Source organism: Vipera berus (assembly GCF_964194415.1).
Source record: "Vipera berus genome assembly, chromosome: 1".
NCBI classification, from domain to species: domain Eukaryota; kingdom Metazoa; phylum Chordata; class Lepidosauria; order Squamata; family Viperidae; genus Vipera; species Vipera berus.
In genome coordinates this window covers 206,372,145-206,444,233 of record NC_138202.1, presented here as the reverse complement: position 1 = coordinate 206,444,233, position 72,089 = coordinate 206,372,145, and positions in this window count along the sequence as shown.

Genomic DNA, 72,089 nt, shown 5'->3' with positions numbered 1-72,089 from the left:
ACTAAATGAAGGGTTGCAAGTCAAGGACTATCTGTAATCAAATGCCCATCTTACACTATGATAAGCACCTTACACAAATGCCCACTGTCACTGAAATGATCTCAGGTCAATGTCTATGGAGATTCTCTGTCATCCAGGTCACAGTTATGTCAAAGGTGCTTTTTGACAAGACAACGGGACTTGCTTGTTTTTCTTTGAAGACGTTTCGCTTCTCATCCAAGAAGCTTCTTCAGCTCTGACTGGATGGTGGGGAATGGAAGGATTTATACTCCTTGAAGACAGCTGGTCATTTGCATTCCTTTAGAGAGTCGTTGAGGCCACCTGGAGGCTTATATATGTCATCAGGGTCACCTGAGTAGTGCGTGGAGGTGTGGAGCCTTCTTGGAACTGCTGAAAGGACTGTGTTGTAGACTGAAGATGGATGATGTCGTATCCCTCCCCCTCTGTTGAGAGAGGGCTGTTCAATTTTGACATAGATGGCCTCTTTGATCCCTCTTTCAAACCAGCAGTCCTCTTTGTCCAAAAGGTGGACTTCACTGTCTTTGAAAGAGTGGCATTTGGCTTTTAAATGCAGACTGTCTCCAGTCTACAACACAGTCCTTTCAGCAGTTCCAAGAAGGCTCCACACCCATTTGCACTATTCAGGTGACCCTGAGGACACAGATAAACCTTCTGGTGGCCTCAATGACTCTTTAAAAAGAATGTGAATGCCCAGCCTGTCCTCAAGGAGTATAAATCCTTCCATTCCCCACCATCCAGTCAGAGCTGAAGAAGCAACTTGGATGAGAAGTTAAATGTCTTTAAAGAAAAACAAGGGAGTCCAGCGGCCTTGTGAAACAGCACCTTTGGGATCTCATGTCAGCCATTCTAACAGCCTGGTTGAATCATCTGCATCAGCCTCAGTATCACTAGCACCACCACCTAGTCATCACTGCCCTGATACACACAGATCAGATACAGAAGCTCTTAATCTTTTTACTGTGGCCTTGATCAAATACCTTCGAGTCAAACCTTTTTCCAAACTCTTGTGCACTATTCACTTCTCCAGTAAATCCATATCCACTGAGGCCATGAAGCCCAATCTCATAGGGCAACTCATTTCTGCCTTCTTAGTCTAGAGCAGGGGTGTCAAACTCAATTTCATTGAGGGCCGCATCAGCATTGCGATTGCCCTCAGGGGGCCGGGTGGGTATGGCCAGGGTGGGCATGGCCTACTGGGTGGGCGTGGCTAGAGTGCGTATGGCCTACTGGGTGGGAGTGGCCAGCTCTACATCATTTGCATCAAGGGTGCCTATGGGGGCCTGGGCAGGAGTGGGACAGATCTGAGGGTCTCTGGCAGAAGGAGGGTCTCTGGGCCAGGGCCAAGGCAGTGGGGGCCATTCCCTCACTGTTTCCAGGATGGCTTCGCGGGCCACATGAAACCACTTTGTGGGCCACATCCAGCCCCCGGGCCTTGTGTTTGACATGTCTGGTCTAGAGGCTGCCACTCAGGATCAAAAGCTGATTTAACAAGGAAAAACAAACCTGAAATTATTCTGACGCTCATTCGTGTCACTTCTCTGAGCTGTAAGAATACGCTACCCTGGTGCTAAGGTCAAATATTTTCAGAATTTAGAAATGTTTTTAGAAATGTTTAGAATTTCTAGTAAGGATCACCAGAAAAGGAAGGAACCCACAGACCAGTCTAGACATTTGAGACTCAGAGGGGCAAAAAAAGGGCACAGAATGGGCTAGAACAGGGGTAGGCAACCTCGGCTCTTTTATGACTCATGGACTTCAACTCCCAGAATTCTTGAGCTGGCTTGGCTGGCTCAGGAATTCTGGGAGTTGAAGTCCATGAGTCATAAAAGAGCCGAGGTTGCCTACCCCTGGGCTTGAATCATCCATATAACCCCAGAAGTACAGGTAGTCCTCTTCCTATGACCACAATTGAGCCCCAAATTTATGTTGTTAAGTGAGACATTTGTTAAGTGGGTTTTGCCCCATTTTACAACTTTTCTCGCCCCAATTGTTAAGTGAATCGCCACAGTTGATAAGTTAGTAACCCAGTTGCTAAGTAAATCTGGCTTCTCCATTGACTTTGCTTGTCAGAAAATCGCAAAAGGGGATCGCAAGACCTTGGAACACAGCAACGGTCATAAGTATGAACCAGTTGCCAAGCATCTGAATTTTGGCTGCATGATCATGGGGATGCTGCAATGGATGAATTTGGTCATAAGTCACATTTTTCAGTGCCGTTGTAACACTGAACAGTCACTAAACGAACTCTTGTAAGTCACGGACTGCTTGTACTGAGCTTTGTGACTTTGAAGCATAGCAAAGTCTTACTGGCTACTGTGAGATCGGCACAGCCAGGACACAATTCCTCACTGACTGAGATAATTCAAGGTGGAAAGACATGGAACCTCCTCATATCCTTAAGTCAGAAATTAAACTAAATTAAGAATCCGATAAGGAAAGAATTATGAATCTTTTCCTGATGATGGAAAACTGCAGCCTATGAAAGCTCACACCACAATAAAATTGGGAGTCATTACAATGCCCCAGATGGTCTCTGTTATTTTTGGTATTCATATAGTGAATCTAATAATTTATCACAGAAAATTCATTCCTTATATATATCTATTTGACCATGTTCCATTTATCACTGGTGCCAAACTGGAAATTTATTCCAGTTATCCTGTGCAATGATAAACTAAACCAAGTTAAATTCTATCTACTTATTTAATGATAGATATCATTTTAAATACCAGTAACTGAAACAGAAGCAGAGCAGTATAAAATACATGTTCTGCATCTTTAAAAAGCATAACATTCTCTATTTCTGACTTATTTGCCATGTCCTATATTTAAAAATATGAGATATCAATGACTGGGGAAGAAAGAAATGGAACACGTACTTGCATAATTAACACAAAGAACTTTCATGTGAAAAACGTTCACTTAAAACTTTTTTGCTTCTTAAACTCAGGCATCAGTTTTAAAAAGATTGGAATCTTTCAGCCATATCATATGATGAAGTTACATGCAACAGTACGTGTTATAGGGATTACCCCAATGGCTGAGTCCAGAAACGATCGTATCCAGGGGAAAGTTGGATAAAAGCAACATAAAAACATGTTCTGTGCGGAGGAAGAAGTTCTGTTTATTCAAGTATGCCTCTTATTGAAGGGAGGGAGAGCCTGCCTTTTTCTGCATGACTGAAACATGATCTGGAAATGTTAGTGGCACTCTAATGACAACTCTCTGCTCTAGTTGAGAAATGTAAATTTAAAGCAGTTCTTTAAACTTAATCATATAAGATGTGCTGAAAGCCTGTTAGAACAGTGGCCCCCAACCTTTTGGGCACCAGGGACCGGTTCCATGGAGAAAGGTATTTCCATGGACCGGGGGGGGCGTGGTTTTATGTGCTGCATTCATCCCGTGGATGGGGGCTTCACTTGTTTGTGCCACCCAATTTCTGGTATGCCACGGCCTGGTGCTGGTCCACGGACCACAGGTTGGAGACCCCTATGTTAGAAAACAAAATGGAAAAGGTATCAATACTTCTGATGATGGAGAGAGAGATTGGATCCTTTTTTAAGGAGGGAGAGAGAGGGAGGGAGGGAGGGAGGGAGGGAGGGAGGGAGAGAGAGAGAGAGAGAGAGAGAGAGAGAGAGAGAGAGAGAGAGAGAGAGAGAGAGAGAGAGAGAGAGAGAGAGAGAGAGTGTACAAATAATACTACAAATGGTGTTTGACCCAACTCTCCTCACATATGCCTCAGGCACTCTCATATCTTCCTTTCTATTTTTGGAACAATGATACCTAATGACTACCTCACTGCTACCCTTCAAATTCCATATATTATCCTTGAGAGGTTTCATCAAGATAAAACAACAACAGCAGGGTAATATAGCTAAAGCATCTGACTAGACCAGGCAGTCCCAGGTTTAAATCCTACTTTAATCATGGAAGATCATTGGTTGAGTTTTCATCAATCACTCCCTCTTAACATAACCCACCTCACTGGTTGGTCATAGGAGGTACATTTGTAGTAAAGAATCTTCTCTATACTGTCTTAGGTTCCTGGAGGAAAGGAGAATATAAATTGGAAACTTGTGTGCTGTAATGAAATGGTTGCCTCGGTTTTTCCAAAACTAGGAATGAAGGAAAAACATTGCAGTTTTTCATCCTATATGGTCTTACTTGGCAACCACAAGATTACCAACATCTTGAGGATTTTCTGAACAGACATGATTAGGGGATATGGTATAAACTACTCAGCCAGGAATAAGACATTTATAATAATTAATTCAAAGTTTAGGACAAATGCACAAACCAGGTTGTCAATTTCCAACAGGAAACTCTGCCACCAAATGTCAAGAATGTGGTCAGAAAAGACTGCAAATTCAGGAATTGGGGACTGTATACACTGCCATTGCCCAGCAAGCAGGATACCCATCCTTGCTCTGCATGGAGCTAGAAACTGAACAAGGAGGTAGTTTTTTAACAATTGTACTCTAGAAGTATCTACAAGTTCAAGACATTTGGGAAGGATGATTATTTTGCTGTGGATGGAAATGGTATCTTTCAATAATTACATTTTCAGTTCATTTTCCTTAGCCATTAATATAAATATTGTGAGATATTACTTGCAACACCAGCCCTACTTTGGATGTTTGGCTCAGTTATGTCCCAGTTAGGTCTAAGGTATCCATATATAATCAGGCTTTTAGTTTTAAAAGGATCAAGCGTACATGTACATCTTCAGCCAACATTTCCAAGCATGTTGTTATGTGTTCAACATTAACATTGTGGATTAACTGTGATATGATCCCAACTGCTTTGGGGAAATAATGCTGGACTCTCCAGAACAATGGGGAGAGTGGCTATTCAACAGTAATGCACTAGCGGTTACTCTTATGCTTCTGATCCAGGATCATAACAGATTGCAAGACGGGACAAAGCCAAAGGACAACGCCAATGGAACTAATTGCAGACATACTTGCGAAATGTTTCATTTTGCTACCGCGAAGAAAGCAAAGCAAAGAGAACTCTAGAGCTGCCAGACGACTCATAGCATGGCAGGGAGCACTAAAATTCACTGGAGCTCTCTTACCAACTCCAAAATATTGCCTCAGAGTTTCCAGCGCGTTGCGCCGGGACCCTGCAGGAGGGAAGATACATAAGGACCAGATGTACAAGTGTGATGAAGATGTGCGGTTCTATGGGCTTCTTTCTGACATAGACCTGGCACTTTGGAATGGACCACGGGCACAGGCCTCCACTGCAACCTCAGGCTTAGAAGAAAGTGCAGCCCACACGAGAAATAGAAACCAAGCTCTGCATTGGATGTCATCTAATCCAGGATACCTTTCAGTTGTGAGGATTGAGAAACTGAGAGGTGCGTGAAAGATGGGTTCAATTTTCAATTGCTCTTTTTTAAAAAAAAAAGAAAGAAAAAAGAAAAGAAAAGAAAGGTCTGGATAATAATCTTGGCTCCAGCCTGAAGACAGAGGGGATGAGTTCTCTTACTTGGCCCACTGCCTGTTCACCCTTATGAAGCTAAACACATATATTGGAAGGGAAACACAACAGGCCCCGATGCCAAGGAATAGGTCATATGTACTGCAGCCTATGGAGTGAAGATTTATTGCTGCATGTAGCAAAGGTGGAGAAAATAAAACTGGAGAAACAATATTTCCCATAAATGTACAATACTTGGGATGACACCAGAAACAGATTAGGAAAAATGTCTTGTATTGCCTAAAGTTCCCAGAACTAGTTTTCTGGAAAAAGCTTTGGAAAAGAGCAGGTACTGTATCAATATGAAAATAGTGATCCATACCCTTCAAAGACTACTAGAGGAAACAGCATTCTTTCTGCTAAAATTAATCCAGTTGGCTTATTCCTTTTGGGTTGGCTGAATACAGGAACTGGTTTCCCCTACTCTTGCCAGGATAGTCAAAATGGATGGGTTGGCCAACCATCTTCATAATGCTGGGTCATGGCTCATGACCAAGGATAGATGCTTTACAATGCAGATCATTATGAAGGCCACCTTGGAGGGCTAGGCAGAGCTCCAGGAACTCAATGACCATGGTCTAGCAAAGAAAATAACGCTTGGCTTTACCTTCACTAGTATAGGGGAGTTGGCCACTGACCATGACCAAAAGAATGAACATTAATGAACACCGAGAATTGTTATTGCCTGGAGCTGAAACCTAGAGAGATGGCAGGCATGCAGGTATTCATCTGCAAGAAATGTTTGCTTCAAAACTTTCAGTCTACTTGGAATCAAAGCCTTGCTTGTGCATTTCTGATGCTTCATAGTTGGCTCTGAGTTTGGGTTACAATAGACTCCTTTTCAGTAGATTTCTTTTTGGCTGAATAGATGGTTATGGACTATGGTCGTCTGTCCTCAGCCTGGCACTATTATTGTCAGAACCACCACCTCACACCTGCGCTTTGCTATCGCTTGATGCCAATCTACCATGAACTCTGGGGGGAGGGAACTGAATGGGGGGGAGAGTTCACTATTCACTGTGCATTCTGGAAATACAAATTCAAGGTCAGACGGCTGAGAATGGTATTCAGCTGCATACTGGCTAGGCCACAATTGAAGAGACTGTTCCAAAACACTGCATTTGAATATGATTAGACAATGGGAGGCCGGCAGTGGGAAGTGGCTCGGGGGGGGGGGGATTATACTTCGGGATTTTGGCATGCAAATTTCAGTTCTGGCTTTGCTTTACTGTAATCCACTTGACCTTTCATAAACTATACCTTTCTCACTAAATGGAGACAAGAGTTGTTCTTAACGGTTTGAGTTGAGGCAGGACTGAAAATTATCTAGTTTCTGTTCTTTAATGGCTGTCACCTGCCCTGTTTTCTGGTGACACCCACTGTTCACTGATTATACTATCACTGCAGCTGTTACCATGACAATTTTTTGTTGTTAAAAAACAATCCCAAAATAATGTTATTAAAAGCAGTTGTACATGACTGGGAGAACTAGTTTGGTGTACTGGTTAAGGTGCCAGGTTAAAAACTGGGAGACTGTAAATTATAGTCCCGCCTTAGGCATAGTGATAGCTGGGTGACATTGGGCTAGTCACTCCCTCTAGCCCTAGGAATAAAGCAAGGAGGAACCACTTTTGAAATCTTTCAAAGAAAATTGGCAATTGCTAGGAATTCATACTGACTGGAAGGCGCCCTGCGAAAGAAAGAAAGAAAGAAAGAAAGAAAGAAAGAAAGAAAGAAAGAAAGAAAGAAAGAAAGAAAGAAAGAAAGAAAGAAAGAAAGAAAGAAGAAAGAAGGAAGGAAGGAAGGAAGGAAGGAAGGAAGGAAGGAAGGAAGGAAAGAAGGAAGATTGGAGAATAATGATAATAACTCTATTTAATTTCAATTAAAGTATAAAGCAAAAGCACTTTTTCCCCAGTGCCTATCCAGTACTCCTTTCACCTGGGGAAAAAAATAGTGTATTCCTGCCTTACAATATTCTGTTGCAGTTGCTAGGTTATGGTGGGGCCTCTTTTCTTGGGGAACATAGTTTTTTGGCTTTATAGCCACCAGTATGATTGAGTCTGTGATGATTAATTACACGCACACACAGACACACTACCTAGTAGATGCCATCACCTAGCATTTCCCAGTTGGACCTTCTTTGGATTGAATATCTTCCTATGTTGTTATTATTTAGCTAGTGGTATCTATTTACTCACATTTTTATATGCTTTTGAACTGCTAAAGTGAGCAGGAGCTGGAGCGATTGGTAGGAGCTCACCCTGCCACACAGTATCCAGGTTTCCAGCTCAAGTTTGCCTATCGTGAAGCCTCTGTTCTAACCACAGAGCCACCACATCCCCCACTCTATGCTATTTTAAGGCAAGAGAGATGGTAATTAAAATTCAACACATCTGCAGGAAACAAACTGAGGAAAATGCTCTAGCTATCAAAAAAAATGCACTGAGAAATTAGTGGGTGCACTTGAACCATATAATCAGGATTGGACTTAGGTCCTGATTCACAGTACCTCAGAGCTACATGTGATGGCATTTTGTGGAATATAAATGGATGTTGCAAAGCTGTGAAGAAAGGGGATGCACTTACCAAATGTAAAATCTCCATATTTTACCTTAATCTGGATGGAGTCAACTGTAGGAAAAGAACAGTTTGAACAGTACTTCATTCTCTCATCTGGCTCTTCTGGCTGGAACAACTGAAGCTTCACTTCATAAAACATTAGTTCCCTTTCTCTTAAAACTTTTTAGCTTGTGGTTTTCTTTCTAATGCAATCCCTGGGGTTAAAATATTGAAAACCCAGACTGTGGGAAATATTGCTTAATTGTTCTCACACCAAAGCTAGCATTTCCTATAGTGTTTTCACTCCTTTAAGCAGATTCTTTTAAATAGATGCGCTTGCAAAAAAATAATAATCTTCATTATTACAAAATAAGAAAGACCCCACCACCACCTCCATTTTTTTTAAGCATTAGTTCCTTTCTTATCTAACTTTTTTGTTAACTTTTAATGTTCTAACTTTCTAATTGTTTTACATTGCTGTTTTTATATATGTTTATATATATATACACACATACACACACACACACACACACACACACACATTGTAAGCCTCCCAGAGTTGGTTAACAGTAAGATGTATGACATATACATTTAATAAGTTAAAAAAATTGTTTAGCAATTTGTTGATATCTCACATATACCTTCTTCAGCTATAGATCTGAAGGGTTTCTCCATTTTGATTGCTTATCTCTTGCTTTGGGTATATGATGTGAGTGGATGATAGACTAGAAAAGTGACCACGTTAACTACAGGCAAGTAGACGAAGGGGAAGGCTAGAGACAATGTGGCCAAACAGGATCAGTGGAATTGTGTGAAGGCCCTTGGAAAAGCTACATGTTATTATGGTAACAGCGTTCCGTGCGCCTTTGGCGTCTAGTCATGCCGGCCACATGACCACGGAGACGTCCTCGGACAAGCGCTGGCTCTTCGGCTTTGAAACGGAGATGAGCACCGGCCCCTAGAGTCGGAAACGACTAGCACGCAAGTGCGGGGGAACCTTTACCTTTACCTTTATTATGGGAGACAGGCCAAGAAAATGGGCATTTGCCTGTAGTTGCCAGGGGATAATATGAACCTGTTGAGACCTAACTAATTAACCTCCATTTCATTTTCCCATTGCTCATTCATCTGATTACATCAGACATGTCAAACTCGCGACGTCACGTGATGTCATGCAATGTATCGGAGCTTTTTCTCCATTGCCGGCAATGGGGTGGGCGCGGTTTTGGGATGACACGTCCGGCCCGCGGGCTGGCAGTTTGACAACCCTGGTTTCATGAAGGAAGTAGCATAACTCAGCAGTGGTATCCATACTTCTTAGGCAGGCATTTCAGGCTTAGCTTTTGATAGAGGGTTTCAAATAGAACAGCCAGATTTTCCCCAGCTACTTGAATCTGTAGAGATTTGCTGATACTTGGCAACAGAAAATTAGATAAACCCAGTCTGTTTCAGTTGACAGAGGTTTAAAGAAAAGGCCCAAGTGGTGTTTTTTTAAAGTGCACTATAGAACATTATTGTTGGTCATTGAAAGATGGAAGGATACCAAGTGAACAGCAAGCTTATAATCGTTGAATCTTGGACGTCACTTAGACCTTGTGGGAGGAATTTAAAGACAGTCACATGCATATGTACTTGTCATAAAAAAAATCTGAGCATTTTTAAACGAACATTTTAAATGAATATTTCAAATCATCAATACATCCGGTAAACTGAACCATAACTACATTTTAATGCAAAAAGAAAAAGACTAATAATGCACATCATCTTCTTCACTGTTTCCATAATGCTTGTCATGTCAGAAAAAGGTTAGTATTAGAATATGCCATTTGAAAAACACAAAGAATAATTAGTAGAATTTGGCCAGAATTCTTCTCCTTGTATGGTATTATCTTGCCCATCTGTTACCAGTCCAAGAACAAAAGAAAGTGATAGAAGTAAGTACAATTTGTGGGTGTCTCTAGAGGTTCTTTGACGTGGCACGGTTCGTCTCTTGTTATCAAAGTAGAATTCCAGCAAATTCAGTTGCTGACCAAAGTTATGGAGCCACAATGTACGGTAACCAATGTTCATCCAAATACTATGGCTGTCATTCCTATTCTTAATGCTGTAATGCTGAATTGAAAAAGTGGGCAACCGACAGCTAATGGGGTACCTGTATTCTCTTATTTCTGAAGGTTTCCTGCTTTTTTCTAACCCTGTCGAGCATTTTCTTCAAAACTAAAGTGTTTTTTTTAATCGTTGGTAAAATTAACACTTCTATTAAAATCAAAATAAGCCCTCTTGTGTCCTGACCTCCCCCTCCCATTTCTTTAAATAAAGACTTGTCTTAAAAATGGTTGCTCCCTCCTGCTGTACTTGATTGTACTTACTATGTGCATTCCAGATCATGAGAAAAATTAGTCATGCCAAAATCTTGTTGATATTAATTGCCTTTAAATGGTGACTTGGTTGTTTCCAATGAGGCAATAGGATTTAAGCATGACTGACTTTCTCTGAATCATTTTAATCAAACTTAGGTCCTAAGGTTTGAAAAAGTCTACACAAATCTTTTCAGAGAGAACTACAATGCCAAGTGCTTCTTTCAACACTCATATTGATATAATGTCCTAATATAAAAATTATCCAAAGCATTTCAAATGCTTTCAGTGGCTTGTAGTCTCAGACACTCTAGAACATGGAAGAAGATGATTAGCTAAAGCAGTTGTAGTAGATAGAAGAGACAAAAGTTATCAAACCATTGAGTTGCATCAGGAGGTGTAAACATGATAAGAGAAGATAACCTGCCTTTAGGAACCTTTCAACATGGATAATTGTAATATGAATGGGACCCAGGAAGGGAAGTATTAGTCTTATCCCTTCTGGTGCATCTCATCAGTTCTAATACATCCACATTGCCTGCTTTATCACCTTCTATGTATTCAGTCTGCACCATCAGCTTTATTGATTAGCTTTGCTGATTAGGCGAGACCTAAGCAACTAATTTACAAGGGACACGGTGGCTCAGTGGGTTAGGACACTGAGCTTATCAGTCAGAAGGTCGGTAGTTTGGCGGGTCGAATCCCGAGTGCCGTGTAGCAGAGTGAGCGCCTGTTACTCGTCCCAGCTTCTGCCAACCTAGCAGTTCGAAAGCATGTAAAAATGCAAGTAGAAAAATAGGGACCGCTACGGTGGGAAGGTAACAGCGTTCCGTGCGCCTTTGGCGTCTAGTCATGCCGGCCACATGACCACGGAGACGTCCTCGGACAAGCACTGGCTCTTCGGCTTTGAAGCGGAGATGAGCACTGGCCCCTAGAGTTGGAAACGACTAGCACGCATGTGCAGGGGAACCTTTACCTTTACTAAGCAACTAATTAACCCCCATTTCATTTTCCTATTGCTCATCTGATTACCTGAAGGAAATAGTGTAACGCAGCAGTGGTATCCATATTCCTTAGGTAGGTATTTCAAGCTTAGCTTTTGATAGAGGGTTTCTATGTTGGGATTTCTGAATGCTACAATACATCTAGAGAAGGTTCCTGAATTCATTAACACACTTTCTGAAATGTAGGAATTGTGGCACGACAGAGGGCTTAGTGGTAGAAATGGGGGGAAAAATGTTCTAGGCCTAAATGGCAGAAAAATGGCATAATTTCCTCAAAGTATACTGTTGCTGCATAGGTAGACAGCTATGACCAGATTTTCTGATCCTCTATTAATCTCCATTCAGAACTTCAAATTTTTATTAATAATGATGGGATTTTAATTTTTTACATTTATTTTTTAAAAAAGCATGTTCTGGTTCTAAACTTTTTTTAAAAAAATAAAATGTATTGCCCTTCTATCTTACCACAAGGTAACTCTGGCTGGCCTATAGTCATAAACGATAAATATGAATATACTAAAAATGTAAGTAAGTTAAAGCAAGACGAACACCATGATCCAATTAAAGATTGGGACGAAGGGGGGGGAGGTGGGATCTGTTGTTAATTGATCAACCACCTCCACCGTGATGCGCCCCCATTGGAGCCCCAAGCTAACTGGCAGAGCCAGGTTTTCAGGCTCTTGGTCAGGCTGGGGCCAACCTCACTCTAGTGGTCAAGAAGTTCGAGACTCGGGTAGGTACAATAGCAGAGAAGTCTCTTCTGCTGGATCCTGCCAGCTGGAATATTCTGGCCAGTGAAGCCCGCCGCATTCCTCCTCTACCAGCACAGGTTGGGCAGGCCAATCCCAGTGGGATGACATGGTCCCCCAAGTATCCTGGACCCCTGCCACGAAGGGCTTTAAAGGTGATTGCCAACATCTTGAAACAAACTGTTGATTATTATTAATGAGCAGTATTATTTATATAGCCCAATGGCCCATCTATAGGCAGAGAGAGACACCAGTATGCTTAGGGTATCCCTTAAATTTACAGACGTGGGCAGAGTTGCACCCACAAAGACACAAAACTCTATAGAAACAGCCCAGTAAAGAATTTATGTCTTCGGTGGCTATCCAGTGGTGATTACTTTAATTAAAGAGAAATATTGGATGAGAAGGTAATTGGAATATAGTATCCTGAAAGAAAACATGGCTGGCTACCTGGGATACAGAACAGGAAGGCTGCACGCCGGACCTTTTTATTGTGGTTTGATTTTTTTTTTACATTATTGCTCCTCAGGATGGTGAACGGTGAAACACCAACCGATTGCGGGCATTCTCATTTCTGAGTCAGAGGGAGGTGACGGAAGTTCTCCCTTTTCACAGAGTGCTTTTGGACAGAACCATTGGAAGAACTGAGGATATTTTCCCCAACTCCAAACATTTGTATGCTTATAACATGTCCAATTATTTTCCAGCCATCTCTTCCTTTTACTCCATCCATCTCCAAAGGCAACTCAGAGCTGGGTGATTTATCCTTCCATCCTGCAGCCACCGGGCAGAGGGCCAGCCTTGCAGTTCAGTCTTCTTCTCTCTGCAGCCCTGCATCTCCCCCTGGATCACTTTCATCCCTTCAGCTTCTATTGAGCAGCTTAGGTTGAATCTGGACTGAAATATCATTATAGTAAGAATGGGAGCAGAGCTTCCCCAACCCAAAGTGAACTCCAGGAATTACCTGTGTTTATAGCCGTGGCCATGGGAGAAGATATTTGAGTACCTTCATTTTGGCAGCAGATTACTTGGGCTTTATGTTCTCCTGCTTGTGTTTTTTTTAGACGTTCAGATTTTGTTCAAATTAACTTGATATACCTGATAAAAATGTATTAGAGCTGCAAGTAGGGCTCTGCTGGTAGAACGGGCCTTTCACTTTATTAATCCTTGGAAAACAACATTTTCCAAACAGTAAAGGGCAGCACAGCATTAACTTACATTTTGCTTGATATGTTCCCAATACCACGCGTGATTCCCAGGTTAGAGTTTAAATCAAATGGCAAAACTGGGGAGTGAACTGGCAAATGTCCCTTTCCTTGTCATAGTCTGCTGATGTTTTATTACTGGCTGCTGAGATCCACTGAAAAACCAGAAGTGCCGTGGAATTATTGGAGGAAGCAGCTGGTAAACTAGTTTTCCCACACTGAAAGTTGGCAAACATCTTCTTGTAACAAAGATTCAGCAGTAAATGCAGGAAAGAAAATGTCAAAGCACCATGGTACAAAACAGTCCTTAAGATGCTCTCTCTTACGGGGGCCCTACTATCCACTTTAAGTGCTAGAAGCAGTCTTCCTTAACCTGGTTCCCTCCAGATGTGCTGTAACTCATGGAAATGCCAGCAATGAATGATTATGCCCACGCTGGTCAGGAAGTTCAAGAGCTGTTGTCCAAGCATGCCTAGTAAGTGGAAAAGGTTGGAAAGACCAAGCTGACCACATGAATTCCACCTCTGTCTTTCTTTGGCATGTTTCCTTGAATCTCAAATAATTCCTGATCCATTTCTCTCTCAACACAAATAACAGTCAGAGTTTGGTCTTTGCTATTGTGATTGTTTTGTTTAAAATCTTGACATTGTTCTGATTTCCTTTTTTATTGTTACATTTTTGAGGGGAGGTATTGGTTGATATGTATGCTGCCCAGGGATTCCTTTGGGATTGGTGCAAGTTATAACAACTGTAAACAAAAACAAAAAACAAACAAACAATAAGGCTGATGGCAATAACCTTAGTTTGAAGAGGGGGGGGGAATGATTTGGCAAGCTTGAAATAATTCAATTCTAGTACACCAAAATAGCAATACCAATAGCACTTAGACTTATATACTGCTTCACAGTGCTTTACAGCCCTCTTTAAGCGGTTTACAGAGTCAGCCTATTGCTCCCAATAATCTGGGTCCAAATTTTAACGACCTCAGAAGGATGGAAAGCTAAGTCAACCTTGAGCCTGTGAGAATCGAACTGCAGGCAGACGGCAGTCAGTAGAAGTAGCCTGCAATACTGCATTCTAACCACTGTGCCACCAGGGCTCTTATGGTGTCTTCTCCTTCTGGATCATGCAAGAAGCATTCTGTTCTTCAGATACTTCTCAATGTGTGTCATCTCACACAGCAAAATGGCACCACCTGCCTAGTATGCCACTGAGAAGGGTGGCCTTAATGGGATCCCCCTTTACAAAGTCTTTATAGTATGTACAGAGGCCCAAATAAGGGATAGTGAGTGGAAGACATGGATGGAGTGCTATTATCTTGCCAGTTCGTGGCAACTGGTTGTTGGGTTTGGTGTCTCTCTGCTCTGTCCTTGGTGCAACATGGTAGGCAGGGTGCTTAAAGGAGAGAAATAATTCTGGCACAGTCCCAACAGTGCCAGCTGCAAAGTGCCAGTGACTAAGAATGGTCTGGGAACAGGTCCCATCAGCTAAACAGCTGCAGAAAGCAGTTTTTGAGGGTGCTGGTTCAAATGACCCCACCTCCAGGGTCTTGTCCCCCCCCCCTTTAGACAGTCAGTGACTAAAGAGTAGAAGGCAAAGACCATGTTTCTGGTCCAGCCCCATCAATAGGGCCTGCCAAATTCAGGAAAGGATCTCCTATTTCACCATGCTAACCTCCCCCTCAACTTATATGCTTTTGACCTAGGAGGTGTTCACCCATTGTGCAAATTTCATCACACAGAATCTAATACAAACAAATTAAAGCCTCTACGAAGAAAGCTGTAGAAATTGAAGCCTCCTGCAGCAAAATCTATAAAATATGACTTTCTGCCTTGTCATATCAAAGTAGCTCCTCTGCACAATAAATTATGCTGAATACCAACAATTATGGCCACTTGTCCTTGTAATACACTTCTCTGTAATAGGAAGACACATTGGCAGTCTTCTTATATTGACTAGATTACTCAGAATAATTGTTTTTCCTGAAAGAAGTGGCTGATGTAATCGCTATGTCATCCATACCCAAAATTTATTTAGGGCTTGTGGGAAAAAAATATTTTTATTCCTAAAGCAAAAATGGTGTAATCATTGTTGCTACTATATCATGAATCAACAATAGTTAAATGGGCACAGGCAAAAATAAATAAATAAAAATCAGGTCAGCTTGACACTATATGCCACAGGTCCCCAACCTTTTGGGCACCAGGGACCAGTTCTGTGGAGAAAGGTTTTGTGTGTTGGTTGTGCGTGGTTTTGTGTGTTGCCTCCATCCCACGGATGGGGAGTTGCTTGTTTGTGTGGACCTGTTGCTGGCATGCCATGGCCCGGTACTGGTCCACGGAACAGGGGTTGGGGACCCCTGCTATATACCATAACATGTTGAGATACTTTGGTGTGCCCATACTACAAGGATCAGCAACTGCATCTCATGGGCAGAGGTAGATTTTTCTGGGGCTGTAGTACTTCCACCTGCTGGAGCATCTCTTCCTTCACCACTTAAATCTGAAATCAAATCACTGGTGAACCATTTCTAAAAGGCCTCCAGTTATCAGAAGGCTACAAACAATCAAAATTACATGGAAGAAAGACTTGCAAATGAATTTTCCTGTTAAATTCAGGAATATTTTGGAAGTTATCTGTCAGCTTGCCAAATTGCAACTTTTTTCTTCTCTTCAAGTCTCCTGGGTTTGATAAAATGAGTGTCCAACACATTGGACTTTACACACGCACACACACACACACACTAGCACATGTATACACACACACATACACAGGGAGGGAGGGTGAGAAGGAAAGATGTAGACACATATGGTTCAGAACTGTGTAAAATAGCAAAAATATGTATGAGACTGTATTTCACAGTCCACCAAGATTTTCATGCTTCTCTTTTGAATTCTTAGAAGTATGTTCTTATAAAATTCACGTATTTGATTTATTAAATATTGTTTTATGTCCTGACTATCCACCTCTCTGCACACCTCTCACTTCTTAATCCTCTCTGAAGAGCAACATGTTAATTTATCAGATTGGTTTTGTCAGGATCTTGGAAAGGCCACAGCAGGGGTTTTGCTCAGATGAAAATGGCTTGCCGTACTTTTGTAAACCGAGTTTTTTCTGAATGTTTCTCTCGGGACTTCCTCTCTGCTGGATACTTTAGCCTGGTGATGGAATCCTTGCATGAAACTTCATCAAACTTTGCTATGCAGGATGTCAGATTACATTAACACAGTATTTCAAAGAAATGTTCCATAGCTGAAAAACACAAAAAAGAAGGAAAGTCCCAAAGGTGCTTAGAAGTAATTTTTAATAGAAAACCAGCAAATATTCCACATCTGATATCTTTTGAGCCACGCTAAAGTATCTTGAGGAGAGCTCAAGAGATCATTCATTCATTCTTTTTTTTTCTTGTGTGGTTACAGCCTTATGTAATCTAGGTCTCTTCGGATAGTTTGGTCCTTCAAGCTCCATTGTTCTCTGCAAGCTCAGCCAGTGCTTTGGGAGGGACCCATTTTAGAAAAGACTGCTATGTTGTATGGAGGCTCTCAATCATCCAGGTGTTCTGACCCAGCTCCCCAAACACAACAGATGTGGCAAATAGTCTCTAATGTTCCTTTTATTTCACGAACACCAGCAGTTTCACACAGCCTCCAAACAATGGAGCTCGCTCCCTTTTCCTGTGTAAAGGTCTCCCAATACCCAGAGTTACTCTCAGTCTCACCACGCTTGCAGCCAAAAGTCCTTCAAGCAAGCTGGCTATTGTTTAACATAAGAAAGACACACCCACGCTCAGAAGGCGCTCCGACTTCCTGCGCCACAGGATCTGCGGAAAAACTCTGGCAAAATTCCAAGAAGTGTCAGGAGTTCCAAATACAAGTGGCTGACCAGCAGGAAGATGAATCGTTGTCTGCCACATCTATTCATCTCCGCCCCTGCCTTTTATGCACAACTGAGGGTGGGGCTACGTTAACAGCAGTGACTTTTCTACCCCAAAGACTGCCCCATAGCCTCTCACTCTTCTCCTCAGCTTCCACCATGCCCGCACATCAATTACTGGCCCCATGTGATCCTCCTCTCCTGACTCACTTGCCTCAAGGCATGGAGGTCTCAACCTTTCCATCTGAAAAAAACGTTGAACTGTCTTCAACTGCGCATGACCATGATGGCTGTCTGCTGTTTCTGAGTTCCTAGGGAGGAACAGATTTCGGCTTTGTTGGGTGGCCATGGGACTTTTTTACCATTGTTTGGTCCTCAGCTGAACTATCGGTGGAGCGTTAGCACCCTCCCCCATCGGGACATGCCTGGAAATGGCAGAGGACGGAGGAGGAGAAGCCGGCCATCCAAACACACACACTGGTGAGAAGACGCCGGCGGCTGGACGGGGCCGACCGACTCGACTGTTCTTTTGCTGAGCTGAGTCGAATGGAGTTGAGTCGAATTGAACTGGAACCGGAGCCAAACGCTGCTTGTACATTTTGCTATGGGACCTGGGCTGTGGCAGGGGGGTTGGGGAAAGGGGCTTTTGATATCATGGCTCCCCCCCTTCGCCACTCAGTGAGCTTGGCTCTATGGACGCAGTGGACCTGGTGGCGCTATTACTGCGGCTATGGTGCCTGCTGTTGCTGTTGCCATGGTGCTTGCTGTTGCTGTTGCCATGGTGCCTGCTGTTGTGCTCGCCTCCTCCCCCCCTTTTTTGCCACCGCAGAGGCTGCAGCTGTTCTTGTTGTCGTGGCTGAACCCGTTGTTTTGGGTCCGCCGCAATGGGCCGCCGTTATTGTCATAGGGCTGCCCCTGGCCACCTTTATTATGGCTTCTGCTGTTGCCACTGTCGATCGTTACCACGATTTTGGCTTTGGGATCTGCCACAGGCTGACTGAACTTTTTGTTGATTTCATCTGCTGGCACCCTTCATTGTCTGATGTGACTGTTTCCCTTTTGTATGCCAGCTTACACTGCAGCAGAACTTTACTCGCTGCAAGATTCCCCCCTCTTGCAGGAGCATCCATCTGTTTTACAGAAGATCTTCCTCGATGATGGGTTGTGGGACCCTGAGAGATGGCATGCTGCAAAGAGGAACCTGAGGGGATTTTTACTAAGATTTTTAAACAACATTTTAAGGGGATCTGGGAGGGGGGAGGTCCAAGGGATCCGGAATGAACTTGGGTGAGTTCGACCCGGACAACAGTCCAGACCATTGGATGGTCATGGGGGGAGTAGGGGTTTGGGAATGGATGCAGCTCCAAGTGAGGAGGGTCTTTCTATCCCGACAATGATTGGGAGGGGCAGAGAGTGTGGGAGCAGAGGGCTTTATCATAATCGGGGAACTGGTCACTGTTGTCTTCAAGTGGTGGCCTGTTCCCACCCTCATTGCTCTTCTTGCTCCCCTAGGGGCATAGGATTACAGGAACCTGGGCTCAGGTTGGTCTATATCAATGCCAGGTCCGTGGTGAACAAGGCTTCCCTCATACAGGATCTTATTGAGGAGGAGAACGCAGACCTGGCTTGCATCACGGACACCTGGTTGGGCCAAGAGGGGGGTGTCCCTCTCTCGGAATTATGCCCACCAGGTTTCCGGGTGCTTCACCAGCCGCGGGCCCAGGGCAGGGGCGGTGGTGGCGGTGGTTATTATTAGGGAGAGTCTTTGTCCATGAGTGGCCACTGTCCCTCAGATAGGTGGGTGTGAGTCTTTCCTTTTGAAGTGGGGTCCTGGAGTTCAGTTGGGCCTATTCATTACGTACCTGTCTCCCAGCTGTGTGTCATCGGTCCTGCCCAAGCTTCTCGATGTCCTGTCCGGGTTGGCGATTGAGTTCCCCAGGCTTATAGTTCTGGGGGATTTCAATCTGCCTTCCGTGGGTGAGGCGTCTGAGTTGGCCTGGGAGTTCATGGCTTCCATGACGGCCATGGACCTGACTGAAATAATTCAGGACCCAACCCATAATGGAGGGCACACACTCAACCTGGTTTTTATCTCTGGGCAGTGGATTAATGATCTGGGTAGGGGGGATTTAATCATCCAACCCCTGTCATAGTCCAATCATTTCCTTGTCCAGCTAGATTTTCAGTATGCCACCCCCCACCGCTGGGAGGCAGAACCGACCAGGTGGTTCCGCCCCAGGTGCCTGATGGACCCTGAAAGGTTTCAGATGGAGCTTCGGATATTTCCTGCTTCCCTTGCCCACGACTGTGCCGAGGCCCTAGTAGAAGCCTGGGAGAGAGCAGCTGCTGGGGCCTTGGATTGAGTTGTGCCTTTGCGGCCTCTGACCTGGCGCAGACCCCGGGTGGCCCCCTGGTTTACCAAGGAGCTCCGGGAGATGAAGCGCCGGAAAAGACGCCTAGAGAGCTGTTGGAGGTCCAGCAGTTCCGAATCTGATCGAACACAGCTAAGAACTTATCTTAAGTCTTACCTAGTGGTGATGGAAGTGGCAAAGCATGTTTACTTTTCCGCTCTCATTGCGTCTGCAGATAACCGCCCAGCTGCCCTGTTTAGAGTGACCCGCTCCCTGTTTAATCAGGGACCGAGGGATGACCCCTTGCAGGGTAGGGCTGAGGAATTTGTACAGTATCTGCAGGACAAAATCGCTCAGATCCGGACTGGCTTGGACTCCGACTGGGCGGAATCCAGCCGAGTGGAGAGGGCAGGTCTTGATCATACCATTTGAGGTGAGTTTGACCCTATGTCTCTGGATGATGTGGACAGGATCATGCGTAGACTGAGCACTACAACTTGTTTACTGGACCCATGTCCCTCCTGGCTGGTTTTGGCCGCCTGGGAGGTGACAGGGGGCTGGCTCCAGGCAGTTGTTAATGCTTCTTTGATGGAGGGTGTCTTCCCCTCTGCTTTAAAAGAGGCGGTGGTAAGGCCCCTCCTCAAGAAGCCTGCTCTGGACCCAGCCTTGTTGAATAACTACTGTCCTGTCTCCAACCTTCGCTTTGTAGCAAAGGTTGTTGAGAATGTTGTGGTGCGTCAGCTCCCGCAATTCCTGGATGAAGCAGACTATCTGGACCCGTACCAGTCTGGTTTCAGACCCGGCTACAGCACAGAAATGGGATTGGTCGCACTGGTGGATGATCTCTGGCGGGCCCAGGACAGGGGTTGCTCCTCTGTCCTGGTCCTACTTGACCTCTCAGTGGCTTTTGATACCATCAACCATGGTATCCTGCTGGGACGGCGCGAGGGGTTGGGAGTGGGAGGCACTGTTTTACAGTGGTTCTCCTCCTACCTCTCGGGCCGCTCGCAGTTTGTATTGGCAGGGGGACAGAGATCTACCCCGAGGCCCCTCACTTGTGGGGTGCCTCAGGGGTCGGTTCTCTCCCCCCTCCTGTTTAACATCTATATGAAGCCGCTGGGTGAGATCATCCGTGGCTTTGGGGTGAGTTATCACCAATATGCGGATGATACCTAGTTGTTCATCTCCACCCCGAGCCAACCTAGTGATGCCCTTGACATGATGTCCTGGTGCCTGAAGGCGGTGTGGGTCTGGATGGGAAGGAACAGGCTCAGGCTTAACCCCTCCAAGACCGAGTGGCTGTGGATACTGGCTTCTCGTATTGTCCAACAAGTTCCATCTCTTTTGATGGGGGGAAGGTATTGCCGCCCTCAGAAAGAGCTCGCAACTTGGGTGTCCTCCTGGATTCATGGCTTAATTTGGAAGATCATCTAATGGCTGTGACCAGGGGGGCCTTCACACAGGTTCGCCTAGTGCGCCAGTTGTGCCCCTTTTGGGACCGAGATGCCCTATGCATGGTTACCCATGCCCTCGTCACTTCTCACCTGGATTACTGCAATGATCTTTACATGGGGCTGCCCTTGAAGAGCACCCGGAGGCTTCAACTGGTGCAAAATGCGGCCGTGCGGGTGCTTATGGGAGTATCTCGGTAGTCCCATGTTACACCACTCCTGCGTGAGCTGCATTGGCTTCCGGTTACCCTCCGAGTGCAATTCAAGGTGCTGGTAATAACCTTTAAAGCCCTGCATGGCTTAGGCCCGGGGTACTTGCGAGACCACCTGCTGCCATTGTCAACCTCCCATCGCCCGGTTCGCTCCCACAGAGTCGGCCCCCTCAGGGTTCTGTCAGCCAGGCAATGCCGGCTGGCGACCCCCAGGGGGAGAGCCTTCTCTGTGGGCGTGCCGACCCTCTGGAATGAACTGCCTCCGGAGCTGCAGATGGCCCCTGACCTTCGGTCCTTCCACCGTGACCTGAAGCCTGGACTGACTACGATTTTTAATTAGTCTTTTACTGGGTTAAATTGTTTTGTAATTTTGTATTTATTGTTTAATTCTCTTTTAAATTTTTTTACTCTATGTTTTTTTAATTTTTATTGTTGTGAGCTGCCCTGAGTCCTCAGGGAGAAGGGCGGCATATAAATTTAATGAAATGAAATGAAATGAAATGAAATGAAATGAAATGAAGGCTCTGTCCCTGGCTGTGACAGCTCCATTCCTTCGTCGGAGCTTTCAGATGGCCCTGACACTGAGCCTGGTGCCCATTCCTGTGCGTCCTCATCTGAATCGGTCACTGAATCCTCTAGTGGCCGACAGGCCACAACATCAGGTCAAAGGTGTTTTTCCAAAAGGCAACTGGACTTTCTTGGCTTTTTTCTTTGAAAACATTTTGCTTCTCATCCAAGAAGCTTCTTCAGCTCTTCCGTTCTGAAGAACGTTTCTCTTTGCTATAGAACTGAAGAAGTTTTTTGGATGAGAAGTGAAACATTATCAAGGAAAAAACCAAGAAAGTCCAGTTGCCTTTCAGAAAAGCACCTTTGGGACTGCTATGTTGCCTTAACCAATACAGAGACAATCTTGAACCATCCTGTGGAGGTTTGGTAGGGTAGCTAAGAATCGCAATGGGAAGTTTATTTGTTTGTTTATATTCCACCTTTATTATTTTTATAAATTACTCAGTATCTAATATTTCTTCCTCCCTCTATTTTTCCCACCTAACAACCCTGTGAGGTGAGCTGGGGTGAGAGAGAGTGACTGACCCAACGTCGGTTGATGATATCATGTAAGTAAAAAGGGTTAGTGCTGGGGGAGGGTGACTTTTTTTACATTTTGGATTTTGGGACATTGTAAGTGTGATGGCTGTGCTGTAGTGCTTTTTTTTTGCTGTTGTTTTGTTTATATTTCAGCCATGTGATTTCAAAGGGTGGTGGGAGCTCCAGAAAACGAAACTACATATAATCTGCAGGCAGATGGTTGCCAGCTTCTGCTTTAGTTCTAGTGATAGGTGCCATTTATTTGAAGGGGTAAGAAAGTCAGAAGGGAAAGAGGAAGGGAATGGATTATCTCCAAGTTTCGAATCCAGGAATTAGCTTCAATCATCTACTTATTAATTGGGCAGTCAGTTCTTTTTGTAGGCAAAATGGAACAACTTTGGGCAAGTCAGAGGACAAATGAAGAAAGCCCCATGTGGGCAGAACAATTAATAACTTTACTTGTTGTTAGATTCCAGATGGGGACAAATATAATGCATTAAGGAAGAATCAATGAAAAGATGGAATGGGAAATAAAGTGAAAGAAGAATAGAAATGGGGAATATTCTCAAAGAAGGCATGGTTAGATTTCTGGAACCTTGACTGGTCAGAAATATGCCTCAAAAATATTGCCGATTTTGCTTTTCTTATGTAATAGTGATACTGGTATAGTTAGCTCTAAGTCTTTTGTCTAACTTTGTTCTTTGTTACAATTGATCCTCCTGAATTCACTTCATATGCATCTCTTGATACTGATCTCCTATTCAGTAGGCCTCATCATCTGCCTCATTTAACAGCTGTTCAAAGTTACAATGATGTTACTGTATGTCTCAGTCACATGATTGTTATTATAGTCAATACATGTCCTGTTCTGACCTGTTGTTTTTCTTCCTTTGCCCAAGCCAAAGAGATTGGAGAGGAAGGGATTACAAGAGAATAAGTAGGCATGCAATAGAAGTGTATTTAGCAGTCTCTTAAATGCTTTGTTGTTTTTATTTCACTCTTCATGCATATTCATCTACACTGAGCTATTTTCACATATCCATGAATAGCAGGAGAGCTACTCTCTGTTGTCCTGCAGAAGCTAAGGGAGTATATGGATGTGATTTGTGCCTGGAGAAGAACCTCTTTGAATTTTACAAAGCAGAACAAGTTGAAATAAACAAGCTGTCTCTCACACAGAGATTGTTTTACTGTATGTGTGTAAACGTGGGAGAAAACTACAGCCCAAGTTTGCCTTCCACACTGTCATCAGTAATAGCTGAAATAGTTTTTGTGCTGTGCATGACTGAGAAGTAACAATGCATTTGTTAAGTGGACTTTGGGTTTTAAGGCAAATGTATATGGCTTTTGCCAGGGAGAGACATATCATTACAAAGAACTTGCTAGTCAAAGTAAAGACATATTTTTAAGCAAAGTAACAATCTCAAATAGAGCCCATTTCATGCAAAGCAAAACTGTAATTTAAAAAGGAAGAAATAGACAATTAGCTGGGGGCATAATAAAGATAATGACGAATGCATTAGACTAAGCATTGCTTCCCTCATTTATACATACTAAAACTGGTCACAGAATGCCATTACTTTGTAGAGGCTTCAGGACAGTGTATCTAACTAAGCTATGCAATGTGCCCTTATACGTTTTAGAGAGCAATCAATGCTTAGAGGATCTTAAAACTGAGGGGATAAGTGAACAGAGAGCCTGTTTATATTGTAATGTCATTTAGCTGTAATTGCAGGTAGTCCTAGATTGACAAGCATTCATTTAGGGATCATTTGAACTTACCACAGCACTGAAATAATAACTTATGACCAGTCCCCACATGTCCAACTTTGGCAGTGTCCCCAAGATCACCTGAGTTGGGCACTTGTCAACCGGCAAGGGTTACGCTGTGGTGGGGTCATGTGATCACCATTTACAACCTTCCCAACCATCTTCCATCAAGCAAAGTCAACGGGGGACCTAGATTTGTTTAACAACCATGTGATTCACTTAATAACTGCAGTGATTTGCTTAACAATTATGGCAGATAAGGTCATAAAATCAAGTGCGATTCACTTAACAACCATCTTGAAATTCTTGCCTCAATTGTGGCCATAAGTTAAGGATTACTTGTATGTCTGTAATAGCCAAGTGAAGATTCCTTGGGGGTTTTTTTGGTGTGTGTGGGGGGCTGTCTCAGTGCTGTACCACTTCTAAGGAACACAGCTCTCTTTGTGTCCTGTAAGCTTCTCAAAAGCAAGAAGCACTGGATGCTGAATGAGATGAAGCATCTGGGTACTTTTTGATCCTCCACTCCCAATTTACTTTTGCCATTAACGTAAGAAAAGGCAATCTGGAGAAGCAAGTTGGGGTATATATTATGAACATGCTTTGAACACATTATGAACATTCTCACAATCTGGTTTATGTGAGAGACATTTTGCTTCTTTTCAAGAACTCAAGCCTATGGGTGTGGAGATAGAATCCATATCTCGGAGGGAAACCCTCTTGAACCAGCCAAGATCATTTGTCCATGTTTCGTCTATTATCTATTCCAGGAGTAATCTGGGATTTGTTAGATTTTTTAAAATTTAAATTCCCACCAGCATAGCAAAGGACTAAGCTTTCCAACCCATAGTTGACAATGGCTAGCAGGAAGAAGTTTTCACATTGCCAGTTTATCTAATCATTTCTACTAGAAAAGGGATCAAATCATCCTTCTACTTGCAGAATTACCAGGCTACTTTCTCTTCATATTATAAACAATTATTGAATATTTACTAAGGAGAAAACACAGTCTATGGTCTGAAGTCTTTCTGGTTTTCTCCAACTTCTTTTCCATGAGACCCATGTCCATTGCCATGACTTGAAAGAACTACTATAGGTCACCAATACAGTTCACCCTGGAGGTCCTTCGGGTTTTGCATTTTATGTTTTACAGAAATGAATCACAGAATAATAGAGTTGGAAGGGACCTTGGAGGTCTTCTAGTCCAACCCCCTGCTCAAGTAAGAAACCCTATATCATTTCAGACACATGGTAGTCCAATCTTTTCTTAAAAACCTCCAGGGATGGAGCATTCACAATTTCTGGAAGCAAGTCGTTCCACTGATTGTTCTCACTGTCAGGAAATTTCTCCTTTGTTCTAGATTGGTTCTCTCCTTGATTGGTTTCCATCCATTGCTTCTTGTCCTGCCCTCGGGGGCTTTGGAGAATAGGTTGACCCCCCTCTTCTTTGTGGCAGCCCCTCCAATACTGGAACACTGCTACTATGTCACCTCTAGTCCTTCTTTTCACTAGACTAAAGTTAACCAAGCAGAACTGCCATGGTTTGCAGAACCCACTAATTAAGATTAAATTCCAATGGCTTAGGCCAATGGCCTGCTTCTATAATGGTCTGCAAGGGCTGGCTTCCCAGCCTAAACTGCCCAACTTATACCAACCATGTCTTGGTGTGTGTGTGAATGGGGAGGGAGTGATCTCTTACATCAGGACCAGGAAGTTAAAAAATTGAGACTGTGCAGTTTCCTCTGTTTAGGAAAATTCAATCTGGATTTGCCAGTTCTTCCTCCAAGTTCCCTTCCAATTCTATTTTTTTATGTTCTGAGTTTCTGTCAGCTCCCCCAATTTCGTCCCAGCAAAATGATGTTCTTATTTCATAGTCTGTGTGTTGGATCCTGAATGCAGTGTGAAATAATGAGTGTTCTTTTCAGTTATTTTTGGATCTTTCCATACAAGTGTATCCACAGTATGCAGAACATGTGAGGCGAACTGCTTCAAGCATATTTCATTGAAGAGGGAGGAGAACTAAATGTAAATAAATAAACAATAAAAATGATAATTTTGTTCCATAATGACACAACATCTTTCTTTAATTGACTGCTATTAGTTGTGCTTGTTTGCAGCCATTGATAGCTGAAAATGCACAGTGGACTGGAATGTTTAGCCATGCAGAATATATAAAACATTTAGTTGGTCATGAATTATAAAAATGTTAAAGTTCATTGGGAAGAAGCCCAGTTGGTGGTTTATTCAAATGGAATGTATTATGGTCAAGTCTGATTTATGAAGCAACTGATCTTCAGGTAGGCTAGCATCCCTCGTTATGTTCCAGCTTACAAACCAACAGGCCACAACTTCCAACCCTATTAACTTCTTGCTTGCTGAATTGCAACTGTAAACATATCCAGGCAGAGGATTATTGGCTTCTTTGGTGGGAATTATGGAAGTTGAGTCCAACGTTTTTAAAAGGTATTAAGTTGGGGAAGAACTCTATAGACAATAGGACAGAAAAGAAAAATCCCTTAAAATTGGTCAAAATAGCTTATTTTAGATGGATTTACCATTGGCCTGACATGTTGCAAAACTCCTTACGAAGCAAGCTCAGGTCCCAAAATTCTTGCAATTTAGCTTTCCCCCCCCATTGGAAACAAGGCTCCCAGTGGAAAAGAATTCACCCCCAAGTCCTTTCATTATAAGTGGATAAGAGAGTTATGCCTTCTGAGTACTGTAGATGTGTTTTGGGTAGTAATTGTGGGACCATCTCATCCCATTGGGATTGGCCCGTTCCACCTATGCTGTCAGAAGAGGCATCAGCCTGATTATTCCAGCTAGTGAGGTCCATGATCAGGGTCTTCTTTCCTATTGTGCCTGCCCTCAGGAACATCTTATTTTTTAAAAAATTCCATTTATATCCCGCCCTTCTCCGAAGACTCAGGACAGCTTACAAGCTTAGCAGTAGCCTTCATTCTATGTATATTTATTTTTATTTATTTATTTATTTTAATTCCATTTATATCCCGCCCTTCTCCGAAGACTCAGGGCGGCTTACAAGCTTAGCAGTAGCCTTCATTCTATGTATATGCCTGCTTATTAGGGCTTTCGCCCCCCCCAAGCGGCATTATTACAAAGTCAGCTTAATTGCCCCCAACAATCTGGGTCCTCATTTTACCTACCTCGGAAGGATGGAAGGCTGAGTCAACCTTGAGCCTGGTGGGATGCGAACCTGCACTAATTGCAGGCAGCTGGTGTTACTTAAGGAGGCATTAGCCCACTGCTCCACCAAGGCTCCTGGTGTGAGGTCAGCCCCAATCCTCCTGACTTCCACAAGAGACGAAAGACCTGGCTCTGCCAGTTAGTTCGGGGCTCCAAAGTGGGAGCATCACAGTGGAGATGGTTGATCGATCAATAACAGATCCCACCTCCCCTCCCCTCCCACCCTGCCCCTGCTCTGCCCATCTGTATTTGGATCCGTAGTATTTGCTGGTATAAACCTATGTGTGTGTTTGTACATGTATATGTACTGTGGTAAGAAGGGCTGCCAATAAATTTAATCAATCAATTTTTTTTTCCAGTTTTCTGGATGCAGTTTAAGTGCTGAAATGAATAGATTTCCATTTTCAGCAGATTTGATTGTCCACTTCCCCCACCCCAGCCCTTTGCACATCTCTTTCGAATGAAGCATTATTTTGGGGCAAGATAAACATAAATACAATCCAGGTGATAGTTTATTGCTCAAAAGAGCCTTGGTGGAGCATTGGGCTAATGCCTCCTTAAGTAACACCAGCTGCCTGCCATTAGTGCAGGTTCGCATCCCACCAGGCTCAAGGTTGACTCAGCCTTCCATCCTTCCGAGGTAGGTAAAATGAGGACCCAGATTGTTGGGGGCAATTAAGCTGACTTTGTAATAATGCCGCTTGGGGGTGTGTGTGTGAAAGCCCTAATAAGCAGGCATATACATAGAATGAAGGCTACTGCTAAGCTTGTAAGCCACCCTGAGTCTTCGGAGAAGGGCGGGATATAAATGGAATTTAAAAAAAAAGTACTGGCTGGGAAATTCTGAGAGTTGAAGCCCATACATCTTAAAGTTGCTAAGGTGGAGAAACACTGATATAGAAGACATCAGATTTAGAAGGGTGATGTATTATTACTAGAGGTAGTGATTTGTTTAAAACAGTGAAGCATAGCATAAATAATGACTTTGCTAAAATTCATGAATCTGACCTAGTAATTGGAAGGTGGGGAATGTTTTCAATCTGTTGATGAATTAGCATCTTTCTGTGAGCATATGTCCTCTTAGTGGGGATTACTTATGGATGTCCATAGCTTTCCTTCACTTCTTTCACCATTGGCCAAGAGAAAATATGGCTTGAGATACCATTAAAATCTTTGTTTCTGCTTTAGCAAAAAGAATTCCTGGGGTTTGCTATTTTACAATCTCTTTAAGAAACTGACAGAGAGTTGTGAAAGGAAGGGAGAAGATAATTTAGGTTGCAAACGTATGTTTCCGTGGAAACATAATTATCCCCAGGGTCACAATATGGTTTGCTTTGTATTTTCAAAGGTTGGAGGCCAGACTGTGGCTTTAGACTGTGGAGCCTACATCAGATCACCCCTCCCATTATTCAGCCATCTCCTAACCACGATAGAAGCCATGATAGAAGGACTGTGGCTTCTTCTGTCGTGCTCCTCCTTCCTCAGAAAATTTATACCAATCATTTATTTGCTATATCTCAGCTGGTGGCAACACCTAGGTGATCTTGGCTAATTTCAGTTGCTACGCAAGATCAACCTAGGTTAGTTTTGGGACAGCCATCTGCCAGGAAAACTCAGGGCTGTATATTTGGCTGAGAATTAAAAAAAATATTGAAAGAAAGCCACAAATCAGCTCATCTACTTCTGTAATTTTGCCAAGCAAATGGCATAGATATAATCAGTATAAGTCAAGTTCAGTTCAAAGATGTTGATAGAGTCTGGGTCCCAGGAGAGACTTCTACCGAGAAAGAGCTAGGGAAAAAATGAATGACGCCCTCTTTCTTGCTTTTAGCAAGAAGCTGAATTGCTTCCATCTTATCTTAGGTTTTGTTCCTCTGTTCTCCTGCTTTCTCATCTCTCTATTGTTAGTAGGGAACTCTTTCTTTCTCTCACCAAAGTTCAAAACACTGTTTCATTCTCTCATTTAGACTGTTGCTGGCAGCTACAACCTTCTATTAATGAGCTCAGCTACATGTCGGTATCCTGAGGTCTAACCCCTTCCTGGGGTAGGCAGGAGTTAACCAGTAGACTCACTTGTGTTCTGAAATGCTTTTCCCAGTAATAAAAAGGAAGTTGGATGAGCTGGAGTAGAGAGGGAACAGGGCTGCCCTCAACTACTACATCCAGTAGAAATAATCATACTTTCTTCTTATTGTAAATATGAGTCTTTTCGGTAAACTGCTCTTATATAATCTAGTTCTGGCCAAATTAGGTAATTCATGCTTGTACATCTTTTCTGAACTGAGGTTAAAGGTGCTTCTTTTCCCATCAGTGATTATTCTGGTTTTGCAAAACACACTGTGATTGTTGTTTGGAGGGAAGAGGTCTAAATCTAAGCCCAGATAGCCCTTGGACCTCATCTCTCTTTGACGTTAAAGTGAGGCTATCCTAATTAGTGCTACTGTCAAGGTAGGATACAGAGGTAGCAATCAAACCCTTCCTTTAGTAACACCATACTCATATAAAGTGCCCTCCATAGTAAGGTCAAATTTTGAAATTATTTCACAGCACTTCTGTCGCCAGAAATAAGGTGATAGTGTAGAACAAGGACAGAGGACCTGTAACCTTCAGGCCAAATATGGTCCTCAATCTAGTTATCAAAGTCATCGGTGAGCAAGCATTTAAACGTCTGGCAAAATGTTCATTTTGCCTCTCTCCCAAAAGTCCGCTTTGCAGGAAGAGAGCGAGAGAGAAGGAAGAGGAAAGAAAGTGGTAAGTGAGAATACTATAGGTCAGGGGTGTCAAACTCAATTTCATTGAGGGCCGCATCAGCATTGTGGTTGCCCTCAGGGGGCCGGGTGGGTATGGCCAGGGTGGGCGTGGCCTACTGGATGGGCGTGGCTAGAGTGCGTATGGCCTACTGGGTGGGCATGGCCAGCTCTACATCGTTCGCATCAAGGGTGCCTATGGGGGCCTGGGCAGGAGTGGGACAGATCTGAGGGTCTCTGGGCCAGGGCCAATGCAGTGTGGGCCATTCCCTCACTGTTTCCAGGATGACTTCACGGGCCACATGAAACCACTTCGCGGGCCGGATCTGGCCCCCGGGCCTTGTGTTTGACATGTCTGCTATAGGTAGTTGCTCATTCACTTTTGAAGAAAAGAAATCTCTTTTCAGTCAAGTCTGCCACATTCAGGATCACGACTTGGATCCAAAGCTATATGAGCAGATTTTGGATCATTCACCAGAACTTTCTCTACTTTTTTTCTCATCCTTCCTCCCCCCCCCCCCCACAAGCTGTTCTGTTCTCTACAGAAGACTTTGGGGGCATGCAAGAGGAATAGGACTTCCTCTTAGCTGGCAGATGTCATTCACGAAGCAAATGGACACAATTGAATTACACCTCTTCCCTCTAAATTGCAAATGCTTCAGCTTCCAAGTAATAGCAATAATGACTGACTATGGAGATTAAATTAAATTGTTTTTCTTTCTGCATTGAGGGAAAAGGACCCAAGAGAAGTGTTTGATTATTAAACAACTCAATATCTCCCAAAATGAGGCCACAAATTACAGGAAAAGAGAGGAGAGGAATCTATTCCTGGAAATTATCTTAGCCTTAAAAAAAAGGATATTGAATATGATGAGAAATGCAGAGCATCTGCAGCAAGTTCTAGTATTCTTTAAATGAAAAAAATGGATTTTGATGAGCTTATAAAATATAGTGATGGGGTAAATGGGTGTAATCCCTTCATAATAATATATAGTGAATTTAAAGTTGGATATATTTTTTTAAAAAAAAGATGCCATTCATCAAACTCAAGAAATTTGTGTGTTCATTTTGAAGTTTAAAATATTAGCAGATGTTTTGGTTATAGTTTTATTGCTTTGTGTAAAAAGAAAAAAAGTTATATATCATGTATCTAGACAAAAAGTTTAATGAAATTTCTATGATATCTACAATTGTTAGTTCATTAAATAAAATAGGAAAAATAAATTGAATGACAATCAGCATATGTAATCCAAATTTCTGTCTCTGGACATAATGTTCTTTCAAATATAGAAAGAGTGAGATGTTCACATCATTGTACACTTAACAGAAAATAAGTATCTTTCCAGTTTGTAATATTAATCTCTTTGCAACCATAAAAGCATCAAAATTTCCAGTGTCCACATATTAATTTTCAAACATTTGTACATGATTCAAAGTAACAGAAGAATCTGTTGAAATCAATGTTCAAAAACAATTATGCAAAATAACCTCTGTCCATATTATACACAATCACATTATACAGAACAATATTGTATTTTGAGTATCACGTGCCAAGAATTAGCTAATCCTATCATTCTTCTTTTTAAAAAATACACCATTGTCAAGATATGTCAAACAGATATTATAACTCATTTTAGCTGTTGAGAGATTTTAAGATACCGATTGTAGTCTTAAATTTTACAGAGGCTTAAGCAATCACAGCTAGTGGTCCTTGACTTACACCATTTGCTCAGCAACCAATTGCAGTCATTATGGCACTGAATTGTGGTTATGTCTGGTCCTTCCCAGCCGGCATCTCTTGTATACACTTACTTTATGACTGCATCACTTAGCAGTGATAATTCTGGTCTCAATTGCCGTTATAAGTTGAGAACTACCTGTGTTTCCCTACCAGATCCCCCTAAACTGGAGAACATTACCCCAAATGTGGACACACTGAAGGATGCAAGGGCTCTTTTTTGTCCGTAAGTCTTTCCAATATCCCCTTAAAAAGGCATAAAAAGCCAAGAAAAAAAAAGAATAAGTTTCATTTTCCAAGGGGGGGTGGGGATGACCTCAGAGGCCTGGAGCATTATGTGGCCCATAGTTGCTGGTTGTCCACTAGGGCCTTACATCATTCGTCCATTCATCAGTTCACCATCACCGTCTAGAGATAGCCAAATGGAAAGAGAATCAATTGGTACACATGTAGCTACTTTGGGGATTAAGTTGATCCTGTGAAAACAGCTGTGTAAGGTTTTTATTTGTGTAGTCATACTTTTGTGTTTTAAAATCAATAAATGGCAGATAGAGATATTAATACAAAACTGCCCTGACTGCATTCCCCTCAATTAATTTTTCCACTTGTTCCTGCAGAAATGTCTTCTCTTGTTGATGTAACTAGTAACCCAGCTGAATAAGAGGAAAAATTGTGTTCCCTCAGGCAGATAGATGGCTGTCAGCAAACGGTGCTTGTGTGCAACTAAGAACACTGGACATGCCAAGATACACAGTTTCTCTGGCCAATCACATGGGCTCAAGAACAGAGAGCAATCACATGGAGACGGACATCAAAAGCCAGAAATTCTCATTTCTATTAATGTGTCCTTAGACTCAGAATTTATTGTACATACTCCACACATACAGGAAATTCAATAAACATGCTAAATCTCTTAAATGGTACAAGCTGAGTGGCATGGAGATTGAGATGTAGGAAAGGAATAAAAACCTATGTCCTGTTTTGACTTTTACCATCCATATGAAAAGGGGTCTTCATCAGTCTTCATACCTGGGTGACCTGGGTGTCAGCAACCAACAAATTGGTTGAGACACAAATGCTTCTGATTCCTAATTAATTCTGTAGGATTAATGCCATCCCCAACCTTTAGTTTTCAACTGCTGTAGCACTCAAAATCTGGCTGGCCACAGGGGCAAAAGCTGTCAAGAGATCTAATAAAACCAAGAAGGGTGTCAGCCTTACCAGATAGACCAGGCAAGGCAGATGACCAGATAAACTAACTCTATTGTAAAACTACATTAACAATTATGCAAATCAAAAGTTACAATTCTCCCATCATTTCCTTTATAGGCCAAAAAACTAGCAAGGGTCCCTTCCAAGTCTCTTGCCTCTCTCACTATCTAGCTGTAGAGTATACTTTTTCATATCTGACTGTTCACTAAGCAACATTTCTCTCAAGGTGTTTCCCATATACCAGGGGTAGGCAACCTCGGCTCTTTTATGACTCATGGACTTCAACTCCCAGAATTCCTGAGCCAGCATAGCTGACTCAGGAATTCTGGGAATTGAAGTCCATGAGTCATAAAAGGGCCGAGATTGCCTACCCCTGCCATATACCATTACAAAGGTTTCACAAGCCTTAAAGTTCCAGCGAAGGTCATCTATTAGAGCAACTAATCTATCTCTTCCCATGCCCAGGCTTAAACCCTGCTTGAAAAGGTGTCCAGGTTTCCTGCAGAGTAGTGTTTCTCAGGCTTAGCAACATTAAGTTGTGTAGATTTCGGCTACCAGAACACTCATTGCTGACTGGGGAATCCTGAGAGTTGATATCCACACATTTTAATGTTGCTGAGGTTGAGAAATACTTCTCTAGAGTGCTATGCAGTTGAATCCTCATCACATGCTCAACAACAAACCCACCCCCCAGGGTGTAGAAAGTAGAACATAAGGATGAATTGTATGAGTCTATTCAGATAGCTCTGCTTTGTATTGATTCATTGGTGTACATGCCCAAAGAATGCCTGTCTCCAAGATAGGTTAGATAGCTCATTATTTGCATTTGCAAATAAGCCAGCATCCAAAAAAGCCGCTATAAGATGCTCAGCAAATCTTATGCTATAGAGGTCACTTTGTGCTCTTTGTTACTTGCTGTCTAGCATACATGAACAGTTAAGTGCTGAAAGTGAGGAACAAAACTTCAGCTCCTACTTGCCTTGATTCTCCTTCTGAACTTTAATGTGTATTGATTCCATAGTAACAATGGAAGACGTTTCTTCTGATGCTGGTTTTTCTGATTATGGCTCTTACCAGCCCAACCATTGCCAGTAATGGAGGGAGATGATGAAAGTTGGAGTTCATTAGTGACTAGAGGTTCAAAGATTCCTCATTTCTGGCCTGAAGTAAGAGATTAGTTAAATGGGGAACATCAAGGAAAGGAATCTGATCAAAAAGACAATGTGTGTGGGGGGAGGGGTCACAGATGTACCTTGTTTAAATTACCTCTCCTTCCAATTTAGAGTCAGCACTGCAACAACTGGAACAATTCATTGCAACTATCAGGCTGAAGACATACTTTCCTTGACTAGAGTTGGATCATCACTGCTTGGGTCATTTGGCCTTGGTTAAGATTAGCAAAATTTCTTTATTTCTTTTTTTTTTGAGAGAAAGGATTATGAGCTTTTGTTCTGGGAAAGGAATAATTTCGTTAGGTGTGACAGGATCACATAAACAGGGAACTGGATCTAGTCCCTGTTATATTGATTGGGCCAGAAGGAGAAGTCCTAAAAAAACACCTCTTTTTATTTCAGTCATACCAATAGTAATTTAGTATTTCAGTGAGCAAACTGTTAATGGCACAACTAAATTGTCCATTTTCAATGAGAGGAAGTAGCTGAGGGGGAAGAGAAATATTGAGGGCTAACAGCATTCAAATATTAGAGAACAGCAGAATAATATTATCTCACCTATTGGTTAACAAGTGGTTAATGATTTTTTTTTGGGGGGAGGGCTAATTTGGCCAGAGATATTTTTTAGGAAACATTATTTTTTAAAACCTCATCCAAAGTGAAACAAGGCAAAATTATAACTGTGATTAATACACTCAGGTGAAAATATTGTTTCTCCTAACTGTGAGAACCATGGAGTATCCATAGGCCAGAAAAAAAATAAAATTATGCATTTCCCACATGAGCCAAGAGAGATTCAGTAAAACCTGTGACATTGCCAAAATCCCTCATTAGGTTCTTCAATAAAAGCGAATGCAATTCTGAAACATGGAATGTTATTCTTTGAGAAGATGATCATTGCTTTCACAATTAGTATTATTGATGGTAAGAGAAAATAGTGATCAATTAGGGATTGTTTCCCTAAGGTGGTACAATAGTTGAAATGTACTATAATGCCACTAAAAGAAAATTCATGTCACTCAGGGCTGAACTGTGCAGTCTTTGGTGTTCTCTGAGGTTAGTTGTTTTCTTGCAGACATTTCATTCATGATAGGTACTATCATCAGTGCTATTGGTATGCTATTGCTGATTAGTATTGATTATTAAATACAGATTGCTGATTAGCTAATAGTACTGATGATGTTATCTAGCCAGATAATGAAATGTTTGCAAACAAACAACCTCAGAAAGCTCCAAGAACTCCACACCTATTCATCAGCAAAGTTGTTAATAAAAGAGATTGCTTAGTTCGAGCTAAAGCTAAAGTTAAGCCAAACTTTCCCTGGAAAATGTATTTATCTAGATCTAGTAAATCCCTAAATCTCATAAGAAATATTATTACTTTGTCTTAGGCTTTTTTTACCATCAGCTTTGTAAGTAGATAATTCATTTTTCTTTCACGGAAGGGGAATTAAGATTGAGGCATTTTAAAAGGTAATAACTCAAACATCTCACTTCAGACATATGGATTTGTCAGTTTGGATTTCTCCCACACAGGAGTAGTTTTTTTTAAAAAAAAAATCTCAATATTCCAACTTGTTTGTGAACAGTTTTGCAAATATTGGGAAAGGAAAGGAAAGGAAAGGAAAGGAAAGGAAAGGAAGAAAGAAAGAAAGAAAGAAAGAAAGAAAGAAAGAAAGAAAGAAAGAAAGAAAGAAAGAAAGAGAAAGAAAGAAAGAAAGAAAGAAAGAAAGAGGAAGGAAGGAAGGAAAGAAAGAAAGAAAAAGAAAGAGAAGGAGGGAGGTGATATTTGTTGTTATCAAGTGTATGAAAAGTCAATATCAGGCTATGCCTCGTTCTACAGCACAGATGTCAAATTCTGCTCTCTCGTGATGCATAATCATAAAAACATAAGATGTCCTGCTGTGAACAGAGCAGTGACTAATATAATCAATACCCCAGCCGTAACCCATTAGAAAACTTCCAAAGATGGGCAACCTTATTTTTCAACTGTAGTCTTCTAGCATATTTGAGACATGGTAGATTCCAGAAGTAATGAACAGTCACAAAGATAAGTAACTAAACCGAATGAATAAATACATGATTCAGTACATGAAACAGATGTGCTCAGAACCCTGCTTTGAGCAGAACCCTAGTCGATCAGTAGTAGATTCTTAGTTTATATATATGACAAAAATTCTTGCACAAACAATCTCTGAACATAGGCTGATGGCTAGATAATTCATGTCTTATCTTAATTTATGTCATCATGTAATTCTGCCCTGATAATACCCTTCTTGCAAATGTAGAATTTTGTCCCACTTTTTCCTGGCAATAAAAAACATGCCAATGATTCATGAAACCTGCTATTCTTGCGAGGGAAAAAAAATGAGGTAAGATTTTCCAGATAACTGTCTGAAAGAAGACCTAAAGGAATACTTAGCTACTGAATGTGCTTATACTTACTTACACAAACACACATGTAGAATTGGAGAAACAAGAACATTTAATAATGTTGGCTGGCTACTTTTGCTCTAGTGGCCTTAAAATCCTTGTTCGGCTTTGCTGCTTTTGTCCCAAAGGTGCTTTTTCAAGAGCCATGGGACTTTCCTGCTTTTCTTCGAAGACGTTTCGCTTCTCATCCAAGAAGCTTCTTCAGCTCTGACTGGATGATAGTGTGGGAAGAATCCAGAGGGAAAAAAATATTTTGGGGAATATTAAAAAAGGGAGAATATATTTCCCCAAAGGATCTTAAAGGCAGAAAAGTAAGTCCAGTTTTTCTTAATAGCCCGAAGCAGAAACCAGCAGAAGCCAGCTTTTAGAAATGCAGATGTAATAATCCATTCAGGAAGGTTGGAGCCAGGAAGCTAGAAGATGATGAGATTAGGAAGTCAAAGACCCCTAAAATCTACATACCCCACCCAAACTCTAAAAGACATGACCTTTGGGGACATAATAGGATTAACCCACCATCCGAACACCAAAAGGACACACTGAGAGTCAGGTCAAAATACATGACACAGGAAATACAAATCCTCAAACAGGAACAGGGAACAACCTTAAAAGCCCCAGAAGGTATAAAAGCCCACCACTCCCAGCTACATGTGGTCAGCTTTCCCAGAGCCATCATTCTGTCTGGCTCTCCTCTTCAATAAACTACAAACTTCTTTCTAAAGCAGTCTCCATTTTGTTTATTCCCAGCCTGGACTGGACCATCCAGTCAGAGCTGAAGAAGTTTCTTGGATGAGAAGTGAAACATCTTCAAAAAAAAACCCCCAAACAAACAAGAAAAAAAGCACCTTTGGGACAACCATGACCTGGATAACTGAGAATCCCCATAGACCAGACATGTCAAACACAAGGCCCGGGGGCCGGATCCGGCCCGCAAAGTGGTTTCATGTGGCCCACGAAGCCATCCTGGAAACGGTGAGGGAACGGCCCCCACTGCCTTGGCCTTGGCCCAGAGACCCTCCTTCTGCCAGAGACCCCCAGATCTGTCCCACTCCTGCCCAGGCCCCCATAGGCACCCTTGATGCGAATGATGTAGAGCTGGCCATGCCCACCCAGTAGGCCACGCCCACCCTGGCCATGCCAACCCAGTAGGCCACGCCCACCCTGGCCACACCCACCCGGCCCCTTGAGGGCAACCGCAATGCTGATGCAGCCCTCAATGGAATTGAGTTTGACACCCCTGCCATAGACACTTGGCTGCTGTTTTCTTTCGATAACATTCAGTACATATAATGAGAAGGAATTCATCAATCATGGCATTTAGTGTTTCAGCAAGGAAGAATCTCCCATAGGCATCAACTCGATTTTTCTGTTTCAAGTTGAGATAAAGAAAGTAGTTGCATCCCAGGGACTTTTTTCCCCAGTTTTGACTCTTTATATGTCACAAATAGGATATGTCTCCTGTCCTTATCCTTTATTCACCTGCTACTTGGGAGTGGGTCTGCTGTACGTCAGGACAAGGCCATTTGGAAATACAAACATTTGAGAGATTGTTCTTAAAAAGTGGGTAGATGTAGTGCTGCAACAAAGATGCCTGGCAACAAGAACATATTTTTTTGCTTTGGATCAAAAATATCAATAGTAAACCTGGTCCAAATAGAAAAAAAACACCCTGGAAACAGGAGCTTCTTGGTGGCTAGCTTCACAACAATCATTGAGAACCTGGCCAAGAGTTCTTGGCTGATATTTTTTTTCTAGACAGTGCCTAGCTCTGCCGGCCAGTCATTTCACACTGACCCACGAGAAAGAGGACACTGAGTTTCACACGTGTTCCATCTGCCAATTGAAGGACAGTTCCTGCCAATTCTAGTTAAAGGTATCAGGGACTCACTGATAGCAAACACCTATCTGTTAAGAGGCCAAGAATAGATTGCTGAACTAGAACTAAATGGATCCCAAACCTTGCTTGGTATAAAGCCAGAACTACTGCTGGTTAGTTTTACAGCATCACTGTAAAAAAAAATGCTTCAAGGCTGCTGGAACCTCATATTGCATTCTGAGCCAGGGAAAGGCTTCTCAGGACAATGGTGCTTAGATTAGTAGCCTAGGTTAAAAAAAAAAACAGAAATACATTTCAGTTGCTTTTAGCTGCCACTAGTTCTAAGAAACCAATAAATGCTAAATAAATGAAGACCTTGATAATAAATAAAGGAATTGTGGGGCTTGGTTCGTTCAGAAATACTCTTGTCCTCTCCTCTAATCTTCACCTTTCCCTCCTCTCACTTTTAACGGAGGAAATATAAAGGAAAGTATGCAGAATATGCCCCAATCAAACCAACTGTTTGATTTCTTACAACAATGCAATTAAATTTATTTATTTATTTATTTGTTTGTTTGTTTGTTTTATATACCGCCCTTCTCCCGGAGGACTCAGGGCGGTGTACAGAGCAATAAAGTAAGAATACAATAAAGCAATAGAGTGAAAAAAATTTAAAACCCAAATCCATCAGGCCAGGCCGGCTTGTTGGAATAGATAAGTTTTTAGATCACGCCGGAAGGAGCGAAGGTCGGGGGCCATCCGGATTTCAGCTGGTAAGCGGTTCCAAAGGATTGGCGCACCCACCGAGAATGCTCTCCCCCTGGGGGCCACCAGCCAACATTCTCTGACCGGTGGCACCCTGAGGAGGCCCTCTCTGTGGGAGCGCACAGGACGGAGGGATGTTGACGCTGGCAGTAGGTGCTCCCGTAGGTAATCCAGACCCACGCCATGTAGGGCTTTGTATGTCATCACTAGCACCTTGAATTTCACCCGGAAGGCAACTGGAAGCCAGTGCAGCTCACGGAGCAGAGGTGTAATATGGGAGTATCGGGAGACCCCCAAAACCACTCGTGCAGCTGCACTCTGCACCAGCTGAAATGACTTTAAAGATGTATCTGTTCACTTGCTTGCACTCATGGACCTGCTGTTTTGCATGGAATCATTTTTCCCTTGGGTAATCTTGGGCTCGCTCACCATAAAACATTTTGGCTATGGATCTGGTTTTCTCATAGATGTAAGATAAATAGGATATCCAAAAATATGTGTGGGAGGTATATCAAAGAGAAAGACTTAGCGGAGCCACAGAGAACGTATTGATGCCAAGGACTGTCAGCATGGCCTTGAATCAGATGAACAGAAAGATGAGCTATGGAATGCTTAGGAACAGTGCAATTTAATAATGTTGAACTATAGAGGAGATGAGCAGTATTAAATCAAGACAGCCGAATATGATTGATATCTATTGAGGAGTGTTAATAAGGCCTTCACATGTGCTTTTAAAGTAATATTTTTTATTATTGTTACACTATGCAATAAACTTTAATCAGGCACTGCAGCAATCACTTCAGCTCTATGAAAGATGGCATGGTCTTAGAAAGATGAGATAAAATTTAATATTTTAATTAACTGAGTTTTATACTTTTAAGAGATTTTGTTTTATTTTTTAATTTTTGTATGGGAGTCGTACAGAGTTGGTTGACATATGGGCAGCTATATAAATGTTTTAAATAAATAAATAAAACTGTTAATGACAATGAAATGACACAATGGTTTTTTCACAATTGTTCCTGGGACAATTTAGGAAAGTTCTTCATTGCCCAAGAATCCCTATAAAACTCAAAGCAAAATGTTCATGGTAATTTAAAGGTAAGAATCAGAAACTGATGGTTCTGAAGAACTTCTGAATGAGTTGCACATTATATGGCTTCTCTTTAAGTTTTTTTGAAAACGTATTCCTTTAATCCTTCCTATTGTATTTTTAAACATTTATGTACTTGTGCATTCCTCTTTTTTCATTGGGGCAGTACTGTTGTTCTAAATCTGGATGTCCTTCCAAATTCAAAAGAAACTTCTGCTAGAGTTACTATTTCCAGAGCAAAATGCAGTATAATTTTTCCTACAGAATGGAGGAGCACATTTTTCAGACAGGATGCACGGCTGCATCCAGCTTTTCCATGTTGTGCTGGAAGCAACTGACCCAAAGGTGAGCAGACCCAAATTAAAAAGCAGAGCCAGAACACAAATCAATTTGACTTATTTTAAATTTAGATATAAATAAGTCAAATGAATGGGGCTGTGCAATACAAATCATGAATGTAACAACTTTAATTTTTCCCGTATTAAAACTACAATTTGATAATATTAGTTTGGAGGAAAAGGTGGGGGGGGGGACTTGGAAAGAGGGCTGCACAGATTGTTCCATTTTACTATACGAGTCTGTGAATTGAAAACCTGTTCCTGAACACCTCCTGTGAAATTCAATAAGATAGGATTAGAATTTGGTTGTCAAGTCAAAATCTCCATATTCCCAAAGCCTCAAGACCACAAGGGTTATTCATGTACACAGCAGTTCCAATCTAGTTTGCAAAGACCCTAATTAAATAACACGTTGGGGGAAAAAATCAAGACGATATCAGCAAAGCCCTTTCTAGGAGGGTCATTGGAGATAGAAAACAAAATACTGACTACTAAGTTTTTAATGTGTTTCTTCTCCTATGCGAAGGCAACGAACACAGTCTTTTTTTACAAAACTGCTATTTCTAACTTTGTGTATCCTTCCTGCAGGATGTTAATTATTTCATGTCACATTAATTTTCTCCTGTAGAACAGAGGTCACCAGCCTTTGTCAGTTGGCGGTCTGGAGGAAAAGGGAGGGGGAAGCATTTTACATGGGTGCGTGCACACGTGTTCGCATGGGGCCATGAGCATACATGCACCACAAAAGGGGCGGGCCTAGCACCCATGTGTTACTCACTAGCCCTGCCCTGTTCTTGCATGGCACAGTGCCTTGTTTCTGCGCCCTGCAGTGCAGCGGCCATTTTTGCTCCTTGCAGCGTGGCAGTGGCCCGTTTTTGCACCCCTGTGGCATGGCGGCACCCCATTTCCATGCCCCGCAGCACAACGGCATCCATTTTCATGCCCGGAGGCACAATGGCATCCCATTTTCATACCCTGAGGTGCAGCAGCAGTCTGTTTTTGCACCCCGTGGTGTGGTGTCCTGTTTTTGTGCCCCACGGCTACGGCACTACCACAAGTGAGAGGGGGTGCATGCACACATGCGTGCACTAGCCAGCGTGTCCCACAACCCATTGGCCAGCAGGCCACGGCCTACTACCGGGCCGTGGCCCACAGTTTGGGGACCCCTGCTGTAGAAGGTATAAAACAGCAATAGGAAATACAATTTCATTTAAGATAAGAAGTTGTGCATACCAACGTCTTCCTATGTTCCAAATAGTTTTCTTAATTCATCTTCTTCCTCTCACCAGCCTATTAAGAACACATAAACAAACAAACAAACAAACAGGAAGTTGACACGCATCTAACATTATATATGCTTTTTAGTGATGCCTTTCATTCCCACAAAAGTCCTGCTTGGATGATATCCTGGGAACACAGATATTTGTATCCAGGAAGTGCTCATTTGGCTTCTAACACATGCTTTTTTTTTAGCATGAACAGTCAGGTATTGCAGGACAATGGCTTAGAGCAGACATGTCAAACTCGCAACATCACATGATGTCACACAATGTATCGGGATGGTTTTGCCATTGCCAGCAATGGGGTGGGCACGGCTTCTGCATGACGTGTCCGGCCCGCGGGCCAGCAGTTTGAAACCCCTGGTTTAGAGAGTGTACCATTCCATATTTTCAAGATTACAAAGAGTGTCCATCTCTGAAATAAGGTAATGCAACAGAACGGTCTTTTAAAATGCTAATTCTAAATCATTATGAATAAGTCCGCCACAGTGATTTATTGTATGAGGAGCATAAGGGAGAAGTGAATATATAATTTCCACTACCTTTTGTAGGGTTTAATTTTTACAAATTAAACACAATAAGATACAATGGTAATACAGATTTAACTATGGCACAGGGGCTGTGTTTACCTAAGGCCATGTAAGGATTTCATGGTATCAGTATTATTATTATTAACATTAATTTCTATACCAGTTCTTCATAAAGCACCCAGGAGAAGCATATAAAATAATTAGAATGAAAGCCCTCAAAGCTCACAATTTAACCTAGGAGTACAGATAACATTCAATTGCATAACATTCTGATCCTCAAAGTAAGCCATTTCAACTTTGGGATAGATACAGTGTTGTGAGCAGTCGACAACTGATGCAAACCCAAGGTGAGCTCTTTCCTGGACAAGCTGTTGGAGATCAGGATGGTGGAGGAGGGCCGAGATATGACATGGATACAAATCAGCGTTTAAAGTATTCTTTTCACCTTTCTGCTGGATTACAGAAGGCCCTGAACCACGTTCAGCTGAACAAAACCTGAGCCTTGTTGTTCTGTGGCAGCAAAGCAGCTCAACATCCTGGTGCTTTTCTCTAGGCTGGGCTGAGAAACACAAGTTGGGAAGTTGGGTGTGGCAGAGACGTTCTCCTATTAGAAATAGCCCGCTAGTAGGAAGAATGCACATGAATTTGCTTTCCACCAAGCCAAAGAGGAGAAGGGAAAATTAATTGCTTTCCTTGGAGTCAGAGTTTCCTATGGTTTCTGACCTGATACCACTGGCTTCAAAAAAGTGCATTGGATTGGCAGGGTGTATTTAGCAGATATTTCATCATGCGGGAGACCTCACAGAAAGAAAGGGGAAGGGGAGGAGGGACTCACGGGCTCCCATCTGTTCAAGACTGTCATCCTCTCTGAGATCAGCAAGTGATTGAAGTGCCAAGAGGTAAGACAAATACAGAGTACACACACATACAGGCATGTGAAAATGAGGATGGGCAGTTTTTGCACCTATGTGGATGCTGTAAAGATTGTGTTAGAAGAAAAGGGTGGAGTATAAATTTGGCTGAGTAACTAAACTTTGGATCACATTCAGTATAGGGCACCTTTTTGTATTCATTCTGATAGTCAAACCACCAAGCCTACAGAGGAATATTCAATCTGGAAGGGAAGGGAAGAAAAGGGAAGGGAGGGGAGGGGAGGAAAGGGAAGGGAAGAAAGGGGAGGGAAGGGGAGGGGAGGGAAGAGAAGGGAAGCCATTTCCAATGAAAAGCACCAGGGCTCAATTTACATTTCTAAACTCCTTTGCTTAAGTTGTAGCTGTAACTAAGAAAGAAATCACAACATTTGTCCCCCTGCCTCTCTCCCTCTTGCTTTCCTTTTTCTTAAATAAAAGCAGCATTTTTTAAAAAAAAAATGGGCCATCTGGATTTCCATTTCTCGTCTTAAAAAGCTACGTGTGAGTTGTGGTTGCCAGAGAGATACACCTGGGAGTATAGTGAAAGTAAGATAAGTGTCTTTCCATATGGCTAACTGATAAACGGTTCCATCTACAGTATTCAACGTTTAGGATAAATCGAGTATTCTTAAGAAGTTAAGAGCAAGCAGTTTTAAGCCTCAACGTGCCCATGGTAATTTCATCCTGGTTTTATTTAGTCTTTCTAAATACATTTAGGAACAAACATAGGTTGATGATGGTCAAGAACACATTTAGAAACATATCTCTGGAGAACTGTGTGAAGTTTATGGAACCAAAGTACCCGTAGTTCAGAATGCTGTGGCACAGACTGTTTTGGATGCACCATCCTTGTAACATCACAGCTTCATGAGCTATACTGGCTCCAGTAGGCTTCTGGGCACAATTCAAGGTGTTGGTTATCATCTATCAAGTCTACAAAGCACAGGCCAGGCTGTTAGTGGGACTGCCTATCTCCAATTACTTCTGCTTGTTCCACCAGATCAAGCAGAATGGAATGCACCAGTTCCCTTATGTAAAGTTATGTCAGCTAGTGGGGCACAGGTGATGTGCCTTCTCCACATGGCCCCTGCCCTGTGGAGCAACATATTCCTGGAGATATCGATGGCCCTGACCTTGTTTGACAGAAAACCTAACTCTCTCCCCCGCCCCAGTTGCTGAGGATGTAATCTTAGGTAAGTCCAGCCGGAGTAGTTAAATGAGAAATTGTTGTTCTTAGCAGGCCTTGCTGAAGGTTTTGATGGCTTTGTTCTTTTAATAATCCATTTAACTTTTGGTTTTGGATCTCAGTGTCGTAATGCACCGTTAGCCTCCCAGAGTTGTAAAAATGAGATGGGTGGCCAAATAAATGTGAAGAAAAAGATTCCCAAACTATTTTAAGTGGCATCCAGAATACTTGCAAAGAATGTTTTTGGGTAAGTCTAAAACATTCTGCCCTGTATTTGATCCCAGCACTAATTAAGAACTATCTTTTTCTATGTTTGAGATCTTAGCCAATTAAACAGCTTTATCATAAGTGACAGAAATTCTATTGACAAACAAACAAGCAAAAAAAAAAGTGGGAAATAGTTGACATCCTTCCTAGGGCTGAGAGAGAAGGACTGGCCCAGAGTCACTTAGCTTGTTTTGTGCTTAAGGCTGGGCTAGAACTCGTGGTCTGCTGGTTTCTAACAAAACGTCTAGAGCAATTTTTCTTAATTCTTCAAAGACCATGTAACCTCAGACTGAATGGGAAGTTGAGCTGGCCCACAACAGCATAGTCCATCAATATCTGGACTAAGATCTGTTAATGGGAGCAAAACAGTTAGCATAACATTCAGCCTATTATGAGAATTGACCTTGTTTGTCATGAGTACTTAAATTCCACTTTCCAAAAGATATATCGAAAGGGGTGGGTGGGAAATAGCCAGCCTTCAATGTGTATTTTCTGTAAACTTTAATCACAAATATAGATACACGAAAGATAACTGAATGGATCCTAACCACACAAAACAGAAACTGTCTCTTGAGACCAACTTATCCATTAACCTCCACCTGTTTCAAAACTTTGGAAATGCAAAGCCCAGTTGAAGGGCAATTCCACAGAGCAGCCTTAGAGCATTATTGCTTAGAAATCCAGCCAGCTTAAAAATAAATATAATGCGCAGGTTTCAAGCCATGGGTTTGATATGATGCCACTCAGGTGTGTCCTATGCAAATAGAAGTTATCATCCATGGTAGGATCCCTCTGCTTTTTTGCCCCTCCCATGCTTCTTTTTTTAAAAATCCCATTTATATCCCGCCCTTCTCCAAAGACTCAGGGCGGCTTACAATCTAAGAAGCACAAATCAATGTGCTTAGCAATAGCCTTCATTCTATGTATATGCCTGCCTATTAGGGCTTTCGCCCCCCCCAAGCGGCATTTTTACAAAGTCAGCTTATTGCCCCCAACAATCTGGGTCCTCATTTTACCTACCTCGGAAGGATGGAAGGCTGAGTCAACCTTGAGCCTGGTGGGACTCGAACCTGCACTAATTGCAGGCAGCTGGTGTTACCTAAGGAGGCATTAGCCCACTGCTCCACCAAGGCTCTTCAATCATTTTCCTTTCCATGGGTAGGTCTCTGAAGAGATGGGGTTTCCATATTCACAAAACAGACAGCATTCAGCAGCCAGAGAGATCCACAGAATCATACACTTGGAAGGGACCTTAAAGCTCATCTAGTGCAGGGGCTGCTTGCTTATAATGAGTACTTCATGATTGGACCACTGGTGACCAACGGTGGTGGTGGTTGTGGAGGGTTGACAGGCAGGATTTTTTTGGGGGGGGTGTTCCCTTGAAGTAGAAAGAATAACGAACAAACCTGTGATAGTTTCATCCTAGCCTTTGCTCTCCAATGCCTTCTTCCAGCACTTGATTTGGCAAGCCCCTTCCCTGCCCCCTCATTTTAGTCTAGGAGATTTCGGAGACACATTCATAGTGATAGAATTGCCTCACCCCTGCTGCCAATGTTACACTTGTCAGGAAAAATTTGGGATTTGCTTGCTTTCATGCTATACTGTATGTACACATGCAGACATGCTGTCTTCCTCTTGTTCCTCTCCCATTTCCCTAGGCTTGAGTTATTTTTGTGGGACTGAATTAAAAAGAAATGGAGGGGAGCAAAAGGTAGAGGAGGAGGAGATTGTCCACTGTTTCACCATCTCAGGACAAAATGGCTACAGAGAACAGTGTCAGCCCCATGATGTAGACCAGATCAGAAACAAGCTCAACAGATGTCTAAAACTACTTTTATTAAGCTGGACTATAGTAATAGTCTTGCACGTCTGACTATGGTTTTCTTATTTCTTTTCTTACACTCATGTGAATTAGAGGGTTGTGTGTCTGAGCCATTTTTCTTGCTTCGGATTCCAGCTATCTTTTGCTCCTAGTTGCTTTACTAATGGTCCTCTCCTCCTTCCATCAAGGTCATTCTCTCTACTCTTTACAAGCAGTGACCAGTGATCAGATGGGAGGGGGGATATCCTGAACACCCTAGCCAACAGGAGCAGAACATTGCCTACACAATACATGGAGCCCAGGATCCCTTATGCTGGCAGAGTCACTACTTTTGACTCAAAGCAAGAAAAGACAGTTGGAGAGTGCCTCTGCAGAGAAATGGGGGATGACGGCATTGGAAATGACATTGTATGTTCTTGTCCTCCAGAATGAGCAAGTGGGCTGTTCTCAGGGAAGACATTTAAATAAACCTTTTTAAAACTGTTTGTCAGCATTGCTTTTTCCACCAGCTCTCTCATAATGGGATTGAAAGTATCAGAATATTCCTTCTTTCCAATGTTCAGTTTTACATATTGCATTATTTTTTTTATTTTTTTTATTTTAATTCCATTTATATCCCGCCCTTCTCCGAAGACTCAGGGCGGCTTACAAGCTTAGCAGTAGCCTTCATTCTATGTATATGCCTGCTTATTAGGGCTTTCACACACACCCCAAGCGGCATTATTACAAAGTCAGCTTAATTGCCCCCAACAATCTGGGTCCTCATTTTACCTACCTCGGAAGGATGGAAGGCTGAGTCAACCTTGAGCCTGGTGGGACTCGAACCTGCACTAATTGCAGGCAGCTGGTGTTACTTAAGGAGGCATTAGCCCACTGCTCCACCAAGGCTTTTATATTATATTATATAAAATTTTTATATAATATTTTATATTATATTATATTAGAAGAATGCATCTCTGGCTCTATTCTAAAGTGGATTTGTTAAATTATTTTTGGAGATGAGTATACAAGAGGGTTCAAGAAAATATACCACTTCTTATGCTAATAAACTACTTTCCATCTGGGAAAAATAATAACCGGGCAACAACAGACAAAACAATCAGTTTCCAATAGACTGTCTAGAAGGTTAGGAAAAACAGATTCAAGAAAGAAGTGGGCATCAATTAGCCACCATCAGAGAGGCAAGGAAGAAATATAACCAATCTTAAGTTTCATTTTCAGTTCCAGATTTTACGTATTGACTTTTTTCTTTTTGGTTTTCCTTTTAAAAAAAATTGGGGGGGGCGGGGAGGGAGGGAGATGGAGAAAGTCTGTCTTATTCTTTAATTGCTTTATTTCTTACTTACTTTGCCAAAAGATTCTTTTTTTTAGTCTGCCCAAATTGTAAGGCAAGCTGTTTATAAGTGAATTTTACCAGTGCCAGGCCAAATGAACATGAGGAAATTAAAGAAGGAGAAATTATGAAGGAAAAGCCCTATGTTTAAACAGTTATAGTGACAGAAGGAATATGTGAATTGAACCACCGATTGTCCCAAAGGTGCTCTTTCAAGAGGCAACTGGACTTTCTTGTTTTTCTTTGAAGACATTTTGCTTCAAAGCTTCTTGGATGAGAAACTAAACATCTTCAAAGAAAAACAAGAAAGTCCAGTTGCCTCCTGAAAAAAAACACTTTTGGGACAACCGTGATCTGGATGACTGAGAATCTCCATAGACATGAACCACCAATTGTAAAACTAGGCAACTGAAATACTGACTGAATCAAGTAACAAATCTGAAGTAATTTCCAGGGAAGAACATGGTATACTGTACATGTTACACAAGAGCAGTGAGGGATAGAGTGATCTACGCAGTTCCCAATTGTGGATTCAATCTTCTGGCTCAGACTCCACTGAACTGAATTGGACCCCATCCACTGAATTCAGCCAGATGCCTCTGTAGGCTTACCAATATGATCTTAAGATCACAGCTCTCCCTCACTAGTATCTAATATTCCTAAATGAACAAACAATTACCTGCAGGGTTCTCTTTTGTAATCAGCTATACCAATGGTTCTCAACCTGTGGTCCATGGACTCCGGGGGGGGGCACAATGTCATCACAGGGGTTCTGCGAAGGCTTGAAGAAGCGTTATAATTTAAATCTTGAGTTAAATCTTGGGGGTCCAGGGCCACAAAAGGGGGGGTCCACAGTGAAGAAACATTTGAGAACCATTGACCTATGTGGTTCTTTTTCATGCTTCGAGCTAATCTAAGCCCTTCAGAATATAATCCTCATTGTCCAGTGAATTCCTTAAGGTAACATGTATTTTGTGAAGAACAAAAGACTACAGGAAGATACTTCCTTCAATTCACATGCATTCATCAATGACTCAATCTTGACCCTATAGCTTCTTGTTTTACCACATAATTTTTAAGCAACACATTCCCAGTGCATTTAACTTAGTTTTATGGTTCTTCTGACACAACTAACCATCATTTCCACATACAGCCCCAAAGCAGGAAGAAGCCCACTCACATAAAGCATACAGCCATTTTCATTCCTTTTGACAAACCTTTATTCCTCATATATTCCGTATATACATATATACACATATATGCACATGTATACACACACACACACACACAAACAAACACACACACACAATAAAGGACTTTATTGTATCTAGCCTCCTGCCAGCATTTGACCCGCTTCAGTTTGCCTACTGACCAAATCGCTCTATGGAGGATACTATTTCTTCTGTTCTCCATCTGAGCTTGAAGCACTTAGAGGAAAGAAATACTCATGTGTGTTTGTTGTTTGTCGACTTCAGTTTGGCATTTAACACAATCATTCCCCAGCATCTAGTAGACAAACTGGGCCTTTTAGGCTTAAACACCCCTTTGTGCAACTGGATTCTTGATTTTCTTACCAACAGGCCCCAATATGTGCGAGCTGGAACAAATACCTCTAATACCATTTTCTTGAGCACAGGTTCTCCTCAGGGCTGTGTCCTAAGTCCGCTGCTGTTCACGCTGTTGACTCATGACTGTTGTGCTAGGTTTGCCACCAACCATATTGTGAAGTTCGCAGATGATACAACAGTAGTGGGCCTTATTCATGATGACAATGTGGAAGCTTGCTGCAAGGAGCCTAGTTTTAAATACTGGTAAAACCAAAGAAATCATTGTCGATTTCAGAAAAGGCAGGCACAGCCACACTTCTCTGTGCATTAATGATTCACCTGTGGAGATGGTTACCAACATCAAATTCCTGGGTGTGCAGCTAACGAGTAGGCTGTCTTGGTCGCTCAACAGTGAGAAACTGGTGAAGCTGGCACAGCAGCACCTGCACTTTCTGCGTCGCTTGAGAAAAGCTCATCTTTCTTCCCCTGTCCTGACCACTTTCTACAGTGGGACGATCGAGAGCATCCTGTCATACAGCATCACAGTCTGGTTTGGAAGCATCACTGCTTCAGACAGGAAGGTGATGCGAAGAGTGGTGAGGATGGCCGAAAAGATCATTGACAGTTCCCTCCCTCCCATCCAGGACATAGCACAGAAGTGTTATTTGAACAGGGTCCGTAAGATTATCTGGGACACTACTCATCCTCTTCACAACCTATTTTCCTTGTTACCTTCTGGGAGGAGGCTTCATGGTATCCGTAGCAGAACATCCAGATTCAGCCATAGTTTCATGCCATACAGCATTAACCTTGTAAACTCTTAGGCTTCCTCCCTCCTTCCGTTATATATTCAAGTTGGACAGTATTTAATATTTTATTATTATGTACAGTATATGTAGGGGTGTGGGTCTATACATATGTTGTATATAGTATGTTTTAGTTGTGTGTCATGTACGTGTTTCACTTTGAGAGCGGGCAACTAAATTTCATTTTTGATGTGTGCCGTTGTGCCCTCAGTAAAAAATGACAATAAAGATTATCTTATTATCTTATCTTATCTTATCTTATCTTATCTTATCTTATCTTATCTTATCTTATCTTATCTTATCTTATCTTATCATCTTATCTTATCTTATCTTATCTTATCTTATCTTATCTTATCTTATCTTATCTTATCTTATCTTATCTTATCTTATCTTATCTTATCTTATCTTCTCTTCTCATCTCATCTCATCTTATCTTATCTTATCATCTTATCTTATCTTATCTGCATGTTTTAAAATCCATTTAATATCAAGGTACACGTACTCTTTTATTTGCACTAGTTTTTTACCAATTACATATGGCTTGCTCCATTTTTCCTGTGAAATACAAATACTATGAACTTTGTTACATCTTCCAAATGCATCATAAAGTCTAATATTCATTCAGGTTCTCCACTGACAATATGGGATCATCAACATGCTCAAGTACATGCACAGTCACATGGGGAACCTTTAAAGTAAGCATTCCTTATACATTTATCCATAAATACATTAAACAACCAGGAACACATCATGGGTTATATTGTTTTATTCTCTGCGTAAAGTTGTTTCAATCATGAACAATCAGATCAGTCATGAATTTAGATTTATATACTTTTCTTTGGCTCATGGACCCACAAATCAACTTATGCTTAAATTACATGTTTGAAAAAAAGCAAACTTTTATCCAAGGAGCAAATACGCACTAAACAGTATTTCCTGCTAATGGCAAGAACTGTACTGGTCACTTCTGGCACATTTTGGCCAATATGCCACAAGCACATTCAAAGCCAGTTTTACCCCAAGCACATTAATGTTATACCATAAGTGTCAGAATCTCTAGCTATGCTACAAGGCAACACATTGCTGCCAGTACCCCACCGTCTTGGAGAACTATGAAAAATGACATATTCTGTACTGTCTCGTTTCATGTCCAGCCATCTGTTATCAAGTATTGTTTTTCTTTCAGATCATATCTACAAGTTTCCCGAAACTCATCCCTGATTTTTCCATTATCATTATTTGCTGAAGTACCGACTGATGATCTCTGCTTTCATACATGCACCCAATATGACCACGTATGTGTTCAGCAATTGAACTCCACAAGATCAGAACTCTTTTATGTAGATCTGTTATACGTTCCCCAGCTCCACAGAAATGCAACGTCTATGTAATTTTCTTTCCTTCCACGTATGAATTCTTCCCCATTGCCAATGAATCTCTCTTACATTCCAATTTGCAGTCTTCCATATGCCATAGTTGTCACTAGAGGGATCCATAATTATTGATTTCCATTGCACATCAAAGTTTTGGTCAACTGAGATTTCCACACGATGCTTTTCAGTAATGTAGAGAAGATGTGGACTATGTTACCAGCCTTAATGCTACCCATGCCACTTAGAGCATTCCCTGCTAATTGGAATACCAGCCCTTCGAGATCAGGAAACAGACTCTACAAGAAGCTTGTACAAGAAGCTATACTTTATTGAGATAGGCTGTAGTAACATAATCTTGCAAGCCTGACTGCACTTTCCCTTCCCTCTCTCTTATATTCTGGGCAGTAAATATAGAGAATAAGGAAGGTGACCTTGATGGAGATATGCAGGAACCGTAACCTAAGCAAAAGGTGATGCAACATTTTTTTTAAAGCTCAGAAAGATGAGATAACATTCAGAAGTGGCTCAAGCAGATGTCTCCCTAAATCACAGTAGGAGAAGGAGGTGGTACAGCACAAAATGAGATTCTGTTCTTGTAGCCAATTTCCATAAAAATAGTTTTTTAGCCTTCACGTGGAGTTGATTTCCTTATCTGGACTACCTAATAGGACTGGCAGTCAGGGAGGGAGCCACTTTGTGTCTTTTCTAACATTTTCTTTTTTCTAGGGCTCAAATCATGTTTTCACACTTATTGTAACAACTTCTGAATAGTTTCTTGAAGGTCGTCCTCACAACTTCCTATAGTAAAGACTGCTTTGGTCAATTTTGGCATATTTTGGTCAATATTTCACATGCACATCCAAAATCCAGTTTTACCCCAACTACATCCACATGATTCCCTGCAAGTTGGAATCCCAGTCTTTCCTTTTCTGTTTTCTCTTTTCTTTTCTGCAGCTTCTGGTTCTCCCCCCCCCCTTCTTTTCTGTTTTTAGTTTGCATTAGTTTTATAGTTGTGATTCTTAAATAAAATTACTATTAAAAAGGGGAAGATTTACACACAAGCCCTCCGACATTTAGAATTGCAAATCCCACTGTGTTCTTGTCTGGTTGTGTATTCCAACTGTCTCTGCTTCTTGCTAAACAATGGCCTGCCATTAATTGATTTCCAAGCCTGCAACAGCTGGCAAAAGCACTTTGGTAGTATTTTATCTTTATTCAGCAAAAGAGTCTGATGGTTCAAAGTGTGTTCTGCATCAGGAACATCAACACTGAAGCCACTTGAAAACCTGTTTTGGAAATCGATCATTCTGTATTCTCATAATGACCAGTGAGCTATACAACGGAGACATCTTACATTTCATGACTCAGGATCAGGAGCCTTCACTATGATATGCCTCCTGGGTCAGCTACAGTTACAAGGCTTCTGTCTAGCCAGCCAGACAGGGAACCTTGCCCAGATGTCTCCCAACTGATCTGCAATATGCCTGGGACAGGTGATCATGCAGTGATGTGTAAGAATACTCAGTGCCCCTTTTCCCCCATGCATTTAATTTTATACACTATTTTCCTGTCTCTCTCTCAGCATTTGATCATACCAGCACAACGTTAAGTTTATAAACTCTCGCTCTCTCTGGTGCCTTCTTTCTGATCTGTATGACAGACAGAGCGAGCAAAAACCACCTATTTCCTTGCCCCAAGAAACCTATCTTCTTTTTTGATCAATGGTTTTCTTTTCCTCATTCAGATGGTTCAGTCCAATCTCTACATATTTACACATAGGAAAGCTCTACTCTGCTCAGTAGTATCCTAGTAATTACATTCAGGTTGTAATTAGGTTTATGTCATGGCCTATTCAGGGTTGCAGAGGTCTGACACATCCGATTGATTTTCATTTATTTCTAAGAAGAGAGAAAGAGCAAACAAATTGCAGTTCCCTGCAAGTACCTTTAAGCCAACAACGATGAGAGTCTGGGCCAGGATATATGGAATTCCAATTCTGTAACTGAATAATTTGCTGACTAACGTCTATCTCTATAGAACGTACTGAAAAACCTCCGATTTAATACCTCTGGGACCCCCCCTCCTATTAATGCAATTTACTGAAACACTAACAAGGCAAAGTATGTTGCAGGAAGACATAACTCATTTTCCCAGGACATCTCAAATGGCTATAGAAAGCTATAGTATTGATTGTTCATTAAGCCAACAAATGAAAGAGTTATGGGTACCTGTAGAATAGAGTAGAGCTGGAAGGGACTTCGGAGGTCTTCTAGTTCAGCCCTCTGCTCAAGCAGGAGAACCTACACCATCTCAGACAAGTGACTGTCTAGTCTGTTCTTAAAAATCTCCAGTGATGGAGCGTCCACGATTTCTGGAGGGAAGGTGTTCCACTGGTTAATTGTCCTCACTATCAGTAAGTTTCTCCTTAATTCCAGGTTGCTTCTCTCTTTAATCAGTTTCCAACCATTGTTTCTCGCCCTTCCCTCTGGGTAAATAATGTGACCCCCTATTCTTTGTGGCAGCCCCTCAAATACCGGAATACTGCTATCATTTTCTCCCCTATTTCTTCTTTTCTTTAGAGTAGCCAAACCCAAGTCCTGCAGCTGTTCTTCATATGTTTTAGACTCCAGGCCTGGGATCATCTTAGTTGCTCTTCTCTGAATTTTTTTTTCCAAACTCTCAACGTCTTTTTTTGTGATATGGTGACTAAAATTGTCTGCAGTATTCCAGGTATGGTCTCACTAGGATTTTATAAAGCGGTACTAATACTTTCTGCAATCTTGATTCTATGTTTATACAACCCAGGATTGTATTAGCTTTTTTATATATAAAGATTTTATTAGTTTTTTTTTTCCTTACATACATATGTTAGTTTTTCAACCGGCATGCAGTCTGGATTCAAAAGTGCTAATACATAGTCAAATCCTAATCCTTGGTTCTTTCCTCTAGCCGTTTGTGGAATGACTCCCAGGTTTGGTAGTATTCTGTTTCTTCTTTATCTTTCAATCTTGTAGTTAATCTGTCCATCTCTGCGCATTCCAATATTTTTTTAATTACTTCTTCCTCTGGTGGTACTCCTTCATTTTTCCAGTATTGTGCGAAGGCTATTCTTGCTACTGTTGTGATGTGTAGAACCAAATATAAACTTTGTTTATTAATCTTTTCTGGTATCATACCTAATAGAAAACATTCATGATTAAATTCTACATGTTCTCCCAACATTTTTTCTAACCAGGCATGTATTTTTTTCCAAAAAGCCTTTGCTTTACCCCATGTCCACCAGATATGATAATACGTGCCTGAGTTATGTTTATATTTCCAACATCTATCTGACATATTTTAAAACATTTTTGCTAATCTTGCTGGTGGCAAGTGCCATCTATAAAACATTTTATATAGATTTTCTTTATACGAAGTTGACATTGTCAATTTATAATTTCTCTCCCATAATTTTTGCCATTTTTCTAGTTCTATATTATAACCAAAAATTTTCGCCCACCTTGTCATTGTTTCTTTGGTTTGTTCACTTACCTAGTTTGAATAATGAAACGTCTGCAAGGAAATAACCAATCTCAGAGAGCATCAAGGACCCCTCATTGTGATTAGGGGTAGTGTAGCCCAGTTGAAGGTTGGAGATTTGTTGATCAATTAAGAAACCTACTCCTCTTATAGATATTAGGGAGAGAGTGGATAAAAGATAAACAACAGTACATTTGAAAGCCATCCTGATTGTACTAAGAAAATGAATATATTTTCTTTTAATATTGTTTAGGCATTGCCATAAAGGTTGATGGTGGAATTGAACAAAGTTTCTATTTAACAAAACACTATATTACACTATGCCTTTGACTAAGATCCTTCTGGTATGTTTGTGTGTGTGTGTGTGTAATAAATATATAAATATTTTCCAGGACTGTTAATTAAAATGCTGCTTTCTTGGGCATATTTACCAAAAAACCTAATAAACCACTGAAATCTTCTTCTATAACTCTTATTTGTAAAAACCTCTGTAATGGTACATTTTGTTGTTATTAACAATAATGCTTGGTGTGTGTGTTATTCACCCTTATATACAATTATTTTTTAATCAGTCAGCATATGTTATTTCCATGAGTTAAAGAAGTTTCTTCCTTCCAGATGAGTCATGCTATTGCTTCCAGATGACCACACTGGGGATCAGTGATGATTAGCCTACAATTTGGCCCTTGAGTAGCCTCTTTAAAGTGCCCCAAAACAGATTTTATTCCTGTGGGATGGGACAGGCTTTAATTATTGAATTCTTAACGTAATGCTGCCACCTGTACACAACAGAAAAAGAATGTAGGGAAAGTAGAAATTAAAGCCCCATCCTGCATCTGATATTAGGTTAGCATTATTCAAAAGGCAATTTCAGAGACATTAATTACTATATTCATCACTTACACCCTACTTGGTCAATTTTACAGAAGTTTAAAAAAAGTATGGATTTGCAAAGAGGTAGGTAGCATTTAAGTTAAAGCAAGGAGGGCCCTTAATATACATTTAGGACCAGACTGAAAAGCATTCAGATTGCTTAAGCATAGAATTAAGCCTATAGTCCTACTGTTTGGGAAGAGTAAATCACACAGAATAGATTGGTCCTGACTTTTGACTCAGCAGGGAATAGGATTACATTGTGGCTGGCAATGGGGGACTTGGAGAAGATGAAATAGAAGCAGGAAATGAGGAAAGCAGGGCAATATGGAGTAAGTAGGGAAGATACGGGATGGGAAAACAGCAATGCTGGAAAATGCAGAATAAGAAAACTGAGCCAACCCCCCCACCCCCCACACACACACCCAAAAAAAGAGGAAACAACTGCAGTCAAAAGAATGACAAGTTGGACAGATGGAGAAGAAAGTTGGAGATAATAGAAAGGACAGGGGGGGGAAGCTGAATGCTGAATTCAGTAAATACTGAATTAAATACAGAAGGTGTTATTAAATAAGGTTTAATTTGACAACAGAGGGACGCGGTGGCTCAGTGGGTTAGGACGCTGAGCTTGTCGATCAGAAGGTCGGCAGTTTGGCGGTTCGAATCCCGAGTGCCGCGTAACAGAGTGAGCACCTGTTACTCGTCCCAGCTTCTGCCAACCTAGCAGTTCGAAAGCACATAAAAAATGCAAGTAGAAAAATAGGGACCATTACAGTGGGAAGGTAACAGCGTTCCGTGCGCCTTTGGCGTCTAGTCATGCCAGCCACATGACCACGGAGACGTCCTCGGACAAGCGCTGGCTCTTCGGCTTTGAAACGGAGATGAGCACCGGCCCCTAGAGTCGGAAATGACTAGCACGCATGTGCGGGGGAACCTTTACCTTTACCTTAATTTGACAACATCACGCCTTAGGCCTAGGGTTTTGGTTTGTGGTGGTGGAGTGGGCAAATAACACTTTCACCTCCTTGCAAGCCTCTTCCTTCTTCTTTCTTTCCCCAGAAAATCCACCTTAGAGGAAAGATCAGCCTGGATGCATAATTGCAAGCATTTAGAAGCCTTCCCTTGGAAGCATCCCTCTGCAGTCATGCCAATAATGTTGAGGATTGTCAGAAGCTTTTGTTATCATTAATGGAGATGTGTAGTATTTCACCTAGATCTGGGGAAAAAAAATAAACTCTATGTGTTCCATAACTTCAGGGAAAATTGTGTACTTCAAATTGGGTTCAAATTTAGATTGTGCTCAAACTTGTTGGAATTAGCTGGATCTGTATCAGGTGCACGTTATAGTTCTGGCAACAATTTACTAGGTTTGCCATTAAAATACTGGTGAGTAGAAAGGTATCATCATCATCATCATCATCATCATCATCATCATCAAGTGGAGATCTCAATCTAAGTAGGAAATGTTGGGTTGCTGCAACGAATAGAAAATCACAACAAAATACGTATAGTTGGAAGCCTTTCCCATCGGAGCACCTGTGAAATTGTGGATATTCATTATAACGTCATTGCAAGAAAAAGCTCCCATTGTTCATTTGGCAGAATATATCTCAGACTCATAAAACCAAGCGAATTTTCTTTGCTTGAGTTTTGTAAGACACTCACAGTTGTTATTATTTGCTGTTATTGGTAGCAAATGTTTCATCTGATGTCCCAAAGGTGCTTTTTCAAAAGGCAACTAGACTTCATTTTTTTCCTTCTTATACAAGAAGCTTCCTCCATTCATTCAGCTCACTTCAGAACCAAAGAAGCTTTTTGGATGAGAAGTGAAACATCTTCAGGGGAAAAAACAATGAAAAGCCCAATTGCCATTTGAAAAAAGCACTTTTGGGACAATCATCACCTGGATTACTGAGAATCTCCATAGAAAGTTTCATACGATGTACTGTACCTTCTACTGCCTGGAAGGTCACAATGTTTTGTATGTTGCAGAGAAATCTGCATGCTTCCAGACTTCAATGGAAATTTTAACATGAATCATAATGGGGAGAAACCAGAGGGGAGTGGAAAATCCTTGTTCAATGAATCATAGGAAATTGTCTTCACAGGAGGTGAACAACATACGCTGACATAGCAATATCTGTCCTAAGCTATGTGGGCTGTAAGTCTCACAATTCCTATCTTTAAATAATCATGTCATGGGGATTCAGTGGCTGTGGACTTTTTTCTACAATGCTCAGAGTAGAGCATCTTTACTGTTATAGTAAAGAGGAAAATACCTCTCATGTAAAGTAAAGAGGGAATAAGTGTCATGACTGCCTCTTGGATAAAGTCATAAATTATAGCAGAACAGGTAGTATGGGGCACCAAATTCTTATAGTCAGCGCAAGCATGCACACAGAGGCACTCCAGAACTTTTCTCAACACCACTCAACTGGTTAAAGTTCATATTTGTACAAGTAGACCTAGATTTACAACCCAAATGGGACCAGAATTGCCACTGTTCAGCAAAGCAGTAATTCAAGGGAGTTGCACCCAATTATACATTTTTTTGCCACAGTTAAGCAATGCACTGAGGTTATTAAGCGAATCATAATGATCATTAAGCAAGTTCCCCCATTGACCTTGCTCATTGGAAGCCAACTGGGAAGCTTGTAAATGGTGATTGTGTGACTTTGGAATGCTGCAACTGAGGTTGTAAATACATGCCAGTTGCCAAGCATTCAAATTATCATCACTTGACTTTGGGGATGCTGCAACGATTGTAAGTCAATTTTCTCAGTGCTGTTGTAACCTTGAATGGCCACTAAACAAATGGTTGCAAGTTGAGAACTAACTGGACTCCATTTGCACATACATAGTTGCCCCAGGAGTTGGCAGCACCTGTCTCTCTTGTCTGATCTGTGAGGCTAAGGAGAGTTAGACTTCACTATCAGTTGGATGGAAAGCTATCAGGAAATGCCAGAGCTATAACAGAGGCTGAGAAGCTGATAACACAATTGGAAGAAGGCAATACCAAAACACTACTGCACCATGTCCTGCAAAATGGCATGAAGTCATCAGGAGCTGACTGCAAGTCAAAAGAGACTTTAGTTTTTTGTATCTTCCTCATATCATGAGGTGGAATAAGTTATTTGGGAGCAGAAGCGGAGACTATGAGTAAGGCTTTACCTCTAGATATTTTCTTACCCAAACTCATACCAATCACCTCTTACTTATATGTTAACTTTAGTGGAAAATAACTCTCTAAAACTCCATAGTAGGCTTTCAAAAGTGACTGCATCTTACTGATAGAATACAAGATTTACATTGGTATGATTCAATTTCTAACACTTCCAGACTGGAAAACAACTATTCTTTAAACTCAGAACAGCCTTTGTCAGTCAAGATCAATAACCAGTAGGCTACATGGCCCAATGATCTGATTTAGCAGAGAACTATTCCCTACATTCCTAAATTGTTTCTTAACTCGACCTCTGGTATGCCAGAATGATGAATTAATGTTAGTAATGACATTCCTACAAAATCTGGATTGGCTTAGAAAGATAGAGTGTTGAGGGTAAAATCAATTTGGTGACAGGAGACTTCCACTAATGCAATAGGACTGTCTTCTGTCATCCAGAGCATGTCTCAAACATTTAAACTGAGATATTCCCCAGGGTGTCTAGGATAATTTGCCAAGGCCAACTCACCATGGCCAACTCGGCCATGGGACAACTCACCGTGAGACAAGAGTTACACTTATATAGAAGGAATGGTGGAATAGAATCATTAAAGAAAGGATGCAAAAGAAGAGAGAAAATGAAATATGAATGACAAAATTTAAAATATTTTTCATTATTTAAAATAATTAAATTAAATTCCAGGACAGGTTGCCCTATAGTGCGTTGGTCATGGTGAGTTGGCCCATTCCATCCTCCAGGACAGATTTGAAAGATCCATGTGAGAGAAAAACTGCTTTCTTCCCAAGTCACCGGTAGGAACAGCTTCCAGTAATGAACACATGCAACTGAAGTCCAAGCACTAGCAGGAGATCTGAAATTCTAATCTTATGTTACCCCAAATAGCATTAAATACTGTAAACTGTAGAGTCATTCAGGTGAGATGAAAAGGTAGATATTTGACAAATAAATTCATCAGGAGAAACACCTATCTATCTCTATACTATTAAAATTCTCATTGTAAAGACCTTTAACTGGGTGAAACTGCATCACAGAGTAACAATTTTTGAACTAGGGTATGTCACATGGGCTAACTTAAAGAATGTGTCCAAAATCCAGGACGCAATGATTCCCAAAGGAATGAAATTTAGGAAAGTTGTGGCTATTTCAGTATTACTAGCTACTACTGGGCTACTGCTGCAGTCATGTGAGCTTTATTTTCCACATTCCATGGCAGTTTCTGAGCCAGTCTCACAATCCCTTGCTCCTTCCCCAACTCAGCAACAGCCAGTTATGTGGGAAAAAGGAAGGAGTATTCTTTTAAAAAAATTGTAAAGAAGTAAAGAATAGTGAAGAAGTTTGAACATTCATATAATGCCTGCCATCTGTTCTTTATACCAGAGTTCCCCAACCTTTCTGGCTTTGCAGCTTGGCAGGCAGGGGAGAGGGGATGGTTCTGTGTGAGTGGCAGACACACCACTTGCCAGCTGCTTGTGCAAGTGGAGATGTGTGCACGGACGTGCTGCCCCCCCCACACACACTTTCACAGCCTGGTTCCAAACAACTCAAGGCCTGGTAGTGGGCTGCAGTTGGGGGTTGTGGATCCCTGCTTTATACTACTCTGGATTCTTTCTGACCAAAAATGATTTAATACCACTAGATTTGTTTTATTGGTCTCATCTGATAACCAGAATTGTGTCAAGATCATGTTTACAAAAAAAGAAAGTTGAAGCAAGTGCATGATTTAAAAGAAGCTGTGTGTAGCGGTAAGCAAGGCTGTACATAGAGCATCAATTTTGATTTGGACATTTCTTTTGAAGCTCCAGAATTGTCCTAATCTGACCCAGAAAACTGAGTTTGTATTATTCCTGTTGTGGCCTACAACTGGAGTGAAATGTGGTGAAATTAGATCTATTCCCCAACAGCCTAGCCCTGGGAATGTTTTGTTGGAACATTTGGAATAGGCTGACATTTGCTGGGCCACAAGGCCATTACAAAGAAATGTCAGATCAATTAATTCACTGATTTTTCTAAAAGCTATTTTAGAAAACAAAAATATCTCATCAGAGGACAAAATATGATGACATTTGCAGTAACAGTAGCTCCTCCAATGGGGAATTTTGTTGCTAAATTTCAAACCAGCATACTATGGGTTGTAGAAGTGGAAGGAGTCTTCCTAAGAAACTGTTATTAGCTGATTAGACAAGAGTATAATACATGATCTTAGAACTACTGAAGAGAAAAGGTGATAGTAAGCTGGAGTGGAGGACAAAATCCATGATCTCTCCTTCTCTTTTTATGGCCAGATTGATGGACAGACAGATACTTTTTTCCATTGACTAAGCTTGCCTTCTTGAAGTGACAAATGTTAGCATGATAACAAAGATCATTGATTTGAAAACAAGAGTTGTCAGTCACGGAATCCAATTTGCCTTTGACTGACTGATTGATTGATTGATTTGTATATCCACCCATCTCTTTGTATTCCCCACCCTTCCCTTACCTGCCATAGCATTGTATTAAACAGCCCTTTCAAAAGAGAGGGAAACTGTGCAGTGTCCATGGATGTGGCTTCTTATCATAGCTTTGTTCTGATGCAACCAAGGGGTTCATATGAAGTCCCACCTTTCATTGCTTAACTTTGGTCTTCAGCCTTCCTGGCTTCTGAATGGACAGAAACATCTCTGACAAGATTTTCTGATCTGGAAGCAGTAAGGAGGTGAAAATGAAATATGTCAGCGGGCTACAGATTCCATCATCCCCAGTCAGCATGAACCATAGCAATGGAAAGCTGATGGTCCTCTGGAAGTTGCACCACCTGGTATAGTCAGTGGTCTATCTGCCAGGACCACTGGCCATCCCAATTAAGACTGGTGGCAGTTATTTTTTCACCTGCAAGGAAGAATCACTGTTTGTGCTACTCTTATTGTATTCTGTGCTTGAGGCTGAACCAAAACCAGTGTTAAATAGATACTGAAATACCTCAACAAATTTAATTTCCCCTCCCTCCCCCCCCAAAAAAAAAAACTGCATTCATTGCAGTCACCAGGACTGAACAGTAAGCCTGGTTGGCCTGTGGAAGTGAACTGGCTGTAGAAAGAACTAGAGTGAAGGTTTATGTCACTTGGAAAAGTCAAGACAGCTAAAGCTAAATACTTTCATTATTAGCAACATTTAAATCACTTAGAAAAACTGGAAAGGGATCAGAGAGAACATCGGGCTGCAGCTGTGCTGAGCAGCCACTTTGGGGAATGGAAAAAGCTGTTGGAATTGAGGAGAAGGTAGAAATAATGGAATTACATGATGGCGCAACCTGGAGCTCTGATCAGTGTTAACTAAGAAGTTTCTTTTAGAAACTAGTTCAATAAATTAATGGATATTCATTAATAGGTGAGTGCTACATATCAAATTTCAAGGGAAAGAATAATCAAAGAATTTCTCAAGGCCACCAGAGAATTGATGAGTTGTCCTAATATATTTTGGCTGCCTTTTGATGCTGCATTATGCTGTTCATTTTTTTTGTTTGTTTCTTCTTGCATTTTTGAGTTGGTTAAATTTAGGATTTGTGCTGAGTAAATTAGTTTTTATATGGGTCAAGAGCTGGTGGAGGGCAGCTCAAGGAACAAATCTGAGTGTAAGGGAGAAGAGTTCGTTTTACGAAGAGATGGTGAACAGGGAGGCCTACTTTCAGTATATACCAATTCACAAAGAATGCAGTATTCCATTTCTTCTAATTCACTGAATAGCAATTCCATTTGGAACAGGTCTGGTCAAAAATGTCCAACCTCAAATTGGAACAGCCTGACACTAGTCCTGAAAGCCAATGAGTCCAGCTGCTGGAGCATGTGGACATCATGGAGCACCCCTTTCCTCTGCAGATTATGACTTTGGTGCTGGCATCCCAGGAATTAGCCACAGGAAGGAACATTTTTGCTCTTGTCTGTTGTCGTGGCTCTCTGCTTTTCCTAGCAGTAGGCTCCAAAGCTCTTCAGGATACAGGCCAAATCTGGGAGTATGGCTTGGCCTGTTCTCATATGAGTTGCACTACTTGAAACTACATGCCTTCCTGTGGATAGTATCTTAAATAAATAAATTCCAAAAACAATGTAGACCTTTGTATATACAGCAAGTATCATGATAGCAATTTTGTTGAAGAGTTGTTGACAAGAATGCATGGTTTAAAAGTTTTCTTGTCCATAAGGGGGAGCTTGTGAATAGAGGATTTCTGTCTGGTACCTCTCCAACTCTGAAGCTTGCACACAAGTCTGAGAAAGAGAGAGAGACAAATGCCAAATATTAAAATGTTGATTTCTCCCTCATCTGTATCTGCACTTTTCACCCTATTCCAAGAATAATAAGCAGGAGGGCAGTTATCTGAACCAGAACAATTTTTTGAATATACCGGAGATTGCAGCCTGCTATTAATGTTCTCACAAATCTAAACGTGTTAGATTAAGGTCACTCAGTCAGGTACAGTTACTTCAGTGATGGCAAACCTTTTGGGCTAAGCATGTCAAAAGGTCAGAAAATGTCTAACTTGACTCTGGTGGCATGTCACCCCTTCCCAAAAAAAGAGGAACAATTTCCTATGCCCCACCCCTTCAAATCTAAGCCACCTTGAACAGCAATACTCAGCACTTACTAGAAGTAGAGGACCGAGCCTTAACTTCAGCCGTGGTGCCACTGACAGCAGTCAAACAGGCCACCTCACGCTGTTCCTCAAAGCATGATGGTCCCCAGGATCTGTCATAGGCTGCTTACCTTTATGCAGTCTTCTCTGTCAACAGGCCCTGTGGCCTAGCTGAGGTTGCTCCAGGTTGCACAACACCTCTGTTTTTTAAGTGGCTTTGGAGAAGGGTCTTCTGCACCTCTGCAGCCTCTGAAAATTGTGCATAAGAACATCTTGCTCTTATGCAATTTTTGGAGAGTCTGGAGGCCACACACAAGTACACCTCTTGCATTTGAAAATAGTGGTTGTAGGGTATTGGGGAATGCTGGCATGTCACTCTGTTTGATTGGGTAATTATGATTATAGCAGTGAAGCACCTGGATTCAAAATTCAAAAGATGTTTCCAAGCACATATCTGCAGCTCCCAAAGATGCTTTTTGACGAGGCAACTGGACTTTCTTGTTTTTCTTCAGCTCAGAGCTGAAGAAGCTTCTTGGATGAGAAATGAAACATCTTCAAAGAAAAACAAGGAAGTCCAGCTGCCTCCTGAAAAAGCACCTTTGGGACAACCATGACCTGGATGACTGAGAATCTGCATAGATATCTGCAGCTCATGATAAAATTCAGACGCTTGGCAATTGACTCATATTTATGACAATTGCAGTGTCCTGGGATCATGTGATCATCTTTTGAGACCTTCTGACAAGCGAAGTCAATGGGGAAGCCAGATTCACTTAACTATTGTGTTACTAACTTAACAACTGCAGCAACTCACTTAACAACTATGGCAAAAAAAGCTTGTAAAATGGGGCAAAATTCACTTAACAAGTGTCTCACTTAGCAACAGAAATGTTGGGCTCAGCTATGCTTGTACTCATAATAATGTTATTTTATGAAAACTACCTGTACTCATATTAATGTTATTGTTCTTTTCAAATTTAAACATGATTTCTCTGTTAGATTTATGGTGTTGTTTCAAACTTGTGTCATGTGTTTTCCAGGCAGAAAAGTGATACTGAAATGGTAAACAGCCCCCCCAAACCAGCAATTGTTTCTGGCTGTTATTAACAAGTACACAATCATTTCAACATACTCATTGAAAACCATTCTTTCTCAACAAAATCATAGGCAATCCATTGCAAGGTCATATTTAATTACATTCCTGATGTTGTCTAAGAAGAGAATCTACCAGTTTTCTTTATTTTGGAATATTGCTAGAAAGATTCTACATGTCTGTTCTAACAAGTCAGTAATGGCCTTCACTTCTCAATAAAATTTGTTTCAACTCAACTGAATCACACTTTGAAAACTTTAGTAAACCATACTTTCTATACTTTGGAAAACTGGTCTCCACTTATTCGGATACAAATGATTTCTCAGTTGCTGTTTAGCCTTAATTATATGCAGTGCTTTTTTTGTAAAAGAAAAAGGTGCCGGAACTCACACAATGTCATACAACCTGCCTTGCCTACCCTACAAGGTTCCATCCAAAAAAGGTGCCGGAACTCCGTTCTGAGCGTTGTTATGAGAAAAAAAGCCCTGAATACGTATAAATGCAATATTGAATAGATTAAAAATAAATCAGTGTTTCAAAGATCTGGATAGTGTTTCAGAAGTCCATATTTTAATAGAAGTTGGTTGATGGTTATTTTGGACATATTCATAAAGGAAATTCATAAATCAAAATTGTTATGTACAGAATACATTTTGATTAATCTGTCCTTTAGAAAAGTCCCATTAATTACTCCATTAGAAATTTTCCCTGTAAGATTTATTCTTAAAAGGTATGACTCAGTCTCCTCCTCCTCCTCCTCCTCCTCCTCCTCCTCCTCCTCCTCCTCCTCCTCCTCCTCCTCCTCCTCCTCCTCCTCCTCCTCCTCCTTCTCCTCCTTCTCCTTTTTCCTCTTCTTCCAATTTTTGCTCAACATGTATAAAAATGGGCCAGGGCTCCAATTACATGGTTCTGACCCTAACCTTGAATTTTTTGATCCTCTTCCTACAGAACCCCCATTTTAAATCCTAAATATATGAGTGAGGAATCATTCATATATTTAAGGTTAAATACATTTCTAAGCATATTGATTCTTAGCATATTCTTCCAAGCTTCCCAGAGTCACCTTGCAGCAAACATATTTAATAATTAAAATATATTTTCATTTAATAAATAAATAATATCTCTGTGCTCTGTAAATTAAATCCTACAACTATGATTTGTTTGGTTTACCTTATAACTGTATCTTTATCTTTATCTTTATTAGACTTATATACCGCCCTTCTCCTGTAGGACTCAGGGCAGTTCACAAGATTTTTAAAATAACAATACAACAATTACAAAAATTAAGAACAGTTAAAATGATTACATTTAAACCTTGAATAAATATAAAACTCCAATTAAAATCCAATTAAAAACCCAATTAATACTCTCAATCCAGGCCAGAAAGCTCAAAGAGCCAAGTCTTCAGGTCCCGGTGGAATGAGCGAAGGTCAGGGGCAGTCCTAAGCTCTACGGGCAGCTGGTTCCAAAGGGCAGGCGCACCCACAGAGACGGCCCTCCCCCTGGGTATTATCCGCCGGCAATCTTTTACCGCCGGCACCCTGAGAAGACCCTCCCTCTGCGAGCGCACAGGACAAAGGGAGCTTGATGCCGGCAGCAGGTGTTCCCTCAGATATCCCGGACCCAAGCCATTTAGGGCTTTATAGGTCATCACCAGCACCTTGAATCTCACCCGGAGGGCAACCGGAAGCCAATGCAGCTCGCGGAGCAGAGGTGTTACATGGGAGTATCAGGAAACCCCCATCACAATCCGCGCGGCTGCATTCTGCACCAGCTGAAGCCTCCGAGTGGTCCTCAAGGGCAGCCCCATGTAGAGAGTGTTGCAGTAGTCCAATCGGGAGGTCACGAGCGCATGAGTGACTGTGCGTAGGGCATCTCAGTCCAGGTAGGGCCGCAACTGGCGCACCAGGCGAACCTGGGCAAACTTGCAGAGTTCCTGTAAAATTTTGTACAGTAGTCTCTTTCAGTGCTTTTTATTCCAGGAGTATTCAAAATGAAAATGTTGCCATGACATATACATTAATTCAATTCTGAGCTTACCCAATGTTAATTCTAATACTGTCTCGACAGATCAAATGGCCTTCTCTTGAGGTTTTTGTGAAAGAGGAAACAAAGAGAACTGGCATCCTACAACTGACTTTGTAAGCTGAAAAGTATCAGATCCTGCTCCATTTGCAAATAAGATACATATTAGTATATATTATATTATTTTAAATTATAAACATTCCTAAATATAATCCCAATACCCTTTTGTAGGAATGTAGTTCTTGGAACAGTGAGAACAACAGAGAACAACTTTTTGAACAAGATGCCTGTAGAGATGTTGTTGCACAATCTTCAAGCTTTTCATTTTGAGACAAGCATTATAAATATAGAAGCTTCTCTCAATACACAATATGTCAAACCACACAAATGTTCAATTAGGAAGGCTTTTGTATCTTTCTGTTTTCAGACCATGTCCACTGCATATCTTGAAGGGAGATTTTTGCCAATGCCCAATAGCCTGGTGCCTTAGCCACTATAACAAACTGTCTCTCTAAATGAGCTGGCAATCTGAGAAATCAGAAAATTCTCTTCATTGCAAACTGTTCTGGTTTCTACAGTATAATAAAAATACAGTGACCTTATTTTCTAGGAAAAAATAAAGACTAAACCAGGAGAAGGGAAAATCTGAAAGAGGTTCATAGGGATTTTAAAAAATAATTGTTTATGTTTGTAGTTTTGCTTTCCAAAGGAAAGGAAAGGAAAATTCAAGAGCAAAACTAAGAAAAAAAGTAAGTCTAAAGGACAGCTTTCTGAAATAAAGGACTGTCATATATACATATGTATACATATATACATATACACACACACATATACATGCATGCATACATACATACATAAATTGTATAGATTTTCTTTTACTCAGGTCTTTTGTCTCTCTCTCTCTGTGTGTATTCAAATATATGCTTTTGATATGCTTTAAGTTTTGAAGACATTTTAGTCACATAAATCTGGTAGTTTGTCTTCAGAATTTGTTTTGACAAATGCATACAGGACAATTTGCATGAATTGTGTTCTTTCTTAGAGGATTATTCACACCGAGTCCAGAGTAAGAGTAAGTTACAACACAGAACTCTACCACATAACTCTTTGAGAGATAGCATTCCTTCACACCTCCATTTTGTTTCCTCCCCAAAGTCCTTTTGTTTCCTGTCTGCTCTAATGTCTCCTGGAACAGGCAATATTACCCCATGCTAACAATTAATCAGGACCTACCTTATTTGTGCATTTTCTGTCTATTTGATGGCTATGCACTTGACTCCCCAAAGAGCCAGTCCTCCCTTTGAAGGGCTGTTGGAGTTTATGTGAAAATCCCATTCTATTTGGAATGGGATGCAACCTAAGTTAATTTGGAAGGACAGAGTCAGAGGAAGGAAGACTGTGCACCTTGTCCTTTGCATCCGAACAACAAAACGAGGTCACTAAGATGAGATGCATTGCATTTCTTTTTATAATACTGTAGTTATTTCTCCATTTGCCTAGGAGATTTCTGTACATTTATATTCTCCCTTGTCTTCTCTTTCAAATATACTTCCTTTTTTTCTCCATTGGACTTTCGATCTGTAAGTAGCCACCCTCAATAATTTACTTGATGGTATCCAAAGACAACTCTAATCTTCTACTTGGGGCGTGACAGAATAAAATAAATCTCTGTCTGGAAATTAAGGAAGCAGATAATGATGAAGTACAGCATCAAGTCACAATATTTCTCCCCTCCCTTTGGTAGAAGACCAAAGAAATAATTGGTCTAAAAAAACCCTATTTAATGGACTCAAGCAGCTGAAAAAAGTACATTTCCTTGTTAATGTCTAATAGTTTCACATTTCTAGAGTACAAAGGAAAGTATTTGAACAGCTTAAACATTTTATGCTTAAAATAATATTCAATAAAAATGCATTTTTGTAATACTTATTAAGAAACCACATAGTTCAAGGCAGGAATTCCAGGAAACCCCTGGGAAGAGAAGAAGAAAAGTTTTTGGAGAAAAGAAAGGGCCAAGGGGAAAGAATGGTCTTTTCAGGAAGGTGGACATCCTTTACACTTTGAAAAGGGGGCTTCTTCTTCATAGAAGCCGAGCAATGGGAGGATATTGAAACCTTAAACCCTTGTGAGAAGACATGACTCACAAATCCTCTAGCTGGGATCAACGTGGAGCAGAAAAATGGGCTGAATTTTCAAATGGGAAATATTCATGGTAAAGCCCAAGAGCCCTTAACAGCCTTAAATGGGCTTTGTCCATATGTTGCTATATTGTTTCCATCACCACCTAAAAGCTGCAGAACAGGGTACCGACATTTATCTATTTTAATACAGTTTGGGAATGATTACCAATTTTCCAGCCCCCAGATTCTACTACTCAACATATTTATGAAAGAAACAAGTCTACTTTAGAAAAGTGGATAGTATCCTCTGCACTTTTTTGAGATGGGAACCCCAGAAACCTTTAAAAAGCCTTCTTACTCCAAATATACAATAATTTGACACAGTCTGATCCCTATCTGGCAAATGAGAATTGTTTTCTGGCTCAAGAAATTGGCTGAGAAAGATGGTGGAAAGATAGGTGAGAGAAACTGTAAAGAGGGTCTCTCTAGCTATGTCAAGTTGACAAGTAGCGGTTTCTTAGATAGTTCACAAATTTCTGCTACTGGCAAACAAGACAAAACTATCAAATAAAACTACCAGGGCTGTTTTCCATAGTTGTTTACTCAGGCTTCCAACTAATGTACATAGGATGGTGGCTGAGTTTTTATCTCAGTGGAAGATAAGAGAAGCCTGGCCAAGCTTAGATATTTTGATTTTACATTCTAATATAAATTACATAGGGAGGTAGAATTTGCAGGCAGAAATGGAGCATAGATTTATAAGGTTCAGTCAGTAAGATTTAGAATTGGGGAATCACTAGGCAGCATTTCCCATGGCAACTTGACAAGGGAAGGTGTTTACTTATTCAGAGTCCTCCTCCTCCTCCTCCTCCCTCCTCCTCCCTGGCTGAGGAATTCTGGGAGTTGAAGTCCACAAGACATAAAAGGGCCACATTTGAAGCCCCCTGCACTAGACTATATTATCTTTTGACTCCAGGAGAAGCTACCTGGCCAGGACATATAAATATACACATCCAATCCCATCATGAATGCGCAGAACATCACTCTTGGAGAGGTCCTGGAATCATAGATGTTCATCATCAGAGTCAGTCCTCCTATATCTGAAACAGATCCCACAATAAAGCTGTGGGGTTAAACAGAGGCTGAGCCATCAAATGTGGGCTTTCCATCCTTTCATAAAGTCAGCTAAATTATTATGCTGAGCACTAGAGAATATTATTATTTATTTCACACGCCAATTTTATTTCTTTCCTTCTTATTTTATTTCTTTATTTATTTGCTTGGTTTTGCGCCTTCATGTCAGTCTTGATTCCCAGTTTTCTAGATAACATTTTTGGAACTAGTTTGCCATGATTGGCCCAAAATCACCCAGCTGGATTTGTGCCTGAGGCAGGACTAAAATTTGTAGTCTCCTGGCTCTAGCCCAATATGCCTTAAATCCTTATACCAAACTGGCTCTCTCAAATGGAGATGTGTTACATACTGTTAATACCAACACAGTGGTTTATGATATTAATCTTTTGGATTTCCACTTATTCCTGTGATTGATCTCTGTCTCAAGAGGTGATCTACTAGTCCAGCTGGCCTTCCCCAACTGGTGCCCTCTAGAAGACTGGATTACAGTTCCCAGAAACTTGGAAAGCCCCAGCTAAGAAGTTTGATCTACATCCTATCACTCAGTAGCAGCCAAGTCTGGAATCAAGAAGGGACAATTTTAACTCTGATTTCATTAAGCTTTCTAAATGCTAGAATCAGCTTAGCTTTAAAGACTAATCAATTCTTTTCAGGAAATTAAATTACGACAAATGTATTTTAGTATTGGTAATGGGCTAGTACAAATGCGCTGATGTAAATGCTGATTTTGACTGACATATTCTTGCCTTGTTCATTGTTTTAAGGTATTTAAAAAGGGAGGTGGGTGGTTGGGTTGATGGAGTTTTACACATGCTAAACAAACCCTGTCACTTTAATCTGAGGTCTGCCTGATTTTTGCCCTTCAGTTGACATTTATTGTTTTAAAAACTTTTAAGAAAGTGTACTGATGAATTGCCCATTCCCATAGTTTTAAGTATGAAATGTTTAAAACTATATAACATTTCATCTGGTGCCAGCACTAGGATCACTGCCAGCAGTCTTTTGACAACCAGATGACTAACACAAAGGGGTTCCCCCTTATGAAAACTCTTGGATTATGTGAATTGGCTCAGGCAAGTAACTCACAACATCCCCTGTGGAACACTGATTGTAGTCATATGTGGGGCATATGGATAGCCATGTTGAGAGCCATCATGCCACACAGACCTGTGGAAAGATTTAACTAAATAATCAAATGGGCTAATTGGTGAGTTATTTTACAATCTAGCCAGGCAGACCTTGACTGTAAAATGAAAACAATTTGTAAAGTCAGATGAGCAATTTTTCCCCTTAGTAATTTTCCATTTGTGTTCAGCATATTGAGCAGACATGGGGAAATGTATGACCCTCCAGAGATTGTGGGACTCTAAGTCCTCAAAACCCCAGACCAGCAAAGCAGGTCAGATTATGAGTTGTACCTCAGCAACATCATATGGCATCATTAGCAATTTAAGAACATAAGAATTGCCCTATTGGATTATGCTAAAATCTAATCAATTTTTTTGTTTCTTACAGTGACCAACTTGATGCCTCTGCTTGTAAGCAGGAGGTAGAGACATAAACCTCTCCCACCATTATTCCTCTGCAACTATCTCTGCAGCATCCCGTTAAAAACATTGAATCTCAAGGCTTGATAGAGCAGGGGTGTCAAACTGCTGGCCCATGGGGCCGGACGTGTCACAAGGAAACTGTGCCCACCCCATTGCCGGCAATGGGGAAAAAGTACCGATACGTCACATGAGATCACATGATGTCACAAGTTTGACATGTCTGTGATAGAGCTTGCTTGCCCTGCTGTCCATGGACTTATCCAATTGCTTTTAAAGTTTTCTGAGTTAG